Genomic DNA, 72,089 nt, shown 5'->3' on the forward strand with positions numbered 1-72,089 from the left:
TACAGCGTGGCCAACGGTATCTTCCAAATCCATACAAGTTATATCTAGATGCTGGAGACCAAGAAGTGGAGGTCTTACCTTTAGTCTTTGAAATCCTATGGAGGTCAGAGCGCCTACTCCAGACTTCAAGTACATTAGACACGAGGAAAAAAAAAACTACAGAATTTAAAGGATGGAATTCTCTGTTCCTTGCTGTAGGGATTGAATTGTATACAAGTAAGCCTAGAGACGGCATTAAAAGATACATGAAACTCAGTAGTGTCCTCACTCTTTGGGACCCAGTAACAGTTGCATATCTTGGCAACCAATTCTGAAAGACCTGGGCAGATTATTCTTTCCCCCATGCGTTCTTCCAAATAGTGTGAGACACATGGTCTCACTCTCCATCCAGAAGGATAAGACATCCTCAACAGGGCCAGTAACACGGAATAAGTATTCTGTATGGCAAATAGGTCTAAAAGGATCTCAGACATCCAAGTGTCAAGCCATAAACTACCTTGTTGCTGAAATTATCAGGCAAAATGGCTCTGGTCTCTTCCAACACTATACAAAGGTTTGCAACCTGGGTTAGAACATCATCCTTCTGGCATATTCAAACTAAAGTGTTTGAAGTACCACAAACATTGAAAATAGATTCAAGGTCGAAGAGAGACCTAGATTTGGCCCTTCTTCAAGAAGCAAAACGATAGGCTCGTCAGGCCTAACGACATCAGAAGACAAGCACTGTCCAATAAAGACAATCGCAGGGGTGCGGATCAAGTCAGTCAAAGGGCTCAGATGGCTAGGACAAATCTATCACATAAGGGCAGAGACCGCTCTTGCAAACTGATTGTGCATCCATGGGCGGAATCCCTCCAGAGTTAGTATGTAAACTACGACCTGGTCTACATTCAACACGCTGGGGGTCCATTCTTGTGGACCAGCAGCCTTAACTACAATACATCTCAGTCATTAGTGGGGATAGGTCTAATCCTCAACTTAAACATTTCAGCAGTACACATCCTTGTCATCTGGTGAGTTGGTACAACCCATACGTATATGCTGTCATGCTGTGTCAGGAATGAGGAAAATGTTATACTTACCTAACTGTACTTTTCCTTTCCTGATGCAAGCATGACAGCATATAGGTCCCTCCCATTAAAAAAAAAAAAAAAATATGGAAAAAAAGAAAAACAAAAGGCCTCGCAGTGATACTAAATTAAGAGAATGCTGCAGGCAGGGAGGAGACCTAATCTTATAGTATAACCGGTCCTGTGATAGGGCAGGGGGTGGAGCCTACCCATACGTATATGCTGTCATGCTTGCTTTAGGAAAGGAAAATTACCGTTAGGCAAGTATAAAATTTTCCTCACTATGGTTGCCACCTCATCCCTTTAAACCCAAACACATATTAATTATACAGGTTCTGTGGCTGATTAAGGTGGTAATTAAACTCACTTGGTGAGTTATCTGCATTTAATTAGCCTCAGAACCTGTGTAATTCAAAGGTTTTCAGGTTTAAAGGGATGAGGTGGCAACTCTATGACACACCCTCCTTCACACAGCACGCAGGAACAGAGCTGAGGCTGTAAATCAGCTGGAGGTCCATCCCCTGTCACCATTTTTCTCTTGGTGTCAGGAAATCTTGTCAGAAGTAACTCATGCTGATAGCAGAGGAAGGAAGCAGCAGACAGAAATTACACTCAGGCCTGGTTCACACCTATGCAGTTTGCGTTGATCCATTTCTGTAGTGCTTTTTATGGTGCATGTCGCACACGCGTTTTTAATGCATTTTGCACTTTTTATGCTTTAGGGAGGTTTTTTTTTGGCCAATTTGTTGTTGGGCAGATTAAAAACACAAAATCACAGCAAAATCGTGGCAAAAAAAAAAATACACTACATGCGTTTCTGCAGCTTCTCCAGTGGTCTATTGAACCAAAAAAATAAACTCCCTGACCCTTTCAAAAACACAGCAGCTGAAGCTAGAAACCATGTTAGATGGACTGTAGTACGTTTCTGCAAAAAAGCACTAAAAACCGCATAGGTGCAAACCAAGCCTTAGTGCTCTAAACTGAGACAAGTACTCACTATAGAGGGATATGCTTTGTTCATATTTCATGTCTGAGATTTACAACCACTTTAAGGGTTCATTCAGATAGGTGTTGAAAGCCATCCTGCATCTACATCTGCCTTGGCAGGCTTTAAAAGTTGAAATACAGATGCAGGGGCTGCACAGACACAAAATTTGATATGCATGCAGGAGTTCTGATCCGTGCACCGGCCCCTGCATACATGCCTTTGTGTCTGTGCAGCTGCTACTTCAGCATCCACCTTGGAGCTGCATGCAGGCAGCCTGTACAGGCCTACGCAGGTGCAGAAATCAGCTGCTCAACACACAGGGTGGGTGTCAGTGATTTTTTGACTGAGACCTAAAAAGCTGCTAACACCCAGGCAGTTTGCTCGCTCACTGATGCTGAACAGGAGCTGTACTGAACCCCCAAGTAGTATGTGGCATGGAAATTAGACAGTGACTTCTTCCATCCGAGGCTCCTCTGGTACTTAGCAGGATGACAATGACATGATTCTCTTTTAACCACTTCAATACCGGGCACTTAGACACCTTCCTGCCCAGACCAATTTTCAGCTTTCAGTGCTGTCGCAGTTTGAATGACAATTGCGCGAACATGCTGCACTGTACCCAAACTAAAATTTTATCATTTTGTTCCCACAAATAGAGCTTTCTTTTGGTGGTATTTGATCACCTCTGCGGTTTTTATTTTTTGCGAAACAAATAAAAAAAGACTGAAAATTTTGAAAAAAAATAAAAGTTTTGCTTTTGTTTCTGTTTAAAAATTTTGTAAATAAGTAAGTTTTCTCTTTCACTGATGGGCACTGATAAGGTGGCAGCGATGAGGTGGCACCAATGAGCGGGCACTGACGATGGGCACCAATATGCGGCACTGATATGCAGCACTGATGGGCATTGATAGGTGGCACTGATGGGCACTCATGGGTGGCACTGATAGGCGACACTGATGGGCACTGAAAGGCTGCAAAGATGGGTTCTTATGGGTAGCACTGGTAGGTGGCACTGATGGGCACTGATAGGCATCCCTGGTGGCACTGGCAGTGGTAGGCATTGGAGTGGGCACTGATTGGCAGCTGCCTTTGCACCGATTAGTATTTCCCTGGGGGTCTAGGGGGCATACCTGGTGGTCCAGTGTAGCTGATTTCTGTCAGGAGAGCAGCCAATCGGCTCTCCTCTACTCGCGTCTGTCAGACGCGAGTGAGAAAAAGCCGATCACCGGCTCTTCCTATTTACATCGTGATCAGCCGTGATTGGACAAGGCTGATCACGTGGTAAAGAGTCTCCGTCAGAGACTCTTTACCTAGATCGGTGTTGCGGGGTGTCAGACTGACCCATCGCAACAACTATCGCCGCGATGCGTGCCCCGGGGGGCATGCAGCGGCTCAATATCCTGCGGACGTCATATGACGCCCAGTCAGGATATTGAAACCACTTTGCCGCTGTCATTCTGCTATATGGCGGGCAGCAAGTGGTTAAATACCAACAGAAAAAAAAAAGAACATGGTGACAATAAATTGCCCCCCCCCCCCCCCCCCCCAAATTATCCCTCCTAATTGTTAAAGTTGAACTCCAGGCACAAAAGAAATCTAATTTAAAAATATGTTCAATAGCCAATAGTCGCTGCCAGGACAGAGCTCTGCATGGTTTACAGCCCCTCTCCCTCGATGATCAGTGAGTGCCAATGGACATCCATTCACTGGCACCAGCTCATCGGTTTCTGCTGTGACTAATCGCAGTAGAAGCAGCATGTGCCCCTATGCAGAAGAGCAGCTGTAGCAGTAAATCTGCTGTGGGGCAGTGGTTAAAGTAGGGGGTCTACAAACATTCTAAACAAAGGGCCAGATTATGGTTCGATCAGACTTTGGGGGGGGGGGGGGGGGGGGGCTTAACTGTGGTCAGTGGGAGAAGAAAATGCCCCAACATCAGTGGGAGTAAACAATTTCTCAGGCTTGGTGGGAGTAAGAAAATTACATAACTTGCTGTCAGGAGGTGGAATAGTTCCCCATCATGGGAGGAATAGTGCCCCATCTTGGGGGGGGCGTGGAAGGAATATCGCCCCATCGGTGGGGGCCTGGGAGGAATAGCACCCCATCGTTGGGGGCAGTGTTAATTTCGTTGACTAAAACATTTTAGTCGACTAAATGAATACTATTTTAGTCGACTAAAATACGACTAAAACAATTGAGATGACTAAAATACGACTAAAACTAAAAATGGCATTTTAGTCAAAAGACTAAAATGGGACTAAAATTAAAATGACATTTTAGTCAAAAGACTAAGACTAAAACTAAATTGAAATTTGGCTTTAAAATTAACACTGGCCTTTAGTGCATGTTCATACCTCAATACCTTAAATAATAACATATGAGATTTTTCACTCCAGCAGTATATAATGAGTTTGGAAGTTGTAGAGAAATGTTAACTTATGCATTACAATTTCATTACACCCATTCGATTTCAGGCGACTAAAATGAATTTTAGTCGACTAAAATGTACTGGAGATTTAGTCCACTAAATACGACTAAAACAATAAACAATTGCAGAAGACTAAAATGGGACTAAAACTAAAATGCCATTTTAGTCCTAAGACTAAGACTAAAACGAAATCAAAATTTGCTGCCAAAATTAACACTGGTTGGGGGGGGGGGGGGCTTGGGAGGAATAGCGCCACATCATTGGGGGGGGGGGGGGGGGGGGCTTGGGAGGAATAGCGCCACATCATTGGGGGGGGGGGCTTGGGAGGAATAGCGCCACATCATTGGGGGGGGGGGCTTGGGAGGAATAGCGCCCCATCGATGGTGTCAGAGGGAAGAATAGTGCCCCAACGTTGGTGTCAGTGGGAAGGAGAGTGCCCAAGGGCCGGATAAAGGCAAGCAAAGGGCCACATCTGGCCCCCAGGCTGCGGTTTGGAGATCGCCAATTTAAAGCATGCCTAAATTAAAAAACAAACATTTTAATATATAACAGCTATGCAGATGTGTTGGCTGCACAAGTTTCATTTTTTTTTCTGTCATTTTTACCTAGTGGGAGTAATAAAATTACTGCCAATCACAGTGGTCGCATGATCACTGATCATTCCTGCCCCCCTAGGCTTACGGACCCTTATAAAAGTAATGACGGGGCAAGGCTGTCATCTTAATCCAGTGACTGGTTCAAAAATGATCACAGATCTGGAAGAAGGATGAAGTTTGCATGCATGCTCCAGATCCATGTTTCAGTATTAGGAACTTGCGAATGATGATGATGGTGGTGATAACAGTTAGGACGAGATATGCAATTATTTTATTAAAAAGTGTATGTAAACCCAACAAAAGTACATTCGAGCACGTGGGATCCCTTTTAGGCCTTTAAAAAAAAAAAAAATCTTTGCCAAGTTACCTGCAATGTATAAATATATAGGCTGACACAGACAGTTTAACACCCTTTAATTATCAGATTGGCAGGATTACCTAATAATAGCTTAAAGCATATGATCTGAATGACAACATGGAGTCTTTCCAGCTTGAAATAGAAAAAAAAAAAAAACAACTCCAGACACAAATTGTACAGGCACTTGCCCACGTGTATGCCACACAATCCATTAAAAAAAAAAAAAACACCCATAATACAGGGAAATGTTCCCGCTCAAGGCTGGGAAGTTGAAATTAAAGGCACACGTTGGGCCTTCCCATACACATGATCTGTCAGGGTTATAGTCCTGTATAAGAGACACAGGAAAGGTCTGTGTACAATGGAATGATCTGTATTGGAGCCATTGTTCCCAGCAGCAGAGTCCGCTCCCATGGTCTCTGTACCCTCAATAGAGCCTCTACGTCTAATCCTTGGGAATCTCAAACATGCACAGGCTCTTGTACTTCTGCAGGAGCTCGTTCTTGGTCTGCACTTGCGCTCGCAGGCTCTGGAGGTGCTGCTGTTGCTGTTCGGGGGTCATGTCGATCCCTGGCATGTTATTGATCTGCTTCCTCATGGATTGGAACTTGTTCTTGAGTTCATTCAGCTCGTGGCAGACATCTTGACTGTCTTTGTCCATGCTGAAAGAAAAGAAAAGGTTTTTTTTTTTTTTTTTTTACAATAAAAGATGGATAGCTTCAGAGATGAAAGTATATCTAAGAACTTAAAAGAGGAGCTCCAGTCGCGCCCCCCCCCCCCCCCCCCCCCCACACACCAAAAAAAAAAAAAACACAATACTGTAGCTGCTGACTTTTAATATTGAGACACTTACCTGTCCAGGGAGCCCTCGATGTCGGTACCGATTCTTCAATTGTCTTCGGGTGCAGGCGTCGGCATCTTGGGTAAGGGAAACCAGCATTGACGCCTTGCGGCTTCACAATCGATTTCCTACTGTAAATGGTCCTGCAGTCATTTGGGACCTGTGTGTTTCCCAGAAGGCTGTGAGTGGGGTGTAGGAGGAGGGGCCAGATATTAGAGGTCGACCGATATGGGTTTTCTCTGGCCAATGCCGATATTTAGAAATCGCGGTGGCCGATGGCCGATATATGATGCCGATTTTTTTTTTGGGCCGATATATTAGGCCGTTTTTTTTTTCTTCTTTTTTAGTTTTTTTTTCCCTTCATCCCATAAAATCTAACAGTTAGACCCCTTTCACACTGGGGCGTTTTTCAGGCACTTTTGGGCTAAAAATAGCGCCTGTAAAGTGCCTGTAAAACGGCTCCCCTGCAGTCTCAGTGTGATATCCCGAGTGCTTTCACACCGAGGCAATGCGCTGGCAGGATGTTAAAAAAAAAGCTCTGCAAGCAGCATCTTTGGAGCGGTGTATACCACTCCTGCCCATTGAAATGAATGCGCACCACTGCCGAAGCGCCTGCAAAGCGTTTCAGCAGCAGCGCTTCAGGGGCGCATTTAACACCTTCCTCGGCCGCTAGCTGGGTTATAAGCGCCCCGCTAGCAGCCGAATAGCGCTGCTAAAATGACAGTAAATGGCCGCTAAAACTAACAGCGTTTTACCGTCAACGCCTGCCCGCTCCAGTGTGAAAGCAGCCTTAAGTAATAAGTGATACAGAAATTTTTTTACATTTAAACATTTATTAAACAAAACAAACCTCCAATCAGTTCACTTGTATGTATAATTTAGATTTAAAAAAAAAAAAATAATAACTATATCTTAAATATTAAATACACAAAAACAGGTAATGAAAACTTTTGGACGAAAAAAAATGGGCTAACTTTACTGCTTATTTTTTATTTATTTTTTTTTTATTTCATTAGTGTATTTTTTAAAAAAAAAATTGCGTTTGAAAGACCGCTGCGCAAATGCCGTGTGACATAAAATATTGCAACAACCGCTATTTTATTCCCTAGGGTCTCTGCTAAAAAATATATATATAATGTTTGGGGGTTCTAAGTGATTTTCTAGCAGAAAATACAGGATTTTTACTTGTAAGCAACAAATGTCAGAAAAGATTTAGTCTTTAAATGATTAAACTGAGAGCTTCTACACACAGAGTTCAGTCTATTGATAAAAGAACCTGAAGAGATACAATGTTTCTTCTTAAAAAGACTTGGCAGGCTGCCCAGGGAGGAGAGAAGTCTTTCCACAGATAACTTCAGGCAACTTGCATTGACTTCTATTACAGAAGTCATTTTCAAGTCTTATCAGCACAATTGGCTGATATATCAGCTGGCCGATATCAGCCTCTACCAGATATACTAGTAGAACACTGCAGCAATTTGACCCAGAAGTGGGAACTTCTCCCCTGCACACTCTCCTCCACCCCCCAAAAAGTGCCAAATGTGGAAGTGGAGGGGGGTGCAAGCAAGCAGCTCCGCTGTAAGAACAAAAATGTAATTTACCACAGTTTACCAGTCTCTTGCTAAAACTCCTTAAAGTGGACGTAAACCTGATTCATGAAAATTTTACCTGGGCACATATATCTGTAGTTTACTTATCTCTCTTCAAAGCCCTGAGTCCCATGTCTTTCTGCTGTTTTGTTCCTCTGTTATCAGCATAATAACTTCTGACAAGTCCTGACACAGGAGATAAAACCAGCCTGAGATTTGTGTCAGGGTGGGTGCTATAAATAGAATAGCAGAGAGCTTGTCTTGTCACAGCACAGCTCTGCAAGTATATTAGTTCTTCTTCCTATGTGGAGGAGGAGGGGTGAGTGCCTTTCCTCCAATCAGCTGTCACGGTGTAAGCCCAGACATCACTCCTACTGCAGAATGAGGAAGTAAATGTTCTAAGACGATGTAAGAATGCTAAAGAATATAGAAAGGGAAAGACAGCAGATATACATGTAAAACTTATGTAGGGAGATTTGTTTCATCCCTGTGTATCATCTGAGGCTGTTCACTTCACTGGGTATAGAAGAGGGTTTACATCCACTTTAAAAAGTGATTAGTTTGTTATTAAAAAAATAAAAAAAAACGTAAACATGTTATACTCATCTGTTCTGTGCAAGAGTTTTGCACAGAGCAGCCCCGATCCTCCTTTTCTGGGGTCCCCCAGCGGTGCGCCTCCTCTTCATTGGGTGCTTCATTGACAGACACTGCAGGACTTGCCCCACCCCCAAGCTCATGTGTCACATGATTTGATTGACAGCAGCAGCTGGTGTTGGAACGATCGGGTTCAGGTAAGAAAAATGGGGGGGGTCTGGGGGGCAGCTGCAGCACAGAAGAATTTTCATCTTAATGCATAGAATGCATTAAGGTGAAAAACCACGAGACTTTAAAACTCCTTTAAGGTCTTGCTTTCACTTGTGGTGGTCTCTGCATTTGACAGGCAACCAGGAGGTAATGTATCACCTCTTCACTGACTGTTTTAACCCCCTAAATACCAGACTGCCGTCCTGCAACTGCATGCTTTACAGGCGGGAGCAGGCCCAATTACTTGACTGGGTGATGTTTGGCAGGTGGTAGTGCCCTCTGATCTCAACAGGGGGTATAATCCCTGCTGCAGCCACAAAGCAGAGCATCACGGCTGTGGTATGTGCGTGGCACCCCCCCCCCCATGCCTTTCCAGCTAAAGGGGGAGCAGTTGAGGGGAGGTAAATATGCAGCTCAACTGTTTGGGAGCCCCCAACATAAACCCCTCAGTACAGAACGACACACCCTAGAATGGACCCTTTGGTACGGAACGTCCCTTCCCCCAGCACAGACCAACTCCTCTAGCACAGACACCTTCGTACAGAATGCCCCTCCCCCAGCACAGACCCCTTGGTACAGAACACCCCTCCCCCAGCACAGACGGACTCCCCTAGCAGACACCTTGGTACAGAATGCACCTCCCCCAGCACAGACACCTTAGTACAGGATGCCCCTCCCCCAGCACAGACCCCTTGGTACAGGATGCCCCTCCCCCAGCACAGACACCTTGGTACAGGATGCCCCTCCCCCAGCACAGACCCCTTGGTACAGGATGCCCCTCCCCCAGCACAGACCCCTTGGTACAGGATGCCCCTCCCCCAGCACAGACACCTTGGTACAGGATGCCCCTCCCCCAGCACAGACACCTTGGTACAGGATGCCCCTCCCCCAGCACAGACCCCTTGGTACAGGATGCCCCTCCCCCAGCACAGACCCCTTGGTACAGGATGCCCCTCCCCCAGCACAGACCCCTTGGTACAGGATGCCCCTCCCCCAGCACAGACCCCTTGGTACAGGATGCCCCTCCCCCAGCACAGACCCCTTGGTACAGGATGCCCCTCCCCCAGCACAGACCCCTTGGTACAGGATGCCCCTCCCCCAGCACAGACCCCTTGGTACAGGATGCCCCTCCCCCAGCACAGACCCCTTGGTACAGGATGCCCCTCCCCCAGCACAGACCCCTTGGTACAGGATGCCCCTCCCCCAGCACAGACCCCTTGGTACAGGATGCCCCTCCCCCAGCACAGACCCCTTGGTACAGAATGCCCCTCCCCCAGCACAGACACCTTGGTACAGAATGCCCCTCCCCTAGCACAGACACCTTAGTACAGGATGCCCCTCCCCCAGCAAAGACACCTTAGTACAGGACGCCCCTCCCCCAGCTCAGACACCTTGCTAAAGAATGTTGTGATTCTTGGCAGACTGCCCAGTTTTTTTCTTCATTTCTTTTGATGGCTGTGGCTTCAGAAGAGCAGAGAGAATTCTTTGCATAGACCGAAGAGTGAAAATCGCGATAACGATACTTGACGATTAATCGCGCAGCTCTTGATGGAAACATTATGCTTTGGGGTGTTTTTCTGCTAAGGGGACAGGACAACTTCACTGCATCAAAAGGGACGATGGACGGGACCCATGTACCATCAAATCTTGGGTGAGAGCCTCCTTCCCTCAGCCAGGGCATTGAAAATGGGTCATGGATGGGTATTCCAGCATGACAGTGACCCAAAACACACGGCCAAGGCAACAAAGGAGTGGCTCAAGAAGAAGCACATTAAGGTCCTGGAGTGGCCTAGCCAGTCTCCAGACCTTAATCCCATAGAAAATGTGGAGGGAGCTGAAGGTCAGCCTCAAACCTTAAAGTGGATTTCCACCCAAAAGTGGAACTTCCACTCATCAGATTCCTCCCCCCCTCCGGTGACACAGTTGGCACCTTTCAGGGGGGAGGGGGGTACAGATACCTGTATATTACAGGTATCTGTACCCACTTCCGGCATAGATAGCCGCAGAATCTGCGGTTATTTACGCCACTTCCTGCGCCCTCCCCGCTGCCTGCTGGGAAACACACGGGTCCCAGAGGCAGCAGGGACCATCCGTATTGCGCTGCGCGACTCACGCATGCGCAGTAGGGAACCGGGAAGTGAAGCCGCACGGCTTCACTTCCTGATTCCCTTACCGAAGATGGAGGCGGCAGCACCCGAGGACGGAGAGACGGTTCGGCCTCAGGTGCCGACATCGCGGGCGCCCTGGACAGGTAAGTGTCCACGTTTTAAAAGTCAGCAGCTGCAGTATTTGTAGCTGCTGACTTTTAAAAAAAAAAAACATTTTCGGCGGCGCTCCGCTTTAAAGTGGATGTAAACCTGAACAATTTTTTTTTATCATACTGTAGAGTATAAGATTTCCTATCATTTGAGCCCAGTCTTGCCACACAGAGTTAATCCATCTCTGAGCAATCCTCTTTTATTGTTCAGTGAGAAAAATCTTGACAAACTGAGAAAAACTTTGTCAAATCCTCCCCCTTGCTGTGAGTGACAGGTGATTTACATATCTCGTGCACTAGCCTAAGACACAGACATTATTTTTTAATTCCCTCCCCCACTCCTTTCTTCAGCAGCTCTGCAAGGATTGGCTGTTCCACACCTCAGCATGATTTGGCATGCTGAAGTCATGTGGTTACTTTCCTGTCTTTTCACTGGATGTTAGAGATGATAGCAGAAGTTCAGTGTTAGAAATACACAGGAGAAAATGCATATTGACAAGGGGAGTGTAGAGGTGGGCGGGGAGTCTACTGACATCACGACTCCACCCACCGAGCTCCAGACAACAGACCCGCCCACAGAATATGCAGTTTTTCGGGTCTCATAACAGACAGAGGGGAGACATTTGACAGGTAAAGATACCTGCAGGAGTCATGTATATCCTTATAGATAACCCCTATGGCAGTAGTTTAGAAAGGATGACATTGGGTTTACATCCACTTTTATGACTTGGAGAGGATCTGCAAAAAGGAGTGGGACAAAATCCCTCCTGAGATGTGCAAACCTGGTGGCCAACTACAAGAAAAGTCTGACCTCTGTGATTTCCAACAAGGGTGTTGCCACTAAGTCATGTTTGGCGAAGGGGCCAAATACTTATTTCACTCATTAACCGCCTCCCACCCGGCAACTGCACATATATGGCCGGGTGGGCGCTTCCTCCTGAGTGGATGTTCAGGAACGTCCCTTCAGAAGGAAAAGATCGGCAGGAGGGCTCTGTGATTGGCCCTCCTGATCACATGATGGCCGTGTCCAATCACAGCCATCGAGTGACGTAAATAAAGAGCCGATTGCTAGGCGATCAGCTCTCTTCTCCTCACACAGATGTCAGTGAGGAGAGAGAAAGCGGATCGCTGCAGCCGGCCGAGTATGAGCCGTTTTTTTTTTTATTGTTTGTTTTTTTACACACTGATCACCGGCCCAGTGTCCCCACACAGTGTCACCACACAAAATCCCCACAATAGTGTCACCACACACCTGTCCCCCACATATGTCCCAATGATTATTTGCACACGTATGTCTGATCATCTGCGCACATCTGTACACGATCCGCTCCGTACATATGTCTGTAATCACACAAAATTATTATACACTTAAAACGGGATTTTTTTTTTTTAACCAAAGACATGTAGCAGAATACATTTTGGCTTAAATTTCTGACACAATTAGCCCCGGTTAACACAGGGGCGGCACGACTTGCAGGTCGCCTCACCGAGGCGACCTACACACGACTTCCACGGCGACTTGCAAAACGACTTCTGTATAGAAGTCTATGCAAGTCGCCTCAAGTCGCCCCCAAAGTAGTACAGGAACCTTTTTCTAAGTCGGAGCGACTTGCGTCACTCCTATTAGAACGGTTCCATTGTACAGAACGGGAGGCGACTTGTCAGGCGGCTAGGTCGCCTGACAAGTCGTCCTAGTGTGAACCGGCACTTAGATTTTATTGGATTTTTTTTCAAATAGAAAGTAGAAAATATTGGGGTTTTTTTCAAATTTTTTGCTCTTTTTTTCACTTATATCGCAAAAAATAAAAAACAGAGTCATGAATAAAATACCACCAAAATAAAGCTCTATTTGCGTAAGCAAAATGATAAAAATTTAAATTTGCATACAGTGTAGTAAGACCGTGCAATTTGTCATTGAAAGTGGGAGAGCGCTAAAAAAGCTGAAAATTGGCCTGGGTATTGTTACTACTCTACTGAATTATAAAATAAAATATTTTGACAAGGAAAATTGGCCTGGGAAGGAAAGGGGTGAAAGTGCCCGGTGTTGAAGTGGTTAAAATGCAAATCAATTTATGACTTCGAAATGCGTTTTTCTGCATATTTTGGTTGGTATTCTGTCTCTCACTTAAAATAAACCTACCATTAAAATTATAGACTGATAATTTCTTATGGGCAAACGTACAAAATCAGCAGGGGGTCAAATACTTTTTCCCCTCACTGTATATACATGTGATCCGATGTACGGCTGCCGCCCTGTAGCGGTAAAACTGATATAGGGCAGTCAGCGAGTGGTTGAGCCAAAATGGACTGGTAAAAAAGTGGAAGTGGATAACAGGGCTGGTCTTACCATCAACCAGTCAATACGCCAGTGACGATCCGATGGAAACAGGCTTCAACACGTGGAGCGGGTAAGCGCTGTCCATTGCAATTGGTTGCAGGGTGCCTCCATTCACTTGAAAGCAACTGGGGTAACATTCCAACCCTAAAACAAAAGCACCACAACTGTGGCATGTGTAACCCCCCCAGTCACTGTCTCTGCAGCCAAAGAGGTTAGTAGTTGGGAGCAGTAAAAATGCAGCTCAACCGCAAGGTTTTACCACCCCTAGTGTGAACGAACCCTATAAGCCAATTAAGGTCTTGGTGCAAAAGAGTAACTCTATATCATTGTTTTCCAAATCTACAGAATATTTTCTTTTAAATCCCTAACCCAGTAGGCTAGCTAAAAAGTCTATTGTGACTGGCCAGAGATTACACAGCAGACCTTCACACTTATCCATTACATTGTATATCACACACTGAATGTAAACAATGATATAAGTCACATCCTTTAAAAACAGATTTTTACCAGAAAACAAAGTATCCATTTATGGTGACTGCTGATCCAATACCGGGAAGAACATCTCTATAGATTAGTTGGATACGCCTCGTATCGCGTAAATGCTGTTTGTTTTTGGAGTGAAAACTTTATCCTGCGCTGGCTGAATGTGAGATTAAGATACACATCTCTGGCCAGATGGAGGTGAGCGGCTTTCATATGCATTCTTCTGGAGGCCTACGCACAGGAGCCCTTTCTCAAAGGTCTTCATATTTATTACCTGCCTTATTAATATCATTGCAGTCACCTGCCTGAGTGCCACTAGACAACGTGCCGCTTTGCTGAGTTACTACAGGGCAGCTTGGAGAAGTCAGATAGGACTGGGTACCCTTTGGACATGTCGGGGTTGTTGTCTGATGCATCCAGACAGTAGCAGCTGTTTTCCTAGAGCAGCAAACAAAACCCAAAAGCAAACATTATTATAATGCAATTATTAGATGTGGTGGCTGCATTCGTTTTCTTGTTTAAACTTCCTTTCCTTTATTTTCACCTGGTAATGCTGCCAGTAAATCTTGTTTTTCAAAAACTTCCTGCAAATGTATCAGTTAAAGTGGTTGTAAAAGGAAGAAGGTTTAACTCCTTCAGATCCGCGCTATGGCCGAATTACGGCTACAGCGCAGATCTACTTTGCCGGGAGGCCGTCAATGAGACTCGGCTGATCACAGATCGGAGTAAGGGGCCAATCTCGGCCCCTTACCACGTGATCAGCTGTCAGCCAATGACAGCTGATCACATGATGTAAACAGAAGATCGGTAATCGTTTTTCTTTCTCCTCACGCTGAAAAAAAAAGCTGATCACTCAGAGGAAGAGGCGAAGCTGCCTCATCTGTGCCCACCAATACCGCCTTCCAGTGCAACCTGTCAGTGCGCACAGTGTCACAAATCAGTGCATAAGTGCCAGCAATCAGTGCCACCTATCAATGGCCACCAGTGGTGCCAATCAGTGCCACCTAGCAGTGCTGCCTATCAGTGTCACCTACCAGTGCTCATCTCTGCCACCCATCAGTGCCGTCATTGTCAGCTATCAGTGCCACCCATCAGTGCAGCCTCATCAGCGTACATCAATGAAGGAGAAAAATTACCTGTTTGCAAAATTTATTAACAAAAAATATAAAACGGTTTTGGATTTTTTTTTTTTTTTTTAATTTCTGTCTTTTTAAATTTTAACAAAAAATAAAAAATCCAGGAGGCTAAAGCCTCGTACACATGATCGGATTTTCCAACGGGAATTGTGTGTTGACACAATTGTTGTCGGATTTTCCATGGACAAATGTTGGATGGCAGGCTTTAAAATTCTCTGCGGACAGCAGTCGGTTGTCGGATTTTCTGATCGTGTGTACACAAGTCCATCAGACAAAAGTCCAAAGTACAAACACGCATGCTCGGAATCAATGCTCAAAACACAACATTAGCAGAAGGTGCCCAAAGGGTGGCGCTAAAGAGCTGAAAAGCCACGTAGTACGTCACTACATTTGTGTTAGTTGGCCGACAATTGTGTGCCATTTGTATGCAAGACAAGTTCACGGCCAACTCCCTTCGGACAAAAGTCTGGCGCTTTGTCTGCGGAAAATCCGATCGTGTGTACAAGGCTTTAGGATGCCTTTGTGTCCTCACTATGAGCACATTAATGGGACACCACTATTCATTAACCACTTCCGGACCGCCGCATGCCGATATACGTCCTTACTTTAAAGGAGGATATAGTTGTTATGGCAGCAGCTAGCTGTCATAACCCCGGTATCCTCTTGTTCGGTCGGGAGTCCGCTTCAAGATAAAAAAGTGGTCTCTGCGGCGGATTCACTGCAAAATCACTTTCATCAGCGGCGGGAGAGGGGGGACCCTCTCCCGCCGAGCTCCAGAGCCGTCAGCAGCGGCGGAGGCAATCGGATGCTATGCCTTCCTTGGCATGGAGACGGCTGATGGGAAGATGGCCCCCACCCGTCTCCATGACATTGTAGGGCGGAAGCGATGTCAAAACGCCACTTCTGCCCATAGCTCTTAAAGGGCCATTTTTTTTTTGTTAATTCTTTTTTTAAATGACAATTTTTTTTTTTTTTGTGTAAATATGAGATCTGAGGTCTTTTTGACCCCAGATCTCATATTTAAGAAGTCCTGTCATGCTTTTTTTCTATTACAAGGGATGTTTACATTCCTTGTAATAGGAATAAAAGTGACTTTTTTTATTTTTACAAAAAAACACAGTGTAAAAATAAAAAGGTAAAATAAATAAGAATTTTTTTTTTTTTTTAAACGCGCCCCATCCTGCCGAGCTCGCGTGCAGAAGCGAATGCATACGTGAGCAGCGCCCGCATATGAAAACGGTGCACAAACCACAAATGCGAAGTATCACCGCAATCGGTAGAGTGAGAGCAATAATTCTAGCCCTAGACCTCCTCTAACTCAAAACATGCAACCTGTAGAATTTTTTAAACGTCACCTATGGAGATTTTTAAGGGTAAAAGTTTGTCGCCATTCTACGAGCGGGCGCAATTTTGAAGCGTGACATGTTGGGTATCAATTTACTCGACGTAACATTATCTTTCACAATATATAAAAAAAAATTGGGCTAACTTTACTGTTGTCTTATTTTTTACATTAAAAAAAAGTGTATTTCTTCCAAAAAAAAAAGTGCACTTGTAAGATACGGTGTGACAGAAAGTATTGCAACGACTGCCATTTTATTCTCTAGGATGTTAGAAAAAAAATGTATAATGTTTGGGGGTTCTAAGTAATTTTCTAGCAAAAAAAAAAAAAAAAAACAGTTTTTGACTTGTAAACAACAAATCTTAAAAAGAGGCTCGGTGCTTGTGCAGAGGAAAATTCCATGATGGATGTTTTTTTTTCTCAGAACTTGGTTTACCTTCGAAAACTCCAATTTAAATTCCAATAAGGGACAGATGAGAACCTTGTGCAATAAACATGCACTGTCATTGTGGCCTGTAAGAAGCCCGGGTGATAATACTGATGCTTTGGGAACTGAATTGGGATTAACAAGGGACACTGCCGCTTATACTATGCCCTGCTGACAGGTCCACTTCCGGGAAATAAATAAATAGGAACACATTTGTCAGTTCTATCAAAGAATTGTTGATCATTTCCTTCAATCTGCTTGGTCCCTGGAATAGGTGATTGATCAGGACCTGTGTACATAAAGCGGGAATCAATAATTGGTACTTATTAGGCAGTTCTGACAAGGGCCCTTGTACTGTGGATTGCTCTGACTCATTGTCATCAAAAAAAAAAAAAAAAAAAGTCACACGTCACTTATGCCACATAAAAACTGCTTATGGAAACTTTCCTCCATATACCACGTTGTAATGAGGTTCCAGAGAGTCTGAAGAGAGATCATAACAAAAAAAGACCTTCAATAAATATTAGAGGCCCAGTAGAGCATGCACCATGCATTGATGAATGTCCACAGCAAAAAAAAAGACCCCTCTTAGGGCTCTTTCACAGTAGTGGCAGTAAAACCCTGCACCTGAGCTGCATTTTTAGCATCCCCCAACCGGCCACCCCCATCCAGCAACGGCTGGATGTGCTGCGACAGGAATTATACCCCAGTGGGTGTAGCACATGCCAAAAGCAACAAATTTAAAGCGGAGTTCCACACAAAAATGGAACTTCCGCTTTTCGGAACCCTCCCCCTCTCCGGTGTCACATTTGGCACCTTTCAGGGGGGAGGGGGGTGCAGATACCTGTCTAAGACAGGTATTTGCACCCACTTCCGGCATAGACTCCCATGGGAGTCTATGCCTCTTCCTGTCAGTCCGCGCTGTCTCCTGAGAAACACACAGCTCCCAGGAGATAGCGGGGACCAGTTACGATGCGCAGCGTGACTCGCGCATGTGTAGTAGGGGACCGGGAAGTGAAGCCGCAACGCTTCACTTCCTGATTCCCTTACCTAGGATGGCGACGGCAGCTACCGAGAACCAAGTGGGTTCTCGGCGTCGCCTGCCGACATCGCTGGACCCTGGGACAGGTAAGTGGCCATTTATTAAAAGTCAGCAGCTGCAGTATTTGTAGCTGCTGGCTTTTAATATTTTTTTTTTTTTGGCGGTTTAGGTGGACCCCCGCTTTAAATGAATGGGGCCACTCTGCTAATGTTTTACATGCAGGTTCAGGTTCACTACTGAGGGGTTCAAGGGATTAAAGCAGGCGCCTCCTTACTGCCTGTCAAAAGCTCTCTGAAGAGTGACCTGAATACAGATCATTCTTCAGACACCAAAGTTAGTGTGATCAAGCCCTTAGACAGCTGTCACCAGAAAAAGTGTCCAGAAAAAACTACTAACAATTTGTGGGACTTTAAAGTCATTGTAAAAGGCACAAAGTTTTTTTACCTTCATGCATGAAGGTAAAAACCCTTTTGTGTGCAGCAGCCCCCAAAACTTATCTGAGCCCCCTCTCGATCCAGCGATGTCCATTAGAGCCTTGCCTCTCTGGGGACTCGCACTCCTGACTGGCTTTTGGCAGCAGCGGGAGCCATTTGCTCCTGCTGCTGTCAATCACAGCCAGTGAGCCAATCAGGAGACAGAGAGGGTGGGGCTGTGCCGTGGCGCCACCTGTGAATGGACACACACAGCTGCAGCTCAGGAGCACGCCTGCTTGGATGCCCCCATTGCAAGCTGCTTGCTGTGGGGTAACCTGACAAGAGGTAGGAGCCAGGAGCGCCGGCAGGGGACCCAAGCAGGATCTGGGCTGCTCTGCACAGAGCAGGTAAGTACAACAAGTTGGCTATATAAAAAAAAAAAAAAAAAACAAACAAACAACACACACCACAAGGCTGTAATATCCCTTTAAGATAACAAGTCATTACACTCACCTTCCATGGTTTTAGCTGCACTCATGTGCTGAACTGCATTAAAATTGTTAAAGCCGCTTTTCCCCATCCATTTGGGATGGCCAGCAATCTCTTTTCAACTTTTACTAATTTGGAGCAATATTGATGACAATTTTACTTTGACCTATGTAGATGAGTAACAATGTATTGTCAATATCATTCTCATTTGCTTGTTTGAAGTCCCCACGCATGTGATGCAGGCTTTTACTTGATTTTGTGTTTGAATGACAACCATTTATCTGCTGCAAGTTTTTCCTATTCCTTGTGAAAAATTCAGTAAACATATTGAAAGGAAAATTGCAGAGACTCAAGAGGGGTGCTTGTGAACCTCCAATAAAAAAAATAAATAAAATAAACATAGATAACAAAAAAACAAACATGAAAAAAAAAAAAAAAAAAAAAAGACAATCATCCAACTTCCCTAAGTACCGATTGTCCTGCTGCGTCCAGGTAGACCCTGCTGGCTGTATATTAGCCGTTGTCTACATTATTTTTCCCATCGCTGGAACGGAAAATATTGACAATAAAGAGACCAAAACAGCAATTCAGGAACCGCTCTTCCAGACGAGGGCACTAATTGCACAATAGCCATTGGTTAACAATATTAACTCATTAAATCTGTGAAGTGGAAGAGTAAATACTAATACAGAATTGGGAAAACAGAGGTGTGTGTATTGAAGCCATCTGTGAAAATCTATACTCTTGAGCTAGGTGGGTGAAGGCACAATAATGAAACCATACACCCATACACCAACAAAGAAGCCATGTTATCTATGAAGCAAACACCCACCAAGTGCTTATTCTATCAGCACAAGGAGGCAAACACCCAGTAAGCAGTATGCTGGAATGGTTGGCTGGGGTTCATAACTTGGACCATCCATTCCAAAACAAGGATTTCTCCAGAGGGGGTTCCTTGAGCTGTGGGTTATTGACCTCCCAGCTGATGATGCCTGCATGGGTCTGGGTACAATGCCACTTGCCATAGCCAGCAGCATGACACCAATGATCTTTTTTAGTGGTTTGTAAGGGTGTCATCCTTCTCCTGAGACCACCAATGTAAGGGGCATCCTTCCCCCCCCCAGACCACCAATGTAAGGGGCATCCCCCCCCCAGACCACCAATGTAAGGGGCACCCCCCCAGACCACCAATGTAAGGGGCATCCTCCCCCCCCAAGACCACCAATGTAAGGGGCATCCTCCCCCCCCCAGACCACCAATGTAAGGGGCATCCTCCCCCCCCCAGACCACCAATGTAAGGGGCATCCTCCCCCCCCCAGACCACCAATGTAAGGGGCATCCCCCCCCCAGACCACCAATGTAAGGGGCACCCTCCCCCCCCAGACCACCAATGTAAGGGGCACCCCCCCCCAGACCACCAATGTAAGGGGCACCAATGTAAGGGGCACCCCCCCCCCAGACCACCAATGTAAGGGGCACCCTCCCCCCCCAGACCACCAATGTAAGGGGCACCCCCCCCCCCCAGACCACCAATGTAAGGGGCACCAATGTAAGGGGCACCCCCCCCCCAGACCACCAATGTAAGGGGCACCCCCCCCCCAGACCACCAATGTAAGGGGCATCCCCCCCCCAGACCACCAATGTAAGGGGCACCCTCCCCCCCCAGACCACCAATGTAAGGGGCACCCCCCCCCCCAGACCACCAATGTAAGGGGCACCAATGTAAGGGGCACCCCCCCCCCCAGACCACCAATGTAAGGGGCACCCTCCCCCCCCAGACCACCAATGTAAGGGGCACCCCCCCCCCAGACCACCAATGTAAGGGGCACCCCCCTCCAGACCACCAATGTAAGGGGCATCCCCCCCCCCAGACCACCAATGTAAGGGGCATCCCCCCCAGACCACCAATGTAAGGGGCACCCTCCCCCCCCAGACCACCAATGTAAGGGGCACCCTCCCCCCCCCAGACCACCAATGTAAGGGGCACCCTCCCCCCCCCAGACCACCAATGTAAGGGGCACCCTCCCCCCCCAGACCACCAATGTAAGGGGCACCCTCCCCCCCCCAGACCACCAATGTAAGGGGCATCCCCCCCAGACCACCAAGACCACCAATGTAAGGGGAATCCTCCCCCCCCCCCCCTTCCCCAGACCACCAATGTAAGGGGCATCCTCCCCCCCCCCAGACCACCATTGTAAGGGGCATCCTTTGCCCCCCCCCAGACCACCATTGTAAGGGGCATCCTTTGCCCCCCCCCAGACCACCATTGTAAGGGGCATCCTTTGCCCCCCCCCAGACCACCATTGTAAGGGGCATCCTTTGCCCCCCCCAGACCACCATTGTAAGGGGCATCCTTTGCCCCCCCAGACCACCACTGTAAGGGGCATCCTTTGTCCCCCCCCAGACCACCATTGTAAGGGGCATTCTTCCCCCCCCAAACCACCATTGTAATGATTGTTCTTCCCACTGACCAAAAATGTAGAAGGAATTCTTCCTAATGACCGCCAAAGAAATCTGAATGAATGCAAAACGTCCTCTGATGAATGAGATAGAAAGCACAAGGTCATTACCCCGCCTCTTCGACTTCATCCAATAAAAGAACACTTTGTATTAATTAGGAAAATGCAAAGCATTCTCTGAATGGTGCCCATGGCAAGCAGTTGACCTCCTGTGTTAAGAAAGCATCTGGGCTATCATTCGGCGCGGGACCTGGAGGATAGTGGAGATTCCTGGAGTAGTGGTGTCTACTTCAGTGATTTCCAGCTTCCACTGGATGTATAAAAATTTATACCTGGAATTCTCCTTTAACGGTTTTTGGATGTTACAGATTTAGGTAAAGGTACTCACTAAAGCGTTAAAGGCAACATTTTTTTTATTAAAATAATAAACATGTTAAACTCACCTGCACAAAGCAGCACCTAATCTTCTCTTCTCTCCTGGGGTCACCCGCCGGTGCTCTTGGCTCCTCTTCTGTGTCTGCCCCCCCCATAGTATGCACTTGCTATGGGGGAAGAAGTGCTGGCTTGCTCCCAAACTGGGCTGTGTGTGTCCATAGAGACACACACACACACACACACACACAGTGCAGCCTGGCCCCGCCCACAACTCACTCCTCACAGGATTTGATTGACAGCAGAAGCCAATGGCTCCACCTGCTGCCTCTGTGACTGAAAGGAGAGAGAAAAAGAGAGATGTGCTGTTGCTCTTGGGCACAGCACTGGATCAAGATCTGGCTCAGGTAAGAATATAGGGGAGAGCAGAGCTAATACTGGAAGGTTATCTACCTTAATGCATAGAATGCATTAAGGTAAAAAAAAAAAAAAAAAAAAAAACTTTAAGAGGAGTTTTAACACAGTGGAACCTCGGTTTGCGAGCAACACGGTTAAAGAGCGTTTCGCAAAACCGAGCACTGTATTTCTAAAATTCCTAACGCGGTTTGCGAGTGCTGTCTCGCAAAACGAGCAAGATTCAGGCCAAAAGCGGTGTGCAGTACCGCTTTTGGCCTGAGGTGGGGGGCACTAGAGCCGAAAGTCACAGATCGGCGCCGTTCGGAGATGCATGGAAAGGCCCGAGGACAGTTCGGCTGACCTCGGCAAACCTCGGAAAGGCTCGTGAATGGAGTCTTTCCGAGGTTCGCCGAAGTGTCCCTCGGGCCTTTTCGGCCATTTCTGAAGCTCTCCGGTGCCCCCCGCCTCTGGCCGCATGCGGTATTGCATCCCATTGAAGTCAATACGGAACAAATTATGTTCGTTTCCATTGACTTCAATGGGAAAACTCGCTTTGATATGCGAGTACACTGGATTACGAGCATAGTCCTGGAACGGAGTATGCTCGTAATCCGAGGTTCCACTGTATTAGGACACTTACCTGTTGCTGCCATCCGAGGTAAGGCAGCCGGTGCCCCACTGCACATGCACTTTTCAATTGGCCCGGCAGTGGAGGAAGAAGGAAGAGGGGGGCGGAACTTCATTAAGGACAGCGCGTCCCGTAAGTGGTAAAGGGTACCTGTCAAAAACAGGTACCCATCCCCCCCCCCAAAAGGTGCCAAATGTGGCACCGGGGGGGTTGATGGATAAGCAGAGGTTCCACTTTTGGGTGGAACTCCGCTTTAAAGGGATTATGAAAGCAGAAGGTTTTTTTTATCCTAATGCATTCTATGTGCAGCAGCCCTCCTAATACTTACCTGACATCTTTATCTAGCGATGTTGCAGGAGTGTCTTAGCTGCCTGGAACTCCCCTCCCCATTGGCTGAGACAGCAGCACGGCAAGATTGGCTCCCACTGCTGTCAAAGTCAGTCAGCCAATCGGGAGAGAGCGGGGCGGGTCAGGGCTCCGTGTCTGAATGGACACAGGGAGCTGAGCCTCGGGGTGCTTGCTGTGGGAGCACTCAACAGAAGGGAGGGGCCAGAAGCACAGAAGAGGGACCCGAGAAGAGGAGGATCAGGGCCAGTCTGTCCAAAACCAACTGCACAAAGCAGGTAAGTATAACATGTTTGTTTTGTTTTTTTAAACAAGACTTTACAATGACTTTAGGCCTTTAGAACCACTTTAAGTCACTGGATTCTGGTGATCTCATAGGTCCACATGTACCCCAGAAAATAGCAAACTTGGCCCTCTATGGGGATAACAAGTTTGCTTTAATGACAAAATAATACAATTAACGTTTAGGTGTTTATTTTAGCACTGAGTGGCCCGGGGTGAAGTTACAGTTACTTTTAATTAAACATCACTTAACATTGAACAATAAATTAATTCATCCGTTTTTCTCGGTATCCATCTGATACATGGAATCCAAACTGCAGAACTGGACCAGGCTAATATTACCTCACTTTCTGCAGGTCTGTTGGAAACTGGCCAAGCCCAGCAGCCTAGGACCATGTAAAGAGCTGCTAGAGGCTTGACATTACATTATACAAGGTATTATGTAATAAGCCTACAGACAGCCACTCCATTTAAAGCAGAACTAACGGCAAAACTTTCTTTTTTCCTCTTGGATAGAATAAAGCCTGGCACAAAATAACAGTTTTTTTTTTCTGTTCAACTCAGCAGGTTAAACGAAAAAAACTGACAGCTCTGGTCGGAGCCGCTGTACTAATGATCTGATGTTAGTACAGCGATTTCCCCCGCTGAACTGTTGTGTTCTGACGGGGGGGGGGGGATGCGCTGATTAGGAGCCAGTCAGCTGCTGGTTTTCCTTTTTTTCCATCGGACCGGCTGAAATACACGCAGGCCGAATGTCTGACAGTTTTTATTGAACTGGCCGATGCCGCCTGACATTCGGCCCTTGTGTATGGGGCTTAAGGGAGGGTTATAACCTCTGCCTATTTAATTTTTTGCCATTTGTGTCCCCATTTGGGAGATTTCCCTTCCTGTCCCATATCCAAAATGGGAAGTTAATGGAAATCCCTTTACAGTGAGGGAATCCCTGGCTGTCCCCTTTGGTAGATTTTCTCTCTATTCCTGTCCTGGTGACAACCCAACATTTGAGATTTTCTTTTAACTTCACTCTCAGCGATAACAAAAATCCAGAAAAATAGAGAGGGTGAATCCCCTAACAGAGACACAGACAGCAATAAAAAAAAACTGACAGGGGTTCTAACCCCTCTCCTCTCCAAACCCTCCCCCCCAGCTGTCATCACTATGGTGCAGGCAAAGCTATGCCCACCAGCCTGGCCTTTAGGTCTTGGCAAAGCCCGGCGGCCCATTTGCCCATGCACAAACACAGGGAAGGTTTCAGACTTCCCTGCCAGCCGTCTTTGCGTGTGCTGATGGCCGGGTAAACGGGCACATGCCCAGATGTGCCACAGGGCTTTCTCAGGACCTGAGCCCTGCGGCGCAACTGCACATGCACAAGTGGGACTTCTCTCTTTGCCACACAAATAAATTTGCTTTAAGAATAAATAAATAAATGAGGTAGGGGGGAGGAGGCAAGGCGGCATAACATGACCTTTGGGGGGGGGGGGGGGTCGCTTTAAGTCTTCTCCCTCCCCAACCTGTGACTGGACAGCAGTGTTAAATTTGATGGCGGAAATATTTTCATTGCCGAAATTAACACTACTTAAGTCGACTAAAATAAGACTAAAACAATTCAGAGGACTAAGAAACGACTAAAGCTAAAATGGCACTTTAGTCAAAAGACGATGACTAAAACTATATTGAAATTTGACATCAAAATTAACACCGGTTATATATCACTGATTCCGCCTGTATTGAATTGTATTGCAACTCTACTGTACAGTCCTCATGTTGTAAAGCGCTGCGCAAACAGCTGGCGCTATATAAATCCTGTATAATAATAATAATAATACCACAATGGCTAAAGCTGTGTCTGTAGTGCATGTTCAAACATGTCCCGCTGCGGATTGCAGTCAGTTTTTAAAAGGAGTCCAGTTCAGCTTTGTTCACCAGTTCAGGTGCGAATTTGTACTTTAATTTACACCTGAACTGGACCTAAAAATCGCACAGGACTCTTCAAAAACGGACAGCGGCCGCCCCGGAAATGCGTGAACCGGCTTCATTGCAAGCTGGTCCAGTTCACATGTTATGCGAATCAGATGTGGTTCAAAACATATCCGATTCGCATATATGTAAACTAAGCCTTAAAGTGATTGTAAAGGTTCGAACATGTTATACCTACCTCCTCTGTGCAGTTGTTTTTGCACAGAGCAGCCCGGGGTCCTCTTCTTCTCGGGTCCCTCTTTGCTGCTCCTGGCCCCTCCTTCCTCTCGAGTGCCCCCAACAGCAAGCAGCTTACTATGGGGGTATCCGAGCCGAGCTGCAGCTCTGTGTGTCCATTCAGACATGGAGCTGCCATTCGGCCCCACCCGCTCTCTTTCCCGACTGGCAAACTGACTTTGATTGCCAACCACGGGAGCCAATGGCGCTGCTGCTGTGTCTCAGCCAATCAGAAGGGAGAGTCAGGGACAGCCAAGGGACTTGTGGACATCATTGGACAGAGATGGGGCACTCAGGTAAGTATTAGGGGGTGCTGGGGAGGCTGCTGCACATAAAGACTTTATCTAATGCATAGAATGTATTAAGATTAAAAAAAACTTCTGCCTTTACAACTTCTTTAGTAGCATAAAAACACGCTATAAGATTTTTACTCCAGGAGTATATAATGAGTTTGGAAAATCTAGAGAAATGCTTAAATAATGCATTACAATTTAACTAAACATTAGAAATCTAAACATCTAGATTTTAGTCAACAAAAATGTGACTAAAACGCCATTTTAGTCAAAAGACTACGACTAAAACTAAATCAAAATTTGATGTCAAAATGAACACTGCTGGACAGTAGAGTTGTGCAATTATTCGCTAAAAGAATTGAGGTCGCAATTCAACCTCTCTCACGATCTTAAAACAGCATTTTCTCCATTCAGTGCAGAGAGTTCTCTGCTCACTGCTGACAGCTGTCAAAAAAAAAAAAAAAAAACAGTGGCAGCCTGCCAAGTTTATCACAACATATCTTAGGCAGAGATAAAGAGAAACATTGTAACATTTAGTTCTTTCAGGTCAAAAAGGGAAGAACTTCGGTCTGTAAACGAGGTCAGTTTAATCACTTAAAGCGGCGTTCCACCCAAAAGTGGAACTTCTGCTTTAAGTACTTATCGCCCCCCTTACATGCCACATGACTTCTAACAGCAGCCCTGCTGACAGACCTTGCCAGCAAACCGCAGGGTAACATCCAACCGCGCATTGTAGTGTACTGCATTTAGCCTGTTCCACCCACGTAACACATATGTGCTGCGGTAAAAAGGTGGGCCTTAAAGAGGGGTTCCGGGCCCCCACAAAAAAATCTAAAGTCAGCAGCTACAAATACTGTATCTTTCAATATTAGGACACTTACCTGTCCAGGGAGCCTGCGATGTCGGCACCCTAGATGATTTTCGGATCGGCTGTCGGGTGCTGCCGCCGCCATTTGTAGTAAGGTAGCCCAGCAGTGAAGCGTTCGGCTTCACAGCCGGTCCCCTACTACGCTTTCTAATTGGCCCGGTGGCAGAGGAAGGAGGAGGTACCCCCCCCGTTCCCCCCCCCCCCCGAAAAGTGCCAAATGTGGAACTGGCGGGGAGGGGGAGTCAGTTAAGCGGAGGTCCCACTTTTGGTTGGAACTTCGCTTTAGCACCCACATAATGCATGTGGGTGTTAAAGCGGACGGCCGATGTTCCTCTGCTGAGGAAGTGCGCTCCCTGCACACAGACCAAGCTGTCAAAGGCGATTCTCTTTCTCCTGACTTTCCTGCAACGTCAGCATGAGAATGCTGAGACCGTAGGGCCGGTCGTTACCGGGCTTCAATCTTCATTCCTTTAAAATGGCGTTTGCCGTAAAAATGGTCATGCGGTGTACGGAAGACTCCTGTCCCCCCGAAGCTTAATATGATTCATTCTGATAGTAGACCTGTGTTTTTATACTGTGATTTACTCGCTTTGTCAATGGGAACAACTATTTTGTTATAATGTACACTAATGTAGTCTCTGTACAGTGGAACCTCGGATTGCAAGTAAAGCGGTTAACGAGCGTTTTGCAATACGAGCACTGTATTTTTAAAATTCGTAACTCGGTTTGCGAGTGTTGTCTCGCAAAACGAGCAGGATTCAGGCCAAAGCGGTGTGCAGTACCGCTTTTGGCCTGAGGTGGGGGGGGGCGCCGGAGCCAAGCAGAGCCGAACGTCACGTTCGTAAATGCACAGAAAGGCCCGAGTACAGCATGGCTGACCTTGGCAAATCTCAGGTAGGAAGTCTTTCCGAGGTTTGCCGAGGTCAGCCGAAGTATACTCGGGCCTTTTTGGCCGTTTCCGAGGCTCTCCCGTGCCTCTGGCAGCATGCGGTATTGCATCCCATTGAAGTCAATGCGGAACGAATTATTTTCCTTTCCATTGACTTCAATGGGATAACTCGCTTTGACATGTGAGTACTTTGGATTACGAGCATTCTCCTGGAACGGATTATGCTCGTAATCCGAGGTTCCACTGTATTTCTGCATGTTCTTCTTTCTTAATCACTTCCCGCCCGGCCTATAGAGGATTGACGGCCTGGAAGTGGTTCTGTTATTCTGACTGGGCGTCTTATGACGTCCAGCAGGATAACATGCGGGGGCGCATCGCAGCGATCACGAGTGCAGCGTGTCAGTCTGACACCCCGCATCTCCGATCGTGATAAGAAGCCTCTGTCAGATCACAGCGTGAACCAGGAAGTGCCGGTATACGGCATTCCTCGGTTCGCGCTGAAAGGGAGAGCCGATCGGAGCCAATTGGTGGCTCTCCCTGTCAGAGGGGGGGTCTGTGCTGATGATCAGCACATTGATTATCAGCACAGCCCCCTCAAATGTACAAAAAAAACACTACCAATCAGTGCCCAGCATTCCCCCAATAAAAAACCCACCACAGTGCCAATCATTGCCCACCACAATGCCAATCAGAGCCCACCACAGTGGCAGAGCCCAGCAGTAACACCTGTCAGTAACACATCGTCAGTGCCGCCCATCAGTGCTACCTATCAGTGCCTATCAATTCTACATATCAGTGCCACCTTATCAGTGCCCATGACAAAAACAAAGAAAAACTTTTTTTTTTTTTTAAATTTTTGAATTTTTTAGTTTGTTTATCAAAAAATAAAAAACACAGAGGTGATCAAATACCACCAAAAGAAAGCTCTATATGTGGGAAGAAAATGATAAAAATTTAGTTTGGGTCCAGTGTTGTATGACCGCGCAATTGTCATTCAAAGTGTGACAAAGCTGAAAGCTGAAAATGTCCTGGGCAGGAAGGGGAGTAAGTGCCCGGTATTGAAGTGGATAAAGAATTTATAAAAAAAAAAAAAAAAAAAAAAGGCTCTCGGTCCAGACTAACAATCAGACGCCAGCGGCCAATCACGTGACCACCATGACCGGCCAATCACAGAGGTCACGATTGCCGATCCTTCCCGATCCCTAGGGTACAGAACTTTTGAAAGGGAGGCCGGTGCAGACTGGAAGGAAGGGGTTATTTTGGGGGGGAGAAGAGTCCACTCCAATTATATGGTGGCTGTAACAACACACACGTGTGATCACGGCGCAACAATACGATCGCCGCCTTCTTTGCTGGAGATGGCAGACGTGCCCTATAATTGAGAATATAACTAAATAAATGTAAATAAAAGTAAATGAAGAATGTAACTAAATAAATGTAAATGAAGAATGTAACTAAATAAATGTAAATGAAGAATGTAACTAAATATAAACAAAGTAACCAATCTTTGCTCATACATGAACACACAGGCAATCCCCTTGCAGAGGGTGGAGGACACCAATACTGGTTGGAGAAGTCCCCCTCCCCCTCTTTGGTCTCTACCTAGAGCTGTCAATTGCACTGAGCTCCCCTCGCGCATGCGCAGTTGCGGCCCCGGGTAGCCGAGTCCTCTCACCATTTAATAATGTCGTGTACCAGCGGCAGGAAGGTGTAATCTTCTTCTTCCTCCTCTTCGGCGGCCTCCTCCTCCTCTTCTTCCTCCTCAGGCTCGTCTCCGGCTCTCGCCGGGCCTCCCGTAGCCATAGTCCCCCCCCCTTCAGAAGAACCTTGAGTCACCCCCTTACAATCCGCCCGACAATCCACCGGTGGCACCGGGATGGGTCGCTTTCATATTGACGTCACGGAGGCGCGACGGGCCTCTGTGTTGGCGTCACTATTGTGCGCCTGCGCGCTGCCTGCTGCTGCTCTTGTGTTGCTGAGGCTGTGATGTGTGTGTGGGGGATTGGTGTTGCCATGGGGACGAAGCCGTGGCCTGTATTGATATAACGGGGCAGTTTTGTTAATAAAAAGTTGTCATTAAAATATTGTTTTAATGGAGTTGTGTATTCTGAGGCGGGAGGGAAGGGGACATTTAAGGCTTCATTCACAAGTGTTTCATGAACGCGTGAAAACCACGACGTGTCACGCTTGCGGTGCCATACATCATTAACCACTTGCTTACCGGGGACTTAAACCCCCTTCCGGCCCAGACCAATTTTCAGCTTTCAGCGCTGTCACTCTTTGAATGACAATTGCGCGGTCATGCAACGCTGTACCCAAATGAAATTTTTATCATTTTCTTCACACAGTCAGAGCCGGTTCATACGGGGGCGACTTTGTCAGGCGACCTAGCCGCCTGACAAGTCGCCTCCCGTTCTGTACAATGGAACCGTTCTAATCGGAGCGACGGAAGTCGCTCCGACTTAGAAGAAAGGTTCCTGTACTACTTTGGGGGCGACTTGCATAGACTTCTATACAGAAGTCGTCTTGCAAGTCGCCCCGGCAGTCGTGTGCAGGCCTCGGTGAGGCGACCTGCAAGTCGTGCCGCGTCTAGTGTGAACCGGCACATAGAGCTTTCTTTTGGTGATATTTAATTGCTGCTGGGTTTTTTTTATTTTTTCCTAAATAAAAAAAAAAGGGACCGAAATTTTGAAAAAAAAAACGTTCATAGTTTGTTATAAAATTTTGAAAACGGGTAATTTTTCTCCTTCACTGATGTGCTCTGATGAGGCTTCACTGATGGGCACTGATAGGCGGCACTGATAAGGCGAAACTAATGGGCACTGATAGGTGGCACTGATAAGCACTGATAGGCACTGAAAGGTGGCACTGATAAGCAGCATTGATGGGCACTGATGTTCACTGATAGGTGGCACTGATGGGCACTGGTAAGTGACAATTATAGGCAGCACTGATCTGTGGCACTGATTATTAGACACTGATGGGCATTGATTGGCAACACTGGTGGGCATTGATGGGTGGCACTGGTAGGTGGCACTGGGAGTACTGATAGATGGTACAGTGGGCACTGGCAGGTGACACTGGTGGGCACATTCGTGGCTTTCTGATGTCACTCTGACAGAAGCCAGTGATTGGCTTTTTTCCCCTCACGCTGACAGCGTGAAGGAAAAAAAAATACCGATTACCGAGCTTCTGTTTACATCACGTGATCAGCCTGACAGCTGATCACATGGTAAGGGGCCGGGATCGACCCCTTACTCCCATCTGTGATAAGCCAAGTCTCATAGAGTCGGTGATCACAGAGCGTGCCAGTGCCATCTTAAGAGCATTATAGGCCCCTGGACAATACAGTGCACTGGGGCCCTGTCTACACAATCATACACGATTGCCCAATGCAGCTTTCCTGTGCCCGTGAATGCAGCCTCACTGTGCCCATCAAATGTAGCCTCACTGTGTTCATGAATCCAGCCTCACTGTGCCCCTGAATGCAGCCTCACTGTGCCCACCATTGCAACCTCACTGTGCCCGTGAATGCAGCCTCACATTACATAGCACCATGCACCTCTGGACACCTTTACATTACACAGCCCTTGTACCTCTGGACCTCTTTACATTACACAGCACCCTGCACCTCTGGACCCCTTTACATTACACAGCACCCTACACCTCTGGACCCCTTTACATTACACAGCACCCTACACCTCTGGACCCCTTTACATTATACAGCACCCTACACCTCTGGACTCCTTTACATTACACAGCACCCTGCACCTCTGGACCCCTTTACATTACACAGCACCCTGCACCTCTGGACCCCTTTACATTACACAGCACCCTGCACCTCTGGACCCCTTTACATTACACAGCACCCTGCACCTCTGGACTCCTTTACATTACACAGCACCCTGCACCTCTGGACCCCGTTACATTACACAGCACCCTGCACCTCTGGACCTCTTTGCATTACACAGCACCCTGCACCTCTGGACCCCTTTACATTACACAGCACCATACACCTCTGGACCCCTTTACATTACACAGCACCCTGCACCTCTGGACCTCTTTACATTACACAGCACCCTACACCTCTGGACCCCTTTACACAGCACCATACACCTCTGGACCCCTTTACATTACACAGTACCCTGCACCTCTGGACATCTTTACATTACACAGCCCCCTGCACCTCTGGACAGCTTTACATTACACAGCCCCCCACAGCTCTGGACCCCTGTATGTTACACAGACACCCTCCTAACAGTTCTGGACCCCCTGCATGATACACAGACCCCCCATTCAGTACAGACCCCCCTACAGTGCAGACCCCCCCATTCAGTACAGACTCCCCTACAGTGCAGACCCCCCCTACAGTGCAGACCCCCCCTACGGTGCAGACCCCTCTACAGTGCAGACCCCCCCTACAGTGCAGACCCCCCCTACAATACAGATCCCCCTACAATACAGACCCCCCTACAATACAGACCCTCCCCTACAATACAGACTCCCCCTTCAGACCCATAATGTACCTCAGAATCTGATGATCAGCACGGGACATGCACCTTCCTACACAGGGCCTGTGTAGACATAAAGGAGGAGGGGGAGGCGGATTTACTTTGCTCGGCTGTGTGAGACAGCCGAGACTGAACAGGGCCGTGGCCACGAGAGAAGGGGATCGTTGCAGGTCCCGGGTGTGCCGACAGGGGTGACTCGGGTGCGGCTCACACCCCCCCCACAAAGCGCCACTACAGCTCGCCTCAGGCACTCCGTGTGCCTGTCACCGCGGTGCCGCTGCCTTAACCCGCCCCTGTCTCCGCTTCAGTTGCGGAGGGGGGGCGCCGGCCTGACATCCCCACAGTGTGTGGCACCCGGGGCATCCCGCCCCCCACTTAGTACGCCACTGCTTTTTGGGGATGCTGGGCAGGTGGGGCCCCCCAGGCAAGTGGGGCCCCCAGGCAACTGCTCAGCGTGCCCATGCGTAAAGACGGCCCTGCCGCGCACGACCCACAGGGTCGCACATACATCGCTTGCTCAGGAGGACGTCCATGGACGCCCTCCCGGCAATTATGGCCCGCGCTGCAACCATCTTTCGGCTATAGCGTGGGCGGCAAGTAGTTAATGGCACCCCAAACACGACAAGCGGACGTGCATTAGAAGGCAAAACAAATGCACCAAAAAAGCACTTGAAATTGAACGTGCAAAAAAGGTACAGAAGTTCCTTTGGCTCGTGTACTGTAGTCCATTGAAATGAATGGTCTGCTCCATGCATGCAGCACAAAAACGCACAACAAAAAAAGTGCGTTTACAAGATTAACCTAACCTAAGGGCACATTTATAGTGGTGGGGGAGCGCTGAAACATTATCGCCCTTCTTAAGCGGCAAAAGGGTACACATGTCACAAGCCACAATCATATGTGTGTGCAGACGTGTGGGCACACCCTAACCACTCTGTGCGGTGCCCATTCCCCCTACGGCCTGGACTTTTCACCCAACCGCAGTGCTGCTGGCTTCCCTCCTCTTCTCTCCCACCAGCAGCTGTGGGGGATGTTTCAGGATGGAGAATGGGGGTAGGGGCTATTCAATGGTGTTGATTTACTAAAGGCAGTTGCCCTAGAACTTAGTAAATGAGGGAGAGCTCTGCTGATTTCCATCATCCAATCATGTGCAAGCAAAAATGCGTTTTTTTTACTTTTCCTTGCACGTGATTGGGAAATCTTTGCAGATTAAAGCTTTTCCTCATTTACTAAGCTCTGGAGCAACTGCTCTTGCAGAGTGCACAGTCTACTTAAAAAATAATTAATTAAAAATGAATTAATTAGAACCGCGCTCTCGCAAAAGTACTAATTAAAGTGCAAGTGATAAAAGTGCATCAGACAATGTCAACAAACATATGCATATGGTGTAAAAATATATGTATAACATCCAAAAATGAATTGGTATAGTGTCCCATCAAAAAAAATAATCAAAATATTTTGCATGTGAATCTTCCAATTCTTGGCAAACAGCAAGGAATAATCTTCCACCACCATCACCTGCCACACATCCCACTCACCAGATGTATGGGTGATAGTGGTGGAAGATCATTCCTACTACCATATGTTTGTGTTTGTTGACATTGTCTGATGCACTTTTAGCACTTGCACTTTAATTAGTACTTTTGCGAGAGCGCGGTTCTAATTAATTCATTTTTAATTAATTCTTTTTTAAGTAGACTGTGCACTCTGCAAGAGCAGTTGCTCCAGAGCTTAGTAAATGAGGAAAAGCTTCAATCTGCAAAGATTTCCCAATCACGTGCAAGGAAAAGTAAAAATGGGAGTAATGGGAGAGTGCGGTTCTAATTAATTAATTTTTAATCAATTATTTTTTATTCAATTTATTTACAACGGGCTGCTCTCATCATATTTATTTATATTTATTCACATCATTGTTATTATTTCATTTTGGTTTCGCCATTTACGCAGGTTTGGTGGTGGGTTTATATCTCCACATTTACACATTCCTATTGCACAGTCTATTTGCATTTAGTAAATCAACCCCTAATATGTCATTTACTGACCCCCTTCCTTTTCTAAATGAACACACTGGGGTTGATTTACTGAAGGCAAATAGACTGTGCACTCTGCAAGAGCATTTGCTCCAGAGCTTAGTAAATGAGCAGAAGCTATCCTGACTTCCATCATCCAATAATGTGCAAGCAAAAATGCTGTTTTTTAATTTTCCTTGCACGTGATTGCAAAGTGAAGCTTTACCTCATTTACTAAGCTCTGGAGCAACTTTGCAAAGTGCAGAGTCTATTTGCCTTTACTAAATCAACCCCACTCACTCACTGGGGTTAATTTACTAAAGGCAAACAGACTGTGCACGTTGTAAAGTGCAGTTGCACTCTACAAGAGCGGTTGCTCAAGAGCCTAGTAAAAGAGCAGAAACTCTGCTGACTTCCATCATCTAATCACGTGCAAGCAAAGATGCTATTTTTTATTTCTATTTTGCTTGTAAGTGATTGGGTATTCTTTGGAAAGTGAATCTTTACCTCATTTACTAAAATCTGGAGCAACTGCACTTGCAGAGAGCAACTACACTTTGCAAAGTGCACAGACTATTTGCCTTTAGTAAATCAACCCCTCAGTGTTCATTCAGAACTGAAAGGGGTTGTAAAGTCTCATGGTTGTTCACCTTAATGCATTCTATGCATTAAGATGAAAAACCTTCTGTGCTGCAGCTGCCCCCCAGAGCCCCCCTTTTACGTACCTGCCCCCCAGAGCCCCCCTTTTACTTACCTGAACCTGATTGTTCCAGTGCCAAGCAGGAACCCAGCAGCTCCAGCCGCTGTCTCCGTCCTCATTGGATAGATTGATAGCAGCAGGAGCCATTGGCTCCCGCTGCTGTCATCTAAATTCAGTGACACGGGGGGGGGGGGGGCGATTCCTGCTGTCTGTGTCAATAGACGCAGCAGCAGCTCGTGAGCGTGCCCGCACTAATGCCCCCAGGGAATGCGGGTCTCCGTGGGGGCACCCAATAAAGAGGAGGAGCCAGGAGCGCCAACGGGGCACCCCAGAAGAGGAGGATTGGGGCTACTCTGTGAAAAACCCTTGCACAGAGCAGTTAAGTTTAGGCAAGTTTGTTATATATATTTTTTTAAAAACAAACCTTTACAAACACTTTAGTAAACTGCATACCTCCGAACTTTTTGAGATAGTAACGAGGGAAACCTATTAGCAAAAGTATGTAGGCATAGGACACACCCCCTGCTACGCCCCCTTAAAGGGGAATTCTACAAAAAAAATATTAGTTAAACCCATAAGTGCTTTTTTACCACTACTATTCCTTTATACTGACTTTTTAAATTTATAAATGCGGCAATTTAGAAATTGGATGAAAGTTTCAGCACTGGGAAACACTTTTTGAAAGATAAAAAGTGCATTTCATATACAACTATATAGATCAGACCAAAATAAGGCACAAATGGGGAAAGAGGGACAGAGGGACTTTGTTCCAAATCAGGGACAGTCCCTTGAAATCAGGCACAGTTGGGAGCTATGAAACTGTGTTTACGCCGCTCAGCAGAGAGCACTTCCTATTCATTCACTGTCCCGTGCTTTGCTTCACAGCTGAAATAAGAATGAAACCCCCCTCCCCCATCACGTTTGGCAGGCAAGCGAATGGAGCTACGTGCTGCTTGGCATTTATGGGGTTGAAACAGGAGGTGAGGAGGCGTCACCTCCTGTCAAATGCCTCTCAAAAACAATCCACCACGGATCGATCCCTTTTCAGAGGTACTTTAATCTTACACTCCTGTCTCCTGTATTCTGTGCATGACACACTCCTGTCCCCTGTACTCTGTACATTACATAATCCTGTCCCCTGTACTCTGTACATTACATACTCCTGTCCCCTGTACTCTGTACATTACATACTCCTGTCCCCTGTACTCTGTACAATACATACTCCTGTCCCCTGTATTCTGAACATTACACACTCCTGTCCCCTGTACTCTGTACATTACACACTCCTGTCCCCTGTACTCTGTACTCTGTACATTACACACTCCTGTCCCCTGTACTCTGTACAATACACACTCCTGTCCCCTGTACTCTGTACATTACATACCCCTGTCCCCTGTACTCTGTACAATACACACTCCTGTCCCCTGTACGCTGTACATTACATACTCCTTTCTCCTGTACTCTGTACCAGGGGCGGATCCAGAGTCTAGTCTCGGGAGGGGCACTGCCAGAAAATATATTTTTTTGGGGTACATCTATCGGGGAAATGGCTGGTGTTGGCGCTTCAATCATCACGGCACCATGGTTGTTATGGTGTCAGGATGATTGAAGCGCATTATTACTATTATTACATTGTTATAAAAAATTAAATAACTCACCATAATGCAGAATCAGTGGGAGCCCCGAGTGTGTCACTTGCCACGTCACCTGTCACCAGATGCAGATTGTCACTTGCCATGTTGCCTGCCACATGTTGCGGATTGTCACTTGCCACGTTGCCTGTCACCAGATGCAGATTGTCACTTGCCACGTCGCCTGTCACCAGATGAAGATTGTCACTTGCCACGTCGCCTGCCACGTTGCGGATTGTCACTTGCCAGGTTGCCTGCCACATGTTGCGGATTGTCACTTGCCACGTCACCTGTCACCAGATGCAGAATGTCACTTGCCACGTCGCCTGTCACCAGATGGAGATTGTCACTTGCCACGTCGCCTGCCACATGTTGCGGATTGTCACTTGCCACGTCGCCTGTCACCAGATGAAGATTGTCACTTGCCACCTGCTAAGGTGGTCTCTTGTGTCCGTGAGACAGGCAGCAGAGAGATGATGTAATCTCTCTGCTGCCGCAGCTGCCTGCATGGTGGAGGGGAACTGCAGGGATGCAGGGCGGGCGCCGGGCAGTGAGAGATGATGTCATCTCTCTGCTCCCCCGCCCGCCGGCTCCCTGATTGGCCAGCAGCCTGCCCTCTCTCACTATGGAGCTGCCCGGCGGCTCTCTCACCCACGGAGCCACTCAGCGGCTCTCTCACTGACTCACGGAGCCGCCCGGCGGCTCTCTCACTCACGGAGCCGCCCGGCGGCTCTCTCACTCACGGAGCCGCCCGGCGGCTCTCTCACTCATGGAGCCGCCCAGCGGCTCTCTAACTTACTGAGCCACCCGCCGGCGGGCTCTGTCACAGACTGTCACCCGCATTTCTCGGAGGGGGCAGTTGCCCCGTTGCCCCCCCCTGGATCCGCCCCTGCTCTGTACATTACACACTCCTGTCCCCTGTACTCTGTACATTACACACTCCTGTCCCCTGTACTCTGTACATTACACACTCCTGTCCCGTGTACTCTGTACATTACATACTCCTGTCCCCTGTATTCAATACATTACACACTCCTGTCCCCTGTACTCTGTACATTACACACTCCTGTTCCCTGTATCCGATACATTACACACTCCTGTCCCCTGTACTCTGTACATTACACACTCCTGTTCCCTGTACTCTGTATAATGCACACTCCTTTCCCCTGTACTCTGTACATTACACACCCCTGTCCTCTGTACTCTGTACATTACATACTCCTGTCCCCTGCATTCGATACATTGCACACTCCTGTCCCCTGTACTCTGTACATTACATACTCCTGTCCCCTGTATTCTGTACAATACATACTCCTGTTCCCTGTACTCTGTACATTACACACTCCTGTCCCCTGTACATTATACACTCCTGTCCCTTGTACTCTGTACATTACACACTCCTGTCCCCTGTACTCTGTACATTACACACTCCTGTCCCCTGTACTCTGTACATTACACACTCCTGTCCCCTGTACTCTGTGCAATACACACTCCTGTCCCCTGTACTCTGTACATTACATACTCCTGTCCCCTGTATTCAATACATTACACACTCCTGTCCCCTGTACTCTGTACATTACACACTCCTGTCCCCTGTATTCGATACATTACACACTCCTGTCCCCTGTACTCTGTACATTACACACTCCTGTCCCCTTTACTCTGTACATTACACAACCCTGTCCTCTGTACTCTGTACATGACATACTTCTGTCCCCTGCATTCGATACATTACACACTGCTGTTCCCTGTACCCTCTACATTTCATACTCCTGTCCCCTGTATTCTGTACATTACATACTCCTGTCCCCTGTATTCTGTACATTACACACTCCTGTTCCCTGTACTCTGTACATTACACACTCCTGTCCCCTGTACTCTGTACATTACACAACCCTGTCCTCTGTACTCTGTACATGACATACTTCTGTCCCCTGCATTCGATACATTACACACTGCTGTTCCCTGTACTCTGTACATTACATACTCCTGTCCCCTGTATTCTGTACAATACATACTCCTGTTCCCTGTACTCTGTACATTACACACTCCTGTCCCCTGTACATTATACACTCCTGTCCCTTGTACTCTGTACATTACACACTCCTGTCCCCTGTACTCTGTACATTACACACTCCTGTCCCCTGTACTCTGTACATTACACACTCCTGTCCCCTCTACTCTGTACATTACACACTCCTGTCCCCTGTACTCTGTACAATACACACTCCTGTCCCCTGTACTCTGTACATTACATACTCCTGTCCCCTGTACTCTGTACATTACACACTCCTGTCCCCTGTATTCAATACATTACACACTCCTGTCCCCTGTACTCTGTACATTACACACTCCTGTCCCCTGTATTTGATACATTACACACTCCTGTCCCCTGTACTCTGTACATTACACACTCCTGTCCCCTGTACTCTGTACATTACACACTCCTGTCCCCTGTACTCTGTACATTACACAACCCTGTCCTCTGTACTCTGTACATGACATACTTCTGTCCCCTGCATTCGATACATTACACACTGCTGTTCCCTGTACTCTGTACAATACATACTCCTGTCCCCTGTATTCTGTACATTACATATTCCTGTCCCCTGTATTCTGTACATTACACACTCCTGTTCCCTGTACTCTGTACATTATACACTCCTGTCCCTTGTACTCTGTACATTACATACTCCTGTCCCCTGTACTCTACATTACACACTCCTGTCCCCTGTTCTCTGTAAATTACATACTCCTGTCCCCTGCATTTGATACATTACACACTCCTGTCCCCTGTACTCTGTACATTACATACTCCTGTCCCCTGTACTCTGTACATTACATACTTCTGTCCCCTGTACTCTGTACATTACATACTCCTGTCCCCTGTACTCTGTACATTACACACTCCTGTCCCCTGTACTCTGTACATTATACACTCCTGTCCCTTGTACTCTGTACATTACACACTCCTGTCCCCTGTACTCTGTACATTACACACTCCTGTCCCCTGTACTCTGTACATTACAAACTCCTGTCCCCTGTACTCTGTACATTACACACTCCTGTCCCCTGTACTCTGTACATTATACACTCCTGTCCCCTGTACTCTGTACAATACACACTCCTGTCCCCTGTAAGCACATACCATCGTACCGCAGAGAGTCGGTTTGAAACGTTGGTCTGATGCTAGTTTGACCCACCGCTGTATGGCGTGTGTGTCCACCTGTTGGGGTAAGAGTATCTATTCTCTCTGTTGTCCCAGACACATACCTTGGATTGCTGCATGGAGAAGTCTGCCTTTTTCCATACTTACCATCATTAGAAGAAACATCTCCTACTATTTTCCTTACTAGATGTTACATAATTACACTGAGCATCATTAGAAGAGACATTTTCTACCATGTTCTTCAATAAACTTTACATTATCACACACAAAGGAGTTCATAGATGTTCTCTTTGTCCACCACAGACTCATTACCATTTTTCACTTTGTCTTTTACCATCACATGTATTTTTAATATTTGCTAGTGCCATATTTTTTTGAGTATATTTGGTAACATTCATGCACTTGTCACTTTCAGTGTTCACTCACACATTATTTCTTGATTCACTACTTGAATACTTACCTCCAAGGTTTATCCTGGGGGATTCATGTTCCATAAGCACTGCATTTTATTTTTCCCATTTTCATAAGCAACTTATCACGTTGTTGATGCTAGCTGCTTATTTTCCCTTTTTTCTTGTGATTCACCAGTAGCGCAACTTTTTCCCAATTTTTCTATGAAGAATTTATTCATTGACCATGAAGAATGGATATATTGTCAGTCAAGAGTTGATACACCGACTAAGAAGAATTGATATGTGCACCAAACAGAATGGGTACATTGTTCATGAAGAATTGATAAATGGTACTTGAAGAATTGATACGTTGACCATGAATAATTGATACATTGTCCATGAACAATTTTTAAGTGGACTGTGAAGAATTGAAATGTGGACCATGAAGAATAGATACGCTGTCAAGAAGGAATTGATATATGGACCATAAAGAATTGATTTGTGAACCATGAACATTGGATACATTGTCCATGGAGAACTGATATGTGGACCAAGAAGAATTCATACGTGAACCAAGAAGAATTGATATGTGGAACATGAACAATGGATACATTGTCCATTAAGAAATGATATGTGGACCATGTAGAATTGATGTTCTTCATGAAGAACTGATACGGTGATCTTGAAGTATTGACACATGGATAAAAAAAATTGATACAGTGGAACATGAAGAATTGATATGTGGACCATGAAGTATTGATACATGGACCATGGAGAATTGATAGTCAAAAAATAATTGGTTGAACCTCAGTTACAATGCAGAACTCCTAGTTTGCAAAATTTTATAACAAACTATGAAAAATTACACAAGTCCTATTGTAATTGAATGTTATTAAAAATTGACTTTCCCTTTCAAACAGCAGCTCTGTAATTTTCTGTAAAATGCAATTCAATATGGCAACCTAGATGTGTTCTGTACACAGAATGTGTACAGACGGCACCCAGAGACATAATTTCCTGCTTGTGTGATTGGCTAACTGATTTTCCCAGAAGTCTGCACTAAGCTACAAGTCAGATTTCAGGCATCTGCTGCAACAAAAATTTCATTTTTGGTGAGATACTTCCAATAAGAAACAACGTCTAAAGGGATGCTGACCCTGCCACTTTCCTCATTAGAGCCCTGCAGGTGCAGCAGCTGATTGATAAACCACTCTCATTAGATTTACTTTTCACATGGGCACAGACAAACAGTGATTTTGTCAGAATAACCAAAAGATAGTAGTCTGCAAAAAAGTTTGTTTAAATTCTTACAATCTGCAGAGATCACTCAGAGGGTCTCAACTTCAAAGGTCTAAAGTTTAAGTTTTTAAGCATTTTTTTCTCCAGCATATTTGAAAACAAGCAATAATCAATAGTCTCTTTGTTTGTCTGATATTTGACATTCTGGTGTAATTCAGAGTCAGATCCCAGGGTCACCATCTCCTGAGAACTCAATGTACATTTAAACACAACCTGTAATTAGAGGTGGCCGTAAAAGAATATTGTCTGAGGCACTGAAAGGCCTTCTCTCTGAGGCTTCTGTTTCACATCCAGTACAGGAGCGCGGTTTGTTTGCACACAAGATAGAGAACTCGCTGATCTCCTGAATTATCTCTACCTGCTTATTTCATGGCATTTTCTTTCAAATTATACCTTTTGCTGCTTTCAACTCTGTCGGGAATGCGGTCATGGAGGAAACTGTTAATTCAAAGAGGAAATGATTGTAAGTAATTAGACCTGGGACAAGGAGGCATTGAGAAAGGTTGTCCACACAAAATAGCCATCTTAAAGCGACAGTTAAAAAATTGAATACAGAGCCACCCTGAAAAAATCAAGATTTTTTATGTATAATATATTTTTATAGACCTGGGACCCCTGGATCACATACTTGATGGGGTCAGCCTCCTCAGATCTGAGGCTGACCTCTTAGTGCCTCAGGAGAGGCCCGCTGTCTCTTTCCCCCTTTTTTCCTCCTGTATCCCTTTCTCTTTCCTTCTCTTTTTTGTACTTATTAAACCTTCTGATAGTTTTGGGAGGGATGTAGGACCGCTGGTCAACTGCCATTGGTCCCACTCCTAGTTTGTGGGCTGTGCATTCAAACATAATGACCAGCTATCGTGATTGATTCATGGCTGAGATGACCCCTCGTCTTAAATGGGGGTGCCTCTGGCCAGGCAGTTCCTCTTCCAGGGATGTATCTTCTGTTATTCAGAGCTATAGTCATAGCCCAAAATAGCGTTATAATGGTTCCTTAAGGACCAATGCTGTAGGCCAATATTGTTGTTACTGCTCTATACTGTATTGTACAGCTTTATATCTGTATGGTTTATAACTTTAATAAATACGATTGGAAAATAAATAAAAATGGGTGGGATACAGAATGGTCGAGTTACAGTAAGGTAATAGCCAATACAGGTGGTCCCCGGGTTACATACGATATAGGGTCTGTAGGTTTGTTCTTAAGTTGAATTTGTTTGTAAGTCGGAACAGGTAAATTTAGCTCCAGCCAAAAAAACAATTTTTAAGCTTTTTGGATAGTATAGGGAAGGGTTAACACCCTTGTAATGTTTGTTTTGCTGTCTTTGTACCTGTTCAGAAGATTTCACCTCACTTTCTGTCCCAATGACAATTGGATTTTGAAAATTTTGGGTTGTTGTGGAATTGAGGATTGGTGATAAAGCTTCAGTGGAGACACCTTTTTCCCATAATAACTCTTACAGGAGTGAATTTCCCTCCCTAGGGGTAGATTTCCTCTCACTTCCTGTTGTCTCCCTCCGTTTGTAAGTAGGAGTCATTTGTATGTCGGATGTTTGCAACTAGGGGACCGCCTGTACTGGGAAACAATGTTTACAAACTATAGATTATGGAGAGTTGAGAAATTGGCATAGTCGAAATTTTGAAATAAATAAATAAATGCATCCACATTGATAAAAATAGAAAAAGGTGTATTTATTTAATTGTGCCCCAAGATTGGTGTCAGTAGGAGGAATAGTGACCCATCATTGATGACAGTGGGAGGAATAGTGACCCATCATTGGTATTAGTGGAAAGAATAGTGCCCAGTCATTGGTACCAGTAGGAGGAATAGTTCTCCATTGCTGATGATAGTGGGAGGAATAGTGTCCCATCGTTGGTAACAGTGGAAGGAATAGTGCAGTTTGGAGACCACTGCTCTGGATCAATTGTGAGCATAGGATTCTTTATATGGAGGTTTTCTATTTTTCTCTTTTTATTCATTATATTTATTTATGTATTCTTTATTGGTTGAACAATATGGACTTTTTGTCTTTTTATCAACCTGACTAACTATTGAACTAGGGTTTCCTTTTACAGATCCCTCTAAATGGATCTGTGATTGGATAACGTGGCCGTGCAGATGGAGCCACTCAAGTAGCACCAAATTTAAGCACAAACAGAAGACTGTAGGAAGAAGCACACCGCAATTCAAGTAGGTGGGTTTGGGGGGGGGGGGTTCAGTTTGAGAGAGGGGTGTTGGGGAATGTGACCATGTTTCATGTTCCACCCTAAATGTGGGTAAACATAAACATGGTCCCAAAAGTGAACTTAACCTTTAAATCTAAAGACCAGTGGCGGCTGCTCCATTAGGCTACCTCCTAATCTACATGCAGGGTGCCAGACGCATGAATTTCAATGGGTTTTTTTGGAAGCACATAATTAGAGCCTGAGTCTCTAATTGGCTTCACAAAGGGTGGGCTCGGGGCCCAGAGCACTGTGCCCCAAGCACACCCACATGTGTAACAATAGAGAATTAATATTCGCTATTGTCTTCCTGCTCCTCCTCCCGGCCAATCAGGAAGTGGGTCTTAAGACCAGATTGGCTGAGAGGACAAGCCATTGTATTGGCTGGCTGGGAGCAGATGCAGGGGTAAGTCACCAAAGCTGCCCGCGACCTGGATGGGGTATGTGCGGGGCTGACGGGCAAGCGACGGGAGGGGGTTGTTTCGCTGATCGACCAAGCATTGGGGGGTTTGATTGATCGATCAACCGACCGAACATGGGGGGGGGTCGGGTGGTTTGTTTGCCGCCCCCCCCCAAAAATGGAGCACCAGCCGCCACTGCTAAAGACCCCATGTGAAGGTTACAATTCATATCCAAAAGTTTGGTCCGGGAAAAGAAAGCCATATCGGGGTGGGCAGATCATGAGACAATATGCTTTAGGTAAAAGAGTTCCTTTAAATGTCTTTTTACTGACATCTAGCTGTTTGTCCGGAGTCTTCCCTTAATCCGGTGCTGCCTAGTTGCACAACTCCGATAAATTAAAGTGACGTAGAAAAAGATGCACAGATGGAAGCAGTTCTGTAGTGACTCCCATGAGGATCCTCCTCAATGGTTTGATATTCATGAGTACACAATTAAGAGCGTGTCCACCGTGCTCATCTTGTGCTCGGGGACGCAGAAACACTTGTCATTAATTAGCTGCTTCTAATTTCTTGCCTGTCGATTCACCCCAGGCCATCACCTCCATCTCCTTGTACATCTATAAACAGAGAATGCTATTTTTGTGGCCTCTGCTGTCCTCTGATTCGTCACCTCATTAAGCAAAAGAAATCCAATCCCTTCCCTGTGTTATTTTTAGGTCATTGATTCCATCTTGCAGACAAGACATCCACTCAATTCAATTTGCCCGCTTTAAGTCAGCGTTATTGCTTTTTTTTGCATACACGCGTTAAAGGTTTTTAACATTCAGTGACATGTGGTAAGGGGCTGAAGCTGAACCAGTGACATAAAAGGCCCCCAAAGAATTAAATTAAATATAGACAGATGTACAAAAGCTGGGATTTAAATAGACTATTGATGTGGACTGAGCTATTTATATTACCAGCATTTGTGATCTAGTTCGTAACATAGTTGCCTTCATTTTACAGTAAACACCAGGGCCAGGGGCATGCAAGGCTCAGTTATGATGTTTGCGTTAAACTGAATTATAAATACATTTCACAGAACTTTTTTTTTTTCTTAACAATACTGTATATGCCATATACATGGGGCAGACATATACCACTGTAGGATGTGCTTTTAATATATATTTGCTTTCTGAGCTGGAAGGTCATTGGCCATAGTTTTCAGTCCACAACTCCATGACAAATAGCAATGCCCTACCATACGGCCCCCTTCACACTAACCTTCCCTTTAACCCCCAACACTAGCAATCACTGTAACTATAACACTAATCCTTGTGATAATCCTCTCTATAACTCCAACCGTAACACTAACCCTCCCTGTAACTCTAACATTGTCCTTCAATGCAACCCCAACACTAACCCTCCCTATAAGGGCTCATTTACACTTGCTTCGGCTTCAACACACATTAAAGGCTAGCTTACACTTGCTTCAAAACAAGGCTTTGGACAGGCTAAAGAGAGGCTAAAGCTCTCTGAATGCTAGTCAAAGCTCCTGTCACAAAATAAAATAGTTAGCTTACAGTCCTGTTTACACCTTGCTTTTGCTTTGCTTTGCTTCAGCTTTGCTTCAAAAACTATACCCCATGTAACTTTAGTGGTGCTTCAAAGCTTTTTAAAAGCCTCCATAGAAGTCTATGCCAAAGCTCGCTTGAAGCCCCACCGAAACCTCATCAAAGCCCCATGACGCCTCACCAAAGCCCCACCAAAACCCCACCAAAGGCTCATTGAAGCCCCATTGAAGCACCATCAAAGCCTCATCGAAGCCCCATCGAAGCTTCATCGAAGCCTCATTGAAGCACCAAGCAAAAGCAAGGTGTAAACAGGACTGTAAGGGCTAGTTTACACTTGCTTCAAAACATGGCTTCGGACACGCTTTGGTAAAGCTCTCTGAACGCCAGTCAAAGCCCCTGTCACTAAATAAAATGGTTAGCTTACAGTCCTGTTTACCAGGGGCGGACTGACCATTGAGCCACTCGGGCACTGCCCGAGGGCCCTGGGCCACTAGGGGGCCCCATCAGGGTTGCCAGCCTCAGTAAAACCAGGGACAGTATGTATAAATCTGTGTTTTTTTTACATCTGTCTGTGTATACTGTGTGTACATGTATGTGTATACTGTGTGATTGTATACTGTATGTGTGTTTACTGTGTGGCCCCATAATCTCTGATTGCCTGGGGGCCCCATAATCTCCTATTGCCCGGGGGCCCCATGAGTTATCAGCCTGCCCCTGCTGTTTACACCTTGCTTTTGCTTGGTGCTTCGGTGGGGCTTCGATGAGGCTTTGGTGGAGCTTCAATGAGGCTTCGGTAAGGCTTCATGGGGCTTTGATGAGGCTTTGGTGGGGCTTCAGTGGGGCTTCAAACGAGCTTTGCCATAGACTTCTATGGAGGCTTTGAAGACGCTTTGATGCACCACTGAAGCTACAAAAAACAGTCTAGGGGTTGCCTATTTAAAGTTTATTGCAGATTAACTTGGATGGGGTTCAAGGAGCTGTGGGATACTCCAGAACACTAAAACAAGAATGTGAGGACACACATGAACACATCCCCTGGGCAGCAGCTCCTCAGAACAACCCTGTCATCAGTAGGACAGACAATGGACAGCACTGGGACACCATTAGCAATGCCCAAGGCAAGCAATAAACTCACGTTAGCGGGGGTTAACAACAGCAGCAGTCACTGAGATCCTTCTCCCTTAGGTCTATACTCAGTGTCCCCAGGGCTTGGATGTCTCCCTCAGACTCCAGCAGACAGACTCCTCTGTAAAATTCCCAGATCAGATCCTCAGTGGCACCCAAAGGACTTGTAGCAGGATTGCCCCCCCCCCCCCCCCCCCCAGCTAAGCACAGCTGAGACCTCGATGAGATAGGCAGAATCTTTAGCAGGATGGTCAGGATGGGCTGGCAGCCTTTGTGGCTGGTAACCTCTCCTCCAGGGAAAAGAACCCTGGGGCTTCAAACTATTTACTCACTACCCATCCAGCATCTGGGCACACCTCCCCAGGGATTGGCTGAAACTTCATAAATATTCAGGCTGCTTATTTGACTCTCCCACCCACTATGTTCGGGAAATCTCCAAAAACAGGGGAAAGCAATCAACCTTGCACCCGGCAGAGCCCAGAACAGCCTAAAGCAATCACACATTTCTCTGCTGATTACAGGACAGCCACAGAACTAAATTTGCCTAACCAAACCTAGCAGCCTATCTGGGAGGGTGCTACATATGGTAATTATTAGCAGGTGTTCCCTGAGTCTGGAAATGATTTCTAAGGACCCTCCATGTTAAAAAGGTTGAGAAAGACTGTATTAGATTGTTGAGAGGAGGCTCTTGTGGATGGAGTTAAGAAACGCTGGCTTGCAGAATCACAGTTTCAAGTTTAGGTGTTCCCAAATCACCAGGCTACCCAACCCAAGTTATTTCAGGAAGAAAATAAAAGCCTACAGTAGGCAGACAGGCTGTGCCCTTGGCTTTTATTTCAGTAATCTTTTCTCTTTTTAGACTGCTGTTCCACTTTAATCCCCTATTTCTCTGAAATGTACTCCCATGCCATAGACCTTTATTCTACCGATGGGGCTATAGCCTGTTTGTCAGTGTAGGCTACGTGTGATGAGAGGATGTTTTGATTATTTAGAGTCTGCTATAACTGGGTCAATGTAAGAGAAGGAAACTGATTAATGGATTCTGCACACCTGCGGCCTGATATTGAGAGCCTCATTTCTCCTGCGCTCTTTCTGAAGGCGAGCTGTGGACAGAAAATAGACAGCATTATAGGCTGCGCACATTACCAGCGGAGGGGGGCTCAGCTCCCCTCTGTTCCGATTCTGAGCCTTTGTTTTGTCAGGCAGCTCTCGTCCTCAATATGGAAACTAGGCTAATGGTGTAGGCTCAGTTGAAGAAGAGCCATAGGTAAAACTGTGTCAATTTTCTGTTAACTCTACAGTACATCAAATAGCACAAAATGAGTAGAAAAACATGGGCTTTTGTAGACAAACAAAGAAGACATGGATGGGTTTTTCCATAACTCTTTGAATTGAATTGAAAGAGGAACTGTCCATGTTATCTATATCAGCTAATGATTTACGAAACTTCCAAAATGTACCTAAAATCAAGTGTTTTTTGAAGGGAGAGGTTTCTACTAACATTACTGGACGCTTGTAAGCAGGGGTTAGTACCCTTTTAGTGAGGACCCGCTCCTGGGTGTAGTTCGTGGGTGGAGAATTGTACCCATTCTGGTGTGGGAGGAGTTTTGATCAGAGCAGTAATGGAATTAGGATACCCCTGATATACATGTAAGCCTGTATGTAGGTAGGTAGAGGTTAATTCTGCCCTGGTAGAGAAGGATATGGTTAACGGTGTTTCCAGGTTTTCTTTTGATGGGTTTTGCTGGGTCTAACCTACTGGTTTCACATGCAATAAAAGAAACAGGGGGTCTGCATCCAAGGAGCTTGGAGCTAGAGAGATGTGTTGCTCGTCACTGTTGCCAGTCTGCATCACCAGGGCCATGACAGGACTGGAATTCCCGCTATTAGAGGAGACTGCTGGGGCTTGCAGTTCTTCTTGAAGAAACCTCCTATGGACTTTACCAAGTGTGGATTTTCATCCTATGCAGGTATACTGGGGCAGCCAAGCCTGAAGATAGGGACTAGGGATGTTAGGAAAAGAGTGCACTTTAAGCTGAACTGTTAACTGTGAATGTCAACATGCTAAATTATTTAGGTGAAGCTTTTGAAACTTTGCCTTTGCCTGGTCTAAAGTTACTAAAGCGGTGCAATGGAAGTTACCGGCACATATAATCTACAGTTCATTTCACTACATACATTGGGGTATGAAGATACCGGTACAAGAGTTAATACAGTGTGATGTACAAGCAAGTGGTTACCAAGGGTGGCAAAGGTTTCTCTAGCGGCCTGTCGTAAGCGTGTACATGTGGCAGGTGAGATAGCCTCTAACGCATTGCAATTTCAGAGTTCCCCACACCACACCTGCACTGAGGGGCAGGCACTGTGCCCCCACACATTGTAAAAGATGGGAAACATTGTTTAGTTCTCTAACTTTGCTGTAGTTGCGATCATCAGTTTTTGTAATGGGGAAGAGATTGGGTGCAGTTCTGCTAGGGGGGGGGGGGGGGGCGGTCCCTGTTTCCAGGAGGAGGAGGACTGTCATTGGCCACTGCTAAAGCCAATCACAGTCCTGCTAGCCCCGTCCACCATCTGGAGGAAGATGACTCGCTTGGTTGCCACTACCAATCTCAGAAAGAAGAGATTTCACTGTGATTGAGAAAACCACAATCAGGTGACAGTTTGTGGAATTACTGTTGAGTTTCTGGGAACTTTGTTGAAATTATTCCTGAACCTTTGCGTCACTTACTACTGAACCCTGGCACTCTGTGTCCCTTTAAGCCACAGCCAGTTTTCAGCGCAATGAAAATCAACCCAATTTTTGCTGTGGCGCAGAGCGCCGCACTTTATCTCAGCTGCGGGGGCCCAACTTATGATCCTGCACACAGGCCTGACATAAGCTCATCATTGCGCATCCATTCCAGATGCTTGCATGTGACATCACATACATCACATACATCACATACAAGCATGTGGGCTGGATGCAAGAGGTGGATCAGCAGGATGAGTGTGCCAGGACAGGTAGATGTGTCTCATCTCTGCTTCCTTTCACCACTGTGCATATCACGCATATCATAGATGAGAAGAGGGTACAGCGGTGGGGAAAACGAGCAGAAGGGATTCAGAGGTGGGACAGAAGAGCAGGAGGTACAGTGGTGGGCCAAATGAGAAGGGGGTTACAGTGGTGGGACAGATGAGCAGGGGGTTCAGTGGTTGGACAAAAAAGCAGGGGGGGAGAGAGCAGTGGGGCAGATGTAAAAGGAGGTGTATTAGTGGGACAGATGAGCAGGGGAACAGAGGTAGGGGCAGAAGAGCAGGGGGTACAGAGGTGAGACAGATGTGCAGGAGGTACATTGGTGGGGCAGATGAGAAAGCAGGTTACAGTGGTGGGGCAGATGAGCAGATGGGTTTAGTGTTAGGACAGATGAGAAGGTGATTCAGTAGTGAGACAGAAGAGCATATAGATACGTAGGTGGAACAGATGTGCAGGGAGGTACAGTGGTGGGGCAGATGAGAAAAGGGGTACACTGATGGGGCAGATGAGCAGCAGGGTTACAGTGGTGTGACAGAAGAGCAAGGGGGTACAGTGGTGGGGCAGATGTGCAAGAGGTACAGTAGTGGGAAGGATCAGAAGGGGGTTCAGCGATGGGACAGAAAAGCAGGGGGGTACAGTGATGGGGCAGATGAGCAGGGGGGTTCAGTGTTGGGGCAGATAAGAAGGGGTTCAGCAGTGGGACAGAAGAGCAGGGGGTACAGCGGTGGGGCAGATGTGAAAGGAGGTGCATTGGTGGGACAGATGAACAGGGGGTTACAGTGGTTTGGCAGACGAGCAGGGGGTACGGAGGTGGGACAGATGTGCAGGGGGTACAGCGGTGGGGCAGATGAACAGGGAGAACAGAGGTGGGACAGATGTGCAGGAGGTACAGTGGTGGGGCAGATGTGCAGGAGGTACATTGGCGGGGCAGATGAGAAAGGGGGTTCAAGTGGTGGGGCAGATGAGCAGATAAGTTCAGTGTTAGGACAGATGAGAAGATGGTTTAGTGGTGAGACAGAAGAGCATGGGGGTACGGTGGTGAAGGGAGGGGGGTACGGTGGTGAAGGGAGGGAGGTACAGTGGTGGGGCAGATGAGAAACGGGAAACATTTGTGGGGCAGATGAGAAAGGGGGAAAATTAGTGGGGCAGATGTGCAGGGGGTTGCAGTGGTGGGACAGAAGAGCAGGGTGGTACAGTGGTGGGGCAGATGAGTCGGGGGTAACAGTGGTGGGACAGATGAGCAGGGGTTACAGAAGTGGGGCAGATGTGCAGGGGGTTACAGTGGTGGGGCAGATGTGCAGGGGGTTTACAGTGGTGGGACAGGATGTACAAGGGGTTACAGTGGTGGGAGAGATTTTCAGGGGGACAGTGATCTGAGGTGCGAAGGTGCATGAATTGGGGCTGATCTGAAGTGTGGAGTTGCAGGAATTGGGGCTTATCTGAGGAGTGAGTGCAGGATGTTAATTTCTCACTACTACTCAAGTAGTTTACAGCATTTACTTTATAAAAAACCCTTTTTGTGATTGAGAGTGTGAAGATGACATTTTTTTTGTTAGAAAATCTGCACTCTCAATTTCTTTGAAAATATTTTTAGTCACACTGTGCTCAAAAGGTTGCCTACCCCTGGCCTAGCGTATCCCAGAAAAACCTACCTCTCATGCAACCCTTGCTTGGTTCCCAATGAGGAGGGAAACTTTGAAGGTGTAACGACCACCCCACCACCCCTGCCCACATGTAGTCTAAAAGGAGCTAGGCCATGGGGATTCTGGAGTAGGACCCACTTCAGGTGGACATAAAAAAAAGAACTGTAGCAGAGATGTCTGGACATTCTGTGTTCTTGTTTTCCTACCTGTGGTGAATTATACTACTGGACTTAAAGCTGAAGTACAAAATCTTTGACAAATTGTTGCTACAGTAAAATCATTGGGGGGTGGGCTATATTTGTGGACATTCCTTTTTTTTGCAGAGATGGTCTTTAGGCCAAGCGAATGTGGGTGACCTAAGATGGCGGAGTCTCTCCTTAGTACAGGTATGTATGTAGCCTATCTCTAGTCTCAAGCTTTAAGAAAAGAGGAGGTGCCATTAGCCAGCTTGGCAAGAATGCAGGCTGCTTACATGCTCATCTTTCTTGAACGGGTTGGGGAGCTTTTCAATGTCTGTAGGTTTTTTCCAACCTTTGGTAGTGGGGGAAAGATTGGTCAGATGAAATTCACCAGCTGATAGCTTTTGTTTTCTGCAATGAGAAGCCAATGCCTACAGTATTTCTGTTCACCCAAAGAAACTGGCTTACTTGTATGGTAAATGTTTGTCAACTTTCTGTATTTGTAGGAACCCTAATGTTTCTCCATTAATTAAAAAGACTGATGCTCAGTCTAGAGGAGTCAGGCGAGGAGCCTAGGCATGGTGTTCCTAGAGAGCCCATTCTAGGAAGCTGGAAGCTGAAACCCTCCACGCCATGCAGCGTCTGATTCCTCGGCTGATCCGGGTTGCTCTCCCCTCTCACAGCCCTTTACCTTGAACTGAAGTCCTTCCTGGTGGTCCAGTGAGGAAGTTACAGCCGCCCCAGAGACCTGTGTTCCGGCGGTCGGTGGACACAGGAGAGCCGCGAGCTGTGAGCCGTGACCACTGTCGGGGGAAAGAGTCGGTGTAGTCAGCTGGGAAGTGGAGCAGAGCACCCGCAGACACTCGGGGATTCTCAGAATTGTCCGGCAGTGCTTGGCAGCATTCGTGAAGCCCCGGCTTTACTTGGGAGTGACTCTGCAGAGTGAGGAGGAGGATGAATTGTCTATGCTATCTGGATGCCCAGGGACAGAGTTGGAGTCCCAGGATGGTACAAAATGGGTTGGAGTTGGAGTGATGGAGTCCTGAATTGCTGGACCTCTGGGAGGACTGTTGAAGTCAGATGAACCCCCCTGTATGGAAGATAAACTACCACTCTGTTACTACACCCTATTGGATACAATTAATGAGCTCCGACTACCCATAAAGACCATCAGATCTGCAACGGGGACATTCTGTCATTGCTATTTAAAGGGCCCTTACACCATCCATGTTTAGCTGCATTTCTCTTTCTAGAAGTATTGTAGTATTGCTGTTTAACTTGTTTATCCTTTCAGGTTATGTCCAAGTGGCATTATACTGTAAATAGGTGTATATAATATTCTGTTGTTGTCTTCTGTCACAACTGACATTTCTTAAGTAATTCGGCTGAGTTTGTGCTGCTAACATAAACTCAGTTGAACCATTACCTCTTTGTACAACCATACCTTAAACTGAAGTATTCCAGCAAATGTTAATAGAATATAAACGCATTGAGTGCTGTCTTATTACTTAAAGGTGTTGCAATGATGTCTGAACCCAGAGTGTCAGGTGGGTTGGAAGGTTCACAGGGTCATGGCGATGCAGTCGAGCAGGTAAATCCAAGCAGTCCCCTAAGGGGCTATGCTACATAAACAACAGGGATAGCAATTGCCAATGCATTTTACTGTCTGCTACCTTGCTTTTTCGGAGCAGCATATAAATAACAAGGAGAACAATTGCGATCGCTCCTCCCTGCTTGCTAATTTTACCTAAATTGTGCGGAAAGGAAGAGCTTCCGGAGCCCCTCCATATCTTTCTCTGGAGGACAATGTGTAGTAGAGATCCCTATCTTGTAGGAGCCCCCAGCTCACTAGAATCGCATTGGAGTGGGGAGAGGGGGAGAGAAGAGAGGCAAGAGATATGGAAATATCACAACATTAAATGTTTTATCATATAATGTCAGAGGACTCAATAGCCAGGAGAAAAGACATAAGGTATTGGGGGAATGTAAACAATATGCCGCAAATACAATCCTTCTACAGGAAACTTATCGAACCCAGGACACAAATATAAAACTATATTCCCAAAAGTATCCAGTGTGGTATTACGGTGACTCCCCAATCAAGCAAGCAAAAGGAGTCGCAATAGGATTAGCAAAAGATGTTAGATTCCAGTTAGATGAAAGGTTGGTAGATAGGGATTGTCGCTTCATATTCTTGAAAGGCACTCTGCAGGTGATGGAATATATACTTTCCTAATAAAAACCCAATAGGATATTTGATAGAGACCTTGGGAAAACTAATGGAGTTTAAGAAGGGCAAAATAATTCTTGCAGGAGACTTGAACATTTGTATGGACCTCCAGGTAGATAGTACGTCAAGTGCACCGGAAATTGGAAGTAATAAATTAAGGAGGTTAAAAAAGAAACTCTATCAACGTCAACTGGTAGATGTTTGGAGAACCCAACGCCCAGCACGGGAGGTACTCTAGGATGGACTATTTTATGGTAGAACATAGACTGCTAGAAATAGTAATAAAGACATCAATTAAAAAATAAGGACTATATCAGACCATGCTCCAGTAATAATGGGGTTAAGGTTTCCAGGGACTCAAGAAAAGATGAGCTCCTGGAAATTAAACAAGGATCTAATTCAGGATAAAGAGGTAGAAGAAATCAATCATTATTTTCAATTAAATGACTAGCTAGATGTATCAGAGGGTACAAAATGGGAGGCACACAAGGCGAACATCAGAGGAATCCTAATGTCTATATGTGCCAGGAGAAAAAAGGAAATGGCAAACACCATTCAAAAATTAGTGAAAGAGGTATATGACTTAGAACAGATGCATAAAAAGAAATTAGATAGGGAGATACAACATGTCCTAGCATTAAAGGAGAACCTGAAAGATCTAAGGGAGCAAGAGACAAGACAAGGATTGAATAGAGTGGCCAAGGATAGATACAAATGGGGGAATAAGCCAGGAAAATACCTAGCAAGAATACTTAAAAGTAAAAAAACAAAAAATTATATATAAAAATTTAAAATGAGAAAGGAAAAATAGCATATAAAAACTCAGAAATTGCCAGGACATTCCATAGTTTCTATAGTGCGCTTTATTCTGTAAGACATGGGGGGACACTGGAAGAAGAGTCAAAGAGGAAACAAAAAATGAAAGAATATCTGAGAGAAGCAAAATTATCAAAGGTTTCAACAGAAAGATGTGCTGCCCTAGAAGGTCCTATAACTCAAGGAGAAATTAGTTCAACGATAAAAAATACAGGGAAAGTGAAAAGTCCAGGAACGATGGTTTCACAATTTTATATTATAAAGATTTAAAGATCAACTGCTACCAAAATTAGAAATATATATTAACGCATTGGGGAATGGAGAAAAGGCATGAGGCGGGAATCGCTACAAGCACACATCACGGTAATACTTAAAGAGGAAAAAGACACCACTCTGGGTTTTAGTTATAGGCCAATCTCGCTATTAAATAGCGATACAAAATTATACGCAAAGATCTTAGCTACAAGATTAAAGGAACTGATGCCTAAGTGAATACATACAGAACAGACAGGCTTTATACCAGGTAGGGAGGGTAAGGATAATGGAATAAGAACATTACTATTGCTCCATAAAGTTAGAGGTGGAAAATCCCCAGCTCTATTCCTGTCAATAGATGCCAAAAAGGCCTTCAACAGGGTAGACTGGGGATTTGTGATGGAAACAGTGGAGGCCCTGGGAGTGGGGCCCAAGATGAGCACGTGGATTTGAACGCTCTATGGTTGCCCCTCCACTATGGTGAAGGTCAATGGGAGTCTGTCACTCCCCTTTGAAATGTTGAATGGAACTAGAAAAGGATGTCCGCTTTCGCCTCTTTTTCTTGTACTATCATTAGAATCCCTGCTGGCTACCATCCATAATAGTGCAGATATAGGGGAAGTAAAGTTTGGAGAAACAGAACACAAGGTAGCGGCATGTGTTGTTTTATATTACTAATCCTAGAACGACATTACCAAATTGAATAAAGTTTAAATTTAATAAAAGAATTAAAAAGATATGGAGAGTTGTCAAATTTAAAGATAAACGCTGTAAAATAAGAAATACAAAATATAAGCTTGAGTAAAAAAGAAGTACTAACGTAACAGGCAGAATTTCTGTTTAAATGGGGCAATACAGAGTTAAAATATCTGGGGATACAAATAACACCTTTATTAGGGGATCTATATCAGACAAATTGTATTCCGTTACTTAATGAAATTAAAGTAGAGATAAAAAAATTGTATTCTGCCTGTTTTCTTGGGTCGGACAGATAAATATATTAAAGATGATAATAGTCCCAAAGATTCCATATAAATTTCAAATGCTTCCAGTTGGCCTACTTAAGATTTTAAAAATAATGATAAATATAAATAATAATAAAAAATGTTTCTCAAAGTTCATCTGGCAAAATAAGAAACCTAGGATACAGCTCTCGACTCTTAGTAGAGAAAAAGCACTTGGGGGGTTAGCCGCACCAGACATTAAAGATACTATAATGCGATGATGTTGGCACGAATGATTGAGTGGACTAATTTTAAAAGTGAAAAAAGTTGGGTTAATATGGAATGTACACTAAATGGTGCACAGTTGTATAGGAGTATGTGGATTCCACCTAAATATAGGATTACAGAACATACACAAATTAACCAGGTATGTTTTTAGGGTATGGGATTTATTGCACAAACAGGTAAAGTGGGAATACAATTCACCTTTGATATCACTAGAGGGGTCTAAATTTTTTCACCGGGAAATGAGGAACTTTTTGGAAAATGGATTTTTGAAGCAGAATTAAAGGACATTATAAAAAGTGGAAAAATACCAGCTTTTCAGAAGTTAAAACACAAGAGGGATTTGTTGGAGTTGAATTAATGGAGGTATTCACAGTTAAAACATTTTGTGTCCCCTTTGCCACAACCAATTTGGAGAACCTAAATCCAATAGAAAGACTATGTAATGTGCAAACAAAAATAAAGCATGGTATTTCACAATTATATAAAATATTGACAGCATTGGCGGGACAGGGAATGCCTCCATTCATTGAAAAATGGGAAAATTAGTTGGGGTCATAACTAGATGAGAAACACAAATATAAATTATTGAGAGGAGTATATAGGTTTGCAATGGATATAAACACAGTGGATATGCATTACAAATGTCTTTCTAGATGGTACATAACGCCAGTTATGGCACAAAAATATCAACCAGAGAAATCTCCACTGTGCTGGAGAGGCTGTGGCCAGAGGGGAACTATGTCCCATATTTGGTGGGAATGCCCAAAGGTTAGAGAATTCTGGCAGATAGTAAGAGAATATATAAAAGAGATCATGGGAGCAGAGATCCCAGAGGATCCATGGAGTTGTTTATTCCATATTACAGATATGGGAAAAGTAAAATATTTCAGTACTCATTACTACTATACTTAATAAATGCAGCAAAAGGCGTGGTACCAAAAAAACTGGCAAGGAAAAGAAAGACCTTCGGTAAAGTAGTCGTTTAATAGTATTGAATACATACATAGTATGGAATATCTGAGTAGTAGAGATGAAGAACAAATAGGAAGATTTGAATGTATATGGGAAAAGTTGGCTAATTTTAAGAATACAAGGAAATTTTCTGAGGGATGGATGGAGGACTAGAAAGAGATGGATGGAGTGGGCCAAAGGGAATGGGAAGAGGAAGCGAATGCACAATGGAGATGGGATTTGGGGAAGAGGGGGGTGGGTAAATGGATGGAATGCAATTATTTTGTAAAATATTTTTGTATATGGATAAATAAATAATAAAAAAATGTGAAAAAAAAATTAAAAAGGCTGATTTCAGGTAAATACAGGCCTGATGAAAATACTCCAGAGTCACTCTTTAGATCCCCTTGAGACCTTTGTTGTCCTTTGTTGGCAACAGGTGGGTTGCCACTTAAATGTGCGCTAACCTGCAGTAATATCCTACATTAACTTACTGTATGTTGAATTAAAGCTGTAGCATGGGTGCAATGCTAACTCAAAATGTATAACCCGCCTTTCGGTAACTCATGATGAAACTCATATTATACCAAAATGCAAAGGTCAGAAGGGGTCTCTAAAAAACTGACCCCAAAATGATACTCTAGGTATAGGTGGAGCATGGTGGGCTGAGTTACTCCCTGGCTTCCTATATGTCATTGACACTGCAACAGTGAGGAATGCCTGCCATAATTTCTGTTTCTGTCCACCAGGGGTTTTTAGGTGTTCCTGACAGCTTTTCCTTCTGTTGCAATTTCTATAACAGCCATTCTCAACAAGAGTTCTGCAGACCCTGTCACGTACCTGATAGAAGAATGAGATGACGAGGCTGGCCTCTCTTGTACCTCCAGCCCAGGCCCCACTGAAGGTGGAATAGATGGTGCCGAGGGACAGAAGGAACGTGCATGCCAGCAGGTGTTGATGGTAGAACTTGCAATAGGAGATGCAGGCTGGAACAGTCTGACAGGACATCAGGTCAGGAACTGCAACCATATAGGATGAGCCAGCTGAGGTTAAAGAACTCTACATACACTGCAGGTTCAGAGCATGAGGCTGGACAGAGCTTGCAGCAGACTGAAGACAGGAACACGCTGTGATAATTGAAGCTGATATAGGTGACAGCCTTAGCAGGCACTCAAAGGTAACATGGAGCCAAATCAGAGACAGAAGCGAAGTCACAGGTCTAGCCGAGGTCAGCAACAGGTAGGTAACGCAGTACAGGGGCATAGACAAAAGTGTAGTCAAGAGTAGTGCCAAGGTCAGGAACAGGTAGGCAGAAGAGCAATCAGGATGCAAGATCAGGTCAATAGCAAGCCAAGTCAGCAACAGAGGTTAAGCACAGGATACAAGCAGGACACAGGAACAGCTTAAGACCAGTCAGCACAGAACATGGTCATGAACATCCTTTAAATAACCCATCTGGCACCAATGAGAATTGTGCATGTGCACGTGTGCGTGTGTGAGCGCGCCTGGTTATTGTTCTGTGGAAAATACTATGCTCATGTGCATCGTTGCACACCAGACGTCTCACATGAATTCCCTGACAGACCCCTAGGGTTCCTCCAGAGGTTTTTAGGGGCTCCTTGAGCTGTGGCTGAATGTCCTCCCATTTAATGGTGCCTGCATAGTTCCGGAGTTGATGCCAGATGGCAAAGTCAGCAGTGTGACACCAATAACCATTAAGCTATCCACAAAGGTAGCATTCTGACCATCACTGTAAAGGAGGCTTTCTTACAATTGACCGCTAATATAAGAGGTATTTTATCCACTAGCTGCCCATAAATTGGTTTTATCAGGGGTTGCCTGAGAACTGAAAATTATATCAAGGTTTTCTCTGTGGTAGAAAGGTTGAGGCAGCTAGTACATTTCTATATGTAACTCTGTGCCCACTAGACCTAGAAGAAGAACAAAAGGATATGGGTCAAACTGTTGGAATATATGGAATTGCAATACCTCAGTTTTTTCTCATGATTGAACTGATATTCTGACATAAACACCTCATATATTTTATGCCATAAACAACACCATGCTTAATTATAATGACACACAACTTTACTCTCGCATGGCACTCTGTTGTCCTGTGACTCTGGTGTCTAGCAAGTGGCTGCACGGTGGCAAACTGCGAGATGCAACCATGGAAACGCACCCCATGCTTGCTTTCATTACAAGTAATGGTCTAAGAGGGAGATTATAGCTGGATCCATACCGGCCACAGCCAGTTCTCTCTGCAGGATGGAAACAATTTGCGCAGGTTAATTGCATAGTTTCTCCCAATTAGTGAAGTAGTCATAGGTTTCCATCCTTCTGACAGAAACATCATTTGTATGGCTATTTTGGGCATAGCCAGCCACATCCAGTCTAGACCAATATATACAGAAAACTGTTTATGTCCTGTTTTATTAATGAGCTGTAGGTCAAAATGGATGTGTACATATTCACAACAAAGCTACTAGCTATAGGAGACTCAAACTCTTTATCCTGATGAGTTAGCTGTGGGGGACAGGCATGTTTGTGAAGGAGGGGAAAGAAGATTTATGGTTGTTCAGTTGTGCAGGTTCTGGCAGAAACTGAAATATCAATTTTGAACAGAATTGACTGACTCTTTAAACAGCTATTATCAACCAGAGTTTTGTGGAACTATAAGGTTCCTTCGGAGGTTGTTAGGGGTTCCTTGAGCTACAGAGGATTCACCTTCTGCCTGGTGGTGCCTACACAGTTACAAGGCCAATGCAAAGGATCCATCTTCTGCATGGTGGTGCCTACACAGTTACAAGGCCAATGCAGAGGATTCATTTTCTGCCCGGTGGTGCCTACATAGGTACGGGGCCAATGCAGTGGATCCATCCTCTTCTTGGTGGTGCCTACAGTTACACGGCCAATGCAGAGGATCCATCTTCTGCCTGGTGGTGCCTCCACACTTACAAGTCCAAGTCAGAAGATCCATCTTCTGCCTGGTGTAGCCTCCACAGTTTTGGGTCCAGTGCACAGAATTCATCTTCTGCCTGGTGATGCCTATACAGTTATGGGGTCACTGCAGAGGATTCATCTTCTGCCTGGTGGAGCCTACACAGTTATGGGGCCAATGCAGAGGATTCATCTTCTGCCTGGTGATGCCTACATAGTTACAAGGCCAATGCAGAAGATCCATCTTCTGCCTGGTGGTGCTAAGGATGGGCAAACAGTTCGGCCTGAGCAGGAGTTCGGGCCGAACATTTGCTGTTCGGATGTTCTCCGAACAACCAAATTATAGGGTCGCTCGACTGTTTGTTCAACCTGCTGAACGACCACAATGCACTGCGCAGCCGCACAGTGCATTGAAAGCCCTGATTGGCTGAAGCATTGCTCTTAATCGCACCCCACACTATAAAAGTATTCTTTCCATAACAGCCATTTGTAGTGTGATAATGGCGTGGAGAGAGATAGAACAGGGCTCTGTTCAGTGCTATTAGACAGTCAGTGTTCTATTCTGATTCTATTGTCAGTGTAAAATATCAGTTTAGTGTTCATTTAGAGATAGTTCAGTATGAGTGTAGTGCAACCATTCATCTTTACATTAGTGTTAATGTAGGGATAGTTCAGTCATTGTGAGTGCAGTGCGACCATTCATCTTTACATTAGTGTCAATGTAGGGATAGTTCAGTCAGTGTGAGTGTAGTGACCATTTAACACAGTATATTTTATTGCGTTACTGCAAGTTTAATGCCATATAGTTCTGTGCATAACTGCAAGTTTAACACCATATAGTTCTGTGCTTTACTACAAGTTTAGTGCCGTACATTTTATTGCGCTGCTGCAAGTTTAACGCTGTATTTTTCATTGCGTTACTGCAAATTTAATGCCGTATATTTAATTGCGTTACTGCAAGTTTGACGGATGTGGAAGCTGCATTCTGTTTGTTGCCAGTTCACCCCCATAGTTTTTATCTCAGGGGTTGCCGTTGGCATTGGTTTTATTTTGGACCATTGTCTGCCTATGGGGTGTTCAATTTCTTGTTCCTTATTTGAGACCTTTAGCACCTTCCTGGAGTGGATGGTATGCAAGGTGTCTGGCTTTCATTCTGTCATCCATTATTTGGACGTTTTTTTATGCACTTGCCTGGCAAATTCTAATAATTGCCGTACTTTGTTGGCCACAATTCAGCATATCGCTGAGGTGTTTGGGGTTCCTTTGGCTCCTGAGAAGACGGAAGGGCCTTCCAGGGTGCTTCGTTTTTTAGGCATCTTGACTTACACAGAGGCTATGGAGCCCCGCCTCCCTGAGGCAAACTTGTGGACTTGCGGGCTGCTGTGCGCTCAGCCCAGCAGGGTAACATGGTTACCTTGCGCCAGCTGCAGTCTCTGTTGGGCAAGCTTAATTTTGTCTGCAGGATCATGCCAATGGGGAGGGTGTTCAACTGCTGGCTGGCAATGGCCACGTCGGGGTTATGGTTAAGCTGCACGATTAATCATTAAAAAATTGCTATCTCGATTCCAATGGCGACCCTAGGGGGGGGGCCAGAGGGGGCCCTGACCCCCCCCCCCCCCAACATTATGCTGTGCCCCACCATGTGCCCCCCCCCAAAAAAAAAAAAAATTTTTTTTTTTTTTTTTTTTTTACAAAAAATCAATGTCTAAGAGGGAGAGAGTCCCCAGTCAGCTCCTGCGGGTGATTCCTCCCCCCTCCCCTGCTCGCTGACACTGCATAATGCGAGCGTTCACACAACCACGGCCGCCTGATCTGCTCCTTCACCTGCATCCTCATTGGCAGGGAGAAGAGCGAGTTGCAGGAAAGACTCCAGCAGGACTTTCAGTTACTGAAAAAACAGACTGATTTCTCCCATCCTTAGGACAGGAGGACCAGCCTGTAAATTCCAAGAGATGCCAGACCAGAGCTGTCAATAGCAGGCGCAGGACAGCAAGAGGAGGCTGGGGAACCCCACAGTGGCAGAACACCAGGGCCCGGAGGCAAGACAACCTTTGCAACCCTGATAGTTCTCCCACTGCTTTGGATCCTTATATTTTCTTGATATGCTGGTGACATATATCTCTTGTTTTCTGCCACCCTGGGGGACCCCAATACAGTAGGAAGGGAGCTCACTGCAGAACATGTGAAAGGGCCCGTTGTGGGGTCGTAGTAAAGGGCCCCAGGATATATATATATATATATATATATATATGCATTTTATAGTTGCCCCCCTACTTTTGTCCCTGTCCCCCCATGTGCCCCCCCCTAAATTTGAAAGCTGGAGACGCCACTGCTCGATTCAACCCCCCTCAAGATCTCTATGCAGAATTGCCCGATTCATTCATGTAACAAGTATAGAGAGTTCTCTGCTCACTCAGCTGTCAAAAGAAAAAAAACAGGCAGCCTGCCAAGATTTTCAAAACATTGTCAGCACTAGTAGAGAACTATTACATTGTAACTTGTCCTTCTTAGATCAAAGGGATGAACTTCAGTGTGTAAATGAAGGACGTTTAACCACTTAAAGTTTAAACCTTTTTCTGACACTTGTTTCTTACAAAGTTAAAATCAGTATTTTTTGCTAAAAAATTACTTGGAACCCCCAAACATTATACAGTGGGGACGGAAAGTATTCAGACCCCCTTAAATTTTTCACTCTTTGTTATATTGCAGCCATTTGCTAAAATCATTTAAGTTAATTTGTTTTCCTCATTAATGTACACACAGCACCCCACATTGACAGAAAAACACAGAATTGTTGACATTTTTGCAGATTTATTAAAAAAGAAAAACTGAAATATCACATGGTCCTAAGTATTCAGACCCTTTGCTGTTACACTATATTTAACTCAGGTGCTGTCCATTTCTTCTGATCATCCTTGAAATGGTTCTACACCTTCATTTGAGTCCAGCTGTGTTTGATTATACTGATTGGACTTGATTAGGAAAGCCACACACCTATCTATATAAGACCTTACAGCTCACAGTGCATGTCAGAGCAAATGAGAATCATGAAGTCAAAGGAACTGCCTGAAGAGCTCAGAGACAGAATTGTGGCAAGGCACAGATCTGGCCAAGGTTACAAAAAAATTTCTGCTGCACTTAAGGTTCCTAAGAGCACAGTGGCCTCCATAATCCTTAAATGGAAGACGTTTGGGAAGACCAGAACCCTTCCTAGAGCTGGCCGTCAGGCCAAACTGAGCTATCGGGGGATAAGAGCCTTGGTGAGAGAGGTAAAGAAGAACCCAAAGATCACTGTGGCTGAGCTCCAGAGATGCAGTCGGGAGATGGGAGAAAGTTGTAGAAAGTCAACCATCACTGCAGCCCTCCACCAATTGGGGCTTTATGGCAGAGTGGCCTGATGGAAGCCTCTCCTCAGTGCAAGACACATGAAAGCCCGCATGGAGTTTGCTAAAAAACACTTGAAGGACTCCAAGATGGTGAGAAATAAGATTCTCTGGTCTGATGAGACCAAGATAGAACTTTTTGGCCTTAATTCTAAGCGGTATGTGTGGAGAAAACCAGGCACTGCTCATCACCTGTCCAATACAGTCCCAACAGTGAAGCATGGTGGTGGCGGCATCATGCTGTGGGGGTGTTTTTCAGCTGCAGGGACAGGACGACTGGTTGCAATGGAGGGAAAGATGAATGTGGCCAAGTACAGGGATTTCCTGGACGAAAACCTTCTCCAGAGTGCTCAGGACCTCAGACTGGGCCAAAAGTTTACCTTCCAACAAGACAATGACCCTAAGCACACAGCTAAAATAACGAAGGAGTGGCTTCACAACAACTCTGTGACTGTTCTTGAATGGCCCAGCCAGAGCCCTGACTTAAACCCAATTGAGCATCTCTGGAGAGACCTAAAAATGGCTTTCCACCAACATTTACCATCCAACCTGACAGAACTGGAGAGGATCTGCAAGGAGGAATGGCAGAGGATCCCCAAATCCAAGTGTGAAAAACGTGTTGCCTCTTTCCCAAAAAGACTCATGGCTGTATTAGATCAAAAGGGTGCTTCTACTAAATACTGAGCAAAGGGTCTGAATACTTAGGACCATGTGATATTTCAGTTTTTCTTTTTTAATAAATCTGCAAAAATGTCAACAATTCTGTTTTTCTGTCAATATGGGGTGCTGTGTGTACATTAACGAGGAAAAAAATGAACTTAAATGATTTTAGCAAATGGCTGCAATATAACAAAGAGTGAAAAATTTAAGGGGGTCTGAATACTTTACGTTCCCACTGTATATATGTTTTTAGCAGAGAACCTAGGGAATAAAGTGTCGATTGATGCAATATTTTATGTCACCCTTTATTTGCGCAGTGGTCTTTCAAACACAATTTTCTGGGAAAAAAAAACCCACTTCAATAAATAAAAAAATAACTAAACAGTAAAGTTAGCCCAATTTTTTGTATAATGTGAAAGATGATGTTACTCCGCAAGAATCATGAGAGAATCGTGATCTTTATTCTAAGCAAAAAAATCCTCATTCTCATTTTAGTCAGAATCGTACAGCTCTAGATTACGAGCCCAGGAAACAATGTTCGGTTGACTCGGGAACATAAGGAGGATTTGTTGGTGTGGGAGCAGTTTCTGGATATCTTCAGTGGGAGATCGGTGTGGATGGAGGGTGTGACTAATACGTGTGACATAGAAATTTTCACTGATACCGCCGGGTTGGTGGGTTTTCAAGGTCTCTGGAGTGCGGGCCCTTGACCTGCAGAGTGGTTGGATGCTGGGTTCCTTAGGAATTTGGTTCTCTTGGAACTTTTCCCCATCATATTGGCAGTAGAGTTGTGGGGCGAGTTTTTCCGCTATAAGAGGGTACGTTTTAACTGTGATAACATGGAGGTGGTGGAGGCAATCAATAGAGTTTCTGCTTCTTCTCCACCGGTGATTCCATTACTTCGCCATTTGGATCTGTCCTGCTTGAGATTAAATGCTTTTATGTACGCTGTGCATGTTCCGGGTTGCACCAATTCAGTGGCTGATTCTCTTTCTCGCTTTCAGTGGGACAGGTTCTGTTTGTTGGCGTCAGGAGCGACATGGAGTTCCTTGTCCGGTTTGGGTTGTGGAGGATTCCATGGGTTGATGGCATCATTGGTCCATCGTTCGGTGAGTGAGACTACCTGGTCTTTTTATTCAAGGGTGTGGGAGGAGTGGTTTGCACTGGTGCAGGTAGTTGGGGGTGTTGTTTCAGAGGAGGAAGCCCGGTTGTTGATACTTTATTTCATTGGTCGCAATGTGGAATGTCGGGTGTCGGTGTATTCCTTGAATAGAAAGTTGGCAAGTTTGTAATTCCTGTTTAAATTGCTGGGTCGTACAAGATGACTTGAAATTACAGATAATTCTATGTTGTTGATACTTACTGAAAAGGGCACAAGGGAAATATCCCTCCCCCCTTTCCCCTCCCCCCCCCCCCTTTCCCTTCCCTATCTCCCTTATTCGCTTCCTACACTGTACCTTTTCCCTGTGCTATCACCATTTCAAATAATACAGGTCTAAACGGCTCAGTGGGACTCTATGTAACTAGTCCCTGAAGAACTTGATACATATTTCATGACCTGGCCACTAACGAATTATACCCTTCTATCTTAATACATATTGTTAAACTCACTAATATTTCTACCAAATATATTTTATTTTTCAGCTTTAAATTTTGAGGTGTTATATCTTGACATATCCTGATGGAAGGACATCCAGATGCTTATGCTTAATTTCACATCTCTAGGGTTTACTGTAGGGCTGAATAGTCGTCAGTTGGGGTTCCCCAGGGAGGTGGCCATGGTGCGCTGGATCGGTGTGCCCGGATTCGAGCCGTGTCCAAAGTTCACTAGTTTGTCCGGCTGGACCGGGCTCCTGACATATTGCTGGTACATGCTGGTGGGAATGACCTGGTTTTATGTTCCATGAAGGAAATGATACAGGACATTAGGTTTGATTTTTTACGTCTGCATTGTTTTTATCCGGATTTAGTGTCTTTGTTTGGTCTTATATGGTGGCACGCACACAGTGGCGCATGAAGCGTTCGGTCATTAGTCTGGACAAGGCAAGGATTAAGGCCAACAGGGAAGTGTCTTGCTTTGTCGTGAGGAATGGGTGGTTGGTTGTTTGGCATGTGATGCCTGGGTTTGCAGGATGGCCTTCAGAGGGCCCTGCGGGTGTGGAGGGGCACACAAACATAAGGTGTCATGTTAGTGCCTTGGTGGCAGGGCATGAGTTCCTTGGATGTGTGATAATTAGGGGCAAAAAGGTACATTTGTAGGGACCCGTCTGAGGTACAGTTCCCATTATTCTGGCTGGTGGTACCTGCAATGTTGTGTTTGTGTCCAAGCTGGTGCTTTCTGTGGCTGGAGGCCTAAAAATAGTGGTTACGCAGGTACTTGGAGTGTATGCCCACAAGGACCTCGGGGGCCTCTGGAATAATGTCTGATGTTCATGCGTTTATATGTGAATATATTATGTATATATTTGGTTAATAAAAGACTGCTATGGCCATTAAAACTCCAGTTGGTGTCATGTCTGGTCAATTTATCATAAGTGGTTGGTGGAGTGGTGGTCAGGCCCTTTGGTATCCTAGTCAAGGGGCACTTTTTCAATGACCACCAATTTATGGAGGTTAAAAATTATCTGCTTTGGGTGTCAAATACTCTAGGTATGTCACAGTCTTTGTTGTTTTTTTTTATTATTTTATGTACAAACCTACTGATCCATCTAACTGTGAGATGTTATAATTAACATTGGCTTCCCAAAACCTGAAAATGACTGCGAGGGCAAAAAGCTAGAGAAAGGCTGCTTTGTACCTTCAGGGCCATCAAGCTGAAGGGTTAAAATGGTTTCCCGGTTTAAGATAAAATGACAGACAGTGTCTGCCTGCCAAAGGCTTTTGTGTAAGGCCGTTTTGTTTTATTGCCTTATCAGCGCAGAGTATTGCTGCGCATAATGCAGGAAGCCTGTAGCTCAACAAAGCAGAGGCTCTACTAACTGTGCCAGGGTATTAAAAGATAATTTTTTGCATAATCACTGTTACTTTCTGAGTGCGTTCTGTATGACAGAGACATCATGGGTTCAGCATCTGCCTTTATTTACATTAATATCCACCCACTTAACAACTGAATTTAGGAACATTCTATGTGCCCTAGCACAGGGTGTAACTTATACTGTAAGGGCACCCTGTGTGACATCATTGCCCAGATAAAGAAGTACTATACTTCCTTATTAGGATTATATTTAATAAAAAAAAAAGGGTAATACCTCATTATCGGGCAAATGACATCACAGAGGATGGTGATTCTCACCTGGTAACCCCCCTTCCCCATAAACCTAAATGTGGGAACCCTGTTGCATCCTGCTGGGTCACCTAAGCCATACAAGGTTTCTTTGGAACCTCAGCTTGAAGTGAACACAATGGCACAATGGATTTACAAATCCCTAATAATTATAGGGGTGTACAACATCCGGCCATATCCCCTGTTTGCTTTTTTGCCAGCAAATTATTCCAGCTGAAAACAATCAGTCACCAAACATTTAGGGTATGCCCTTAATTCCCATGGGCTCCTTGGACTTACTCAGGTAACTAGCAGTTCCTTGCCCCAAAATCCCTCTAAGTAAGGCCCGGAGCATTACCTAAGACGTAATTAAGCGCAAGGCCGGCATGACAGGGGTTAAGGGGGTTTGTACGTGGATTAGGTAAGGGGGTGAGTACAGTGAGCAGGCTTGGCAGTGAAGAGTGGAGGGGGAGGAGCCGGGAAGGAAGTGAAACAGAACGGAAGGGGAGGCACCATAAGCACACGAGCAGGAAAGAGGTGTTAGGGAGGTTGGCCCCATTGCCAGGAGCCGTGTTGCACGGCGGCTTGGGTTCTCAATCATGATGCGGGTGAGGGTGTGACGGGGCCTATGGCGGTTGCCAGCAGCACGTTAACAACGGGGACAGTGGCTGGTGCGCCGCAAACAGCCCCGAAGGGGGGCCGGGAAAATTGCTCTGCTCTCTTTTGCTATTTGGATGCGATCGGGGAGGCTTAACGCGTTTATGGGGGTTTGGCCTGGCTCAGATACGATGAGCAGTTCCGTCAGCGCAAAGCAATACGTTCATTTTTGCGTTGGGATCACAAAGACATTAGTCTTTGGATGCGGCTCATGACCTCGGCGCGGGCTGGGACTTTTTTCAGTCGGGGGCCGGCGCATCCTCTGGACAGTCGGCCAGCAAACGTAAGGGGTGTTGTTGGGCGTTCAATGAAGGGACTTGCAAGTTCGGCGCAACGTGTAAATGCAAACATGAGTGCTCCGGCTGCGGGAGCTCATATTCTAACAATAGATGTACACAAAGAGGCAAGGGTAGACAAGGGGACCTTGCGAGAAAAGAGAGGACTCTGGTGAGCATATCAAGGATGCGCCCGTTTTTAAGTAGATATCCAAAGCGGGAGGCGGCGGAACTGCTGGCTGCGGGATTCTCCGAGGGTTTTCAGATTCTGTGTAGGCTCACCTACCCCCCTCCACCTACGGACAATTTGAAGTCGACGTTGGCTCGTCCGGACGTGGTGTCCCAAAAGTTGGCAAAAGAGGTTGAGCTGGGCCGCATGGCGGGTCCGTTCACTTCTTCACCGCTGGACAATTTAGTGGTTTCTCCTTTGGGGGTGGCCCCCAAGAAGGAACCCAACAAGTTTAGATTGATCCATCATTTGCCTTATCCCAGGGGGGGTTCTGTGAATGAGTCCATAGATCCGGGCCTATGCTCAGTTTCTTATACTTCGTTTGACGCTGCGTTGGGTTGGGTTCGGGTTTATTGGCAAAAACGGATATTGAATCCGCTTTTCGCTTGTTACCGGTGAATCCCAACAGTTTTCACTTGCTGGGATGTAAGTGGCGGGGGTGCTACTTCGTTGATCAATGTTTGCCCATGGGGTGCTCGTGTTCCTTGTTTGAAACTTTTAGCTCATTTTTTGAGTGGGTGGTCAGGGAGGTGTCTGGGCTTTTTTCTGTCACCCACTACTTGGATGATTTTTTGTGTATCGGGCCGGCAGTGGCCATGTAGGATTTTGTTGGCTATGATTCAGCACATGGCGGAACACTTTGGCATTCTGATTGATACTGAGGCAATGGAATGCCGCCTCCTGGAAGACAAGTTGACTGACTTGCGGGTGGTTTCAGCGCAGGGGGCTGCAAGTTGACCTTGCGTCGGCTTCAGTCGCTTCTGGGAAAACTGAACTTTGCCTGTTGGATAATGCCGATGGGCAGGGTTTTTAACCGGCAGCTACAGCAGGGGTTCAAGCTCCGGGGCATCACATTCGCCTGACCCGGGAACATAAGCGGACCTGGGAGTTTGGGAATCCTTTTTGGATTCTTATAATGGCAGGTCGGTGTGGATGTCGGAAGCTATGTCCAATTTTGAATTGGAGCTGTTTACTGACGCCGTGGGATCAGCGGGCTATGGGGCATATTTTGGGGGACAGTGGAGTGCAGGCCCATGGCTTGGAATGGCAAGAGGCTGAGTTCACCAGGAATTTGGCACTTTTGGAACTGTTTCCGATTGTGCTTGCGGTGGAGCTCTGGGGTTCTCAGCTCGGCAATAAGAAGATCTGTTTTAACTGCGATAATATGGCTGTTGTGCAGGCTATTAATAGCGTGTCAGCTTCGTCGCCACCGGTGGTGCGTTTGTTGAGGCATTTGGTGTTGGCTTGTTTGCGTTGCAATGCTTTTGTATATGCGGTTCATGTCCCGGGGTGCACTAATTCATTGGCCGATGCTCTTTCTCGGTTTCAGTGGGACAAGTTCCAATTGTTGGCTCCGGGAGCGGCGCAACTGAGAGTTCCTTGTCCAGCACATCTGTGGCGGATTGCCTTAGAGTGACTGCGATCCTGATTCGGCGGTCAGTGAGTGAGGCTACTTGGTACGTGTATTCTAAAACCTGGGAGGAATGATACAGTCTGGTATGGAGTTTGGGTGGGGAGGTTGCTGATGGGGAGATTGGTTTCCTGGTGTTGTATTTTATAGGTCGGAATGTGGAGATGGGAGTTTCGGTGTCAGTATTGAATAGCAAACTGGCGGGGTTGGCGTTTTTGTTTAAGTTGACGGGTCACAGGGATTGCACTAAAGATTTTTTGGTGCGGCAGGCGGTAAAGGGTTTCCGCAGGGGGCGGCGACCAGTGGATGGTTGACGTCCGGTGTGTTTTGAGTTGTTAGGTTCTTTGTTCTGGGTGCTGCTAGAAGTGTGTTTGTCGGGCAATGAGACCCTTTTGTTTCAGGCAGCTTTTTCCTTGGCATTTTTTGGCGCATTGCATATCGGGGAATTGGTTTCATCATCCAAAAAGTAGTTTGATGGATTGCAGTTGGCTGACGTTCATTGCAGCAGCAATTCAGTTTTTTTTTGGATACGTAGATCCAAGACCGACCAAGCTGGGAGGGGGGCGCGGGTGGAGATGTTTGGCATCAAAGGGTCTCCGGCTTGTCCGGCGCAGGTGGTATCACGTTTTTTGGAATCATGCCCAGCCAAGGTTGGACCCCTGCTGTTGCATGCAGATGGTTCGGCCTTGTCAAAGTACCAATTTACTGCAGTGTTTCTCATTCTTTTCGTATTGGGGCCGCAACAGAGGCGGCGCAATGGGGTTTGAGTGAGGGGGCCTTGCGGCAAATTGGGAGGTGGGAATCTCGGTGATACCGCCTGTATGTGCATCCTCAGATGCTTTGAGTGAGTTCTGGTTATGTGGGGGTTTTTTTGTGAATGTAAGTTGTCCTGTCTGTCCCCTCTGTTATCTTAAGGGGGGGAGGATGGTCTGGTTTTCCTGCTTCTACATGTGTGGTGTTGTTTTCCCTTTTCAGAAAGGGGCTCCTGCTTGATATGGATAATGGGCCACTCCTATGTCCACTGGAGAGCGAGAAGAGCGGAAGTTCGCCTGATGGACGTCAATTGGGCATTCCCAGGGAAGAGGCAGTGGTCCGTTGGATCAGGATGCCAGGTTTATTGTGAAGCAGAATAGTTCCCGAGTTTGAACGATATGCCAGGCTGGATAGGGCCCCAATGTGTTAGTGGAACATGCAGGGGGGAACGATTTAGGGCTGCGGTCCATGAGGGAGTTAATAAGGGACATAAAGTTTGACTTCCTGTGGCTTCGAATCGATTACCCAGACTTACTAATTGTATGGTCTGATATGGTAGCACGTACTCAATGGAGGTGGGCCAGGTCAGTAGTAGGCAATAATAGAGCAAGGGATAATGTAAACCAGGCAGTGTCAAGATTTTTGATGCGCAATGGGGGTTTGGCAGTACGGCACCACGAGTTGGAAGGAGAACCTTGGAGATACCTACGTGGGGATGGTGTTCATTTGAATGCTGTCAGGATCGATATGTGGTGTCTGGGTTTGGAGGAGGGTATACAGAGGGCCCTGAGGGTGTGGAGGTCCGCTCAAACCTAAGGTATCAGGTTTGAGTGGTGGTGGCAAGACGCAAGGTCCTTTTTGGGTCAGATGGGCACATCAAAAAGGCATGGTGTAGGGACCCATCTGAGGTACAGCTCCCAGTTGGTATATGGGTACCTGCTAGTTGTCTCTGAGTTGGGGGGTTCCACGACTGGAGGCCTGAAAACTCACTAGCAGGTACAGTTATGGGTTATGCCTATTAGGACCTTGTGCTCCAATTTTGTGATAAAACTTGATATATACTAAAAAGGTTTATTATGTTAATTATTTTTTTTTTTTTGAAAATTTTTGTTTATTAACATTTTAACAGCTCATACAGTACAGTACAACGTGTACCACAATTCCCCCCTCTCCCTCCCTTCCCTCCCCCCTAACCCTTACCCTTGTGCAGCCTTTCACTATTGCTGAATCTCTTGCACAGCCTTTGCATATTGTTTTCACTATGGCTAAATCACATTCCATACTCATAAAATATTTTGTTTACTAGAGATCAATGGTACACCCAATCCTCACACAGTCAAATAATTATCTAATCAGGATTACATCATCATTTTACCCAATACTTAGAGTGCTGAAGCACTCCCCCACCGTAGCAAATCAATTCAAAGTGTCCTTGTTATCCAGCCAACATTGCCATATTTTTTCAAATTTTTTTGGACAACCCCTGCTTAAGTATGTTGTTTTGTAAAAAGGTAATGCTTTATTGATTATGCCTTTCCAATAAGACACTGTGGGCGGTTCAGGTTTTTTCCAACACAATAAAATAGCTTTACGTGCATAAAAAAGGGAGAGAGAGATCATAGTTCTTTGCGCCCTCCGGGGCGCCAACTCCTTCACTAGACCAAGCAAACAGACTGCGACCGTAACAGGGATCGGTACCGAAAGTACCTTCTGTATAGTGCGTGATACCCCCTTCCAGAACTCCCTTATCGGCTGACACTGCCAAAATATGTGGTCAAAATCAGCATGGCTAACCATGCATCGCCAGCATTCTGTTGCACCTGTACCATATATCCGGGCTATCCTTGCAGGAGTATAATACACCCTG

General features: G+C 45.8%; 1 protein-coding gene across 1 annotated transcript; it reads right to left on the reverse strand.

The window, feature by feature from the left end:
* Positions 1-5,417: 5,417 nt before the first annotated feature.
* Positions 5,418-29,282, reverse strand: MED9 (mediator complex subunit 9). Its single transcript, XM_073634876.1, has 2 exons — positions 28,999-29,282; positions 5,418-6,099 (listed from the first exon to the last, which is right to left on the reverse strand). The coding sequence occupies exons 1-2, from the start codon at positions 29,124-29,126 to the stop codon at positions 5,883-5,885; spliced, it is 345 nt and encodes a 114-aa protein (XP_073490977.1). The 5' UTR covers positions 29,127-29,282; the 3' UTR covers positions 5,418-5,882.
* Positions 29,283-72,089: the final 42,807 nt, after the last annotated feature.

This window comes from Aquarana catesbeiana, linkage group LG06, assembly GCF_042186555.1.
Source record: "Aquarana catesbeiana isolate 2022-GZ linkage group LG06, ASM4218655v1, whole genome shotgun sequence".
Taxonomy (NCBI): domain Eukaryota; kingdom Metazoa; phylum Chordata; class Amphibia; order Anura; family Ranidae; genus Aquarana; species Aquarana catesbeiana.

Excerpts from the sequence above, each read along its gene's own strand:
- MED9 (XM_073634876.1), bottom strand. The coding sequence starts at position 29,126 with ATGGCTACGGGAGGCCCGGCGAGAGCCGGAGACGAGCCTGAGGAGGAA. Across the intron at positions 6,100-28,998 it reads GTACACGACATTATTAAATG|CATGGACAAAGACAGTCAAG; the intron begins GTGAGAGGACTC and ends CTTTTCTTTCAG.